Source organism: Amblyomma mixtum, chromosome 8 (assembly GCF_055824585.1).
Source record: "Amblyomma mixtum isolate Tamu chromosome 8, ASM5582458v1, whole genome shotgun sequence".
Lineage (NCBI taxonomy): Eukaryota > Metazoa > Arthropoda > Arachnida > Ixodida > Ixodidae > Amblyomma > Amblyomma mixtum.
This window is the reverse complement of record NC_143019.1, coordinates 90437604-90509692: the sequence shown is the minus strand read 5'-3', so window position 1 is coordinate 90509692 and position 72089 is coordinate 90437604. Positions and strand designations below refer to the sequence as shown.

Below are 72089 nucleotides of genomic sequence, written 5' to 3'. Positions count from 1 at the left end.
GCTGAGGGCGCCCTCATCCCTGCGGACCAGTACATCCTAGGAAGGTAATGAGCTGTCTTTCTCAACTTGCAGGGTGAACTGTATAGGCGTATTCTTGGCGTTTAGGTTGTCCGCGAAGCGTGAAACGTTTGACTTCTTCAAGTTGTAGAAGCAGTCGTCCACGTAGCGGAAGACCTTCGGTGCAGGATTGTAGCTCATCGAGTTCTGCATTGGAAGAGCCCATTTAGGGAGGACACATTCAAGGCAATGGGGAGGAGGAATAGGAATGTAAACATGGTCAAGCTGGATTATTAAGGCTTCCGCACGTAGCACGGAATGGTGTTTCTCAAGAGTACGAACAGGAGCCCGTTCAGGCCCAAGGAGTTATCTTAGTAAGTGCCAGGTTCCTTTTTGATTCAGCATGCCATCGACAGTGTTACAAATTTTGTTCCATTGATTCGAAGGCGAGCGAACCGCAGTGTTCTTTCACCAGTTGTGTCAATTCGGTGACGCGTTCGACAAGGTGAGTACTGTTGAGCTGGTTGCGAAAGGTGCGCGAGAGTCAATCCCGCCTCTTCAAGTATATGAACGAGGTGAAGCACAGGTATAGAACGCACGCAACCGAAGACAACTCTTTTCTCGTTTCAAGCGCCGGGTGCGGCTAAGAAGTTCCTCAAAAACGTAGATTGCGCATTCGACATTTAAAGGCGCAAAATGTCTGTGAAGTTCCACGAACCACGGCAAACGGTGGCGATCGGATCTGTGGTGGCTATGAAGTTCACAATGATGACCTCGCGGCAATGGCACAAGCCAGAAGTTTGCTTGAAGCCTGCCCACACCCACACGTTCTGAACGAGCCCATTTTTTTAATCAGAAAGTTCTTTGCTTTCATAATCGCAAGGTTGCACCCTAACAATCAATATATCCACGGATCTCTCCTCGTGACGCTTGAAGCTTCCGTTTTTTTACTGTCAAAAACACACGCCATTGGTTTTTATGCAGACTTAACTACTCGCCGTGAACGCAGGGCAAAGTTTGAAAGCTACGCTTCTAGTCGTTAGACCATTCCCCTCAATATGTTTAAAACTACTTAACGTATCACATTTCCCTCAAAATCAAAAAATGATTTCCAAAAAAAGTTGTATTTGTTGCCACGACTCCTCCTATGAAGATCAACATAAAAGTTACAAAACTGCAGGCATGCTATCGAAATTGAACCATCACTGCCATAGATACGCGGTGGGAAAGAGATGCATGACCCGGGGAATGTGCTCTAAGTACAATCACTCTGTCTTGGTGAATACGGAAAAGATGACGACGTGAAATACAGGCACAAGTAAAAGCGAGGGAAACGATGTTGCGAATGTAAATGAAGGGACAGATTAGTGATATCAGAACCAGAGAGTTACGTCATTCTTTTTAGATATCAATGTTCGACTTCTCTCAAAGAGGTTCTTGTTTCGTTTCACATTTTCCTGCGGCACCCTGGATTCCCTTCTTTGGCAGAAGAGGGCGATAGAGCTCATGTGTGGTCGCGTGGCTCTCATACAAGAAAAGAAAAAAAAATGAATGCAGGTGTAGAGGGCATTGCCAAGAATGTGATAAGGGGTTGTAGGTCACTTGAACCGCCGTAATAAAGCGCACGACAGCGATGTAATGCGTTTTTTTTTTCTTCTCAAGGAAAACACAAATGTTGTGTCTGTGAACATTTTTATCTATGCAGACTACCGTTAAGCCCCTCGGCTACGGCGCAAAGTATGCATGAGTGATCACGTATTCGCTTATAGCTCTAAGGCTAGCGGCGGGGTAACGGTCCTCTGAACACGATTCCCTGTTAAATTTCCCGTCGAGAAAAAAAACAGGCTGTTGACCAAAATAGTGTTTTCAGCACCTAATAGGGCTGCAAATTCGCGCTGTTTTCATAGACTGGAGTTATTTACCGTTTGAATGGTTTCGGAAGAAATGTTAAGCGAGGTATAGAAACGTCAACCTTTCATGTTTGCTGTAGGTCGCCCTGAGCCTAAATTTGGAGGGAAAATGGTAGTGACTTAGCTCAGCTAGGCTAGGATATACGTAGCGCAACGGTTCCGTCTAATGCAATTTCGGTAGCGACACGCCGTAGTTGTCGTTCAGCAGCTTGGCGGCGTCTATTCGCGAGATGTTCTCTCGTTCTTCGTGCGTCTCAGCCGCCCGCTTAGCCTTACTCGCCTCGTTTTCACGCCGTCGGCCACCCTTGTACCATGCGACGACTTCTGGATCGGAAGACTCACTTTCACGCAGCCTGTACAGATTCCGTGACGAGCCCGGCCACTCTCCTCCTTCCAGCGCATCGCTTCCGGCTTCTATCCCAGCTGGCGGCACGATTTCGCGCATGCGCAGTGCAGCGCAGCGGCTATGGCGCCATAGTTGGCATGGTACTGGTTGTCATGGTAACAGCGCATGCGCAGTAGTGGCGTATGGGCAGGTACCGCGAAATGCACTTCTGCTAGCCTAGTGTAGGTTTCGCTACAAAAACGAAGTGTAAACAAAGAAGGGGCAGCCTAAGGTAGCTTCGAATGTTTAGATAAGAGGACTTGTCTTGCTCTAGTCGACGAGAAGTTCTCTTGTCGAAGCGTTGACAAGCTCCCTGTGGCTTCCCCCTCACTTGTTCACATCGTGCTTCAAGAAACCAATCCACTTGCTCTTTCTGTCTCTACAAGAACGATTCGTTACATCAAAAAATGCGACTTTTATTGAATCGCGTAAGGCACCTAGGAGTGCTAGCGCTATCGACGTTATCTGTAAGATTTCTTATAAAGATGTCTTAGTTTTTACTGATAGTACTGGATCGTTCTGTGAGAACCAACTTCCGAGTGGTTGCCATCGTAACAATTTTTAGTTACATGCTACAGCGCCCTCGCCACACAGACACACCTGTTAATGTTAGCTACCACCCAGATGATTACTTGGCCGCCACCCTACGATAGGATCGCTTGCTCTTGCGTTGTAGATGAATTGTCGGCGCTGAATTTAGAATTGCTGACTATTTCTCAAATTAAAAACTATATATATATATAGTTTTCACTAACTAATAGTTTTCAAATTCACTAACAGCTCTCTTTTTTAAAAAGGATTCGTCACCCGCTAGTGGCGTTGCACCTGACTGACGTTTCTCAGGGAACCCTCTTAAGGAAACTATATGCAGCGCAAAAACAGGAACAGCGGAGAAAACACGAACAACAGGACTGGCGCTGATCCCTTTTTGCAGGAAGTTTTTTGCGTTGCATACTTTTAAGATGAGCCACCGACTAGCCCATACCAAAATTTTGCTCAGGGGAATGGCCTCACTCTTTTATGTTCTCATTGCACACAATTTATTTGGCCTATCAATTCATGATATTTCCAATCGTTCCCGTCGGTGATATATCCCATTTGATTAAAGGCCATCTTCCCCATCGGTAAGACCTTGAACGCGTAATTAACTGGTGAACTGCGTGGTAAAGGACCTATAATAAAAAAGGGGGTTGAGCTAGTTGGTACATACTGCTGAGAAAAAAAAACAGCGCTGGAACAAGGGACAAAGAAAGAAGAGCCTGTTGTCTTCTTCTTTGTTTGTCACTCGTCTCAGACTCATAATACTAGAGTTTCCAAAATCATGACATTTAATCTGAAGCATTCTAATTTCCCCTTATTTCATTCGCTTAGTGCTATTGTCTTAACTTGTGCATCTTCTTTTAAGTATTTAGGTTTTCATTAAACTCATTTGCTTCGTTAGTGCACACACCATAAAAAATTATCCGCCATAGTGTCGCACATGATTAGCTTCCCAGACGAAGTCTTCGAGCATTTCCACTGACAAACTAGCACACCTAACTTCTCTTCTGCTCAAAAACACTATGCTTCTGCCCAGGTAACACCGAACATTATAATTATCTTATAAAATTCCATATAAGTTGCAGTGCTTTTATATGTTGCATTGTAACCTGAGATTAAGGTTAAAAATTAGCATACAACTTTAAAAGTTACAAAGAAAACATTCGCTTAACGTTCTAAGTAAACATTTAGTCTTCTAAACGTCATTAAAAGGCAGAGTCATAAAGGTAAAACACTGCTCATTTCAAGCACTGTTCCACAGAACGTTGCAAGCTTTTCGTAAAGATATTTTTCAACTAGAAGTGCTTTGCAGCCACATCCCTAAGATAATACTCCCCGTAGACAGTATGCACAGCCACAATAACCAGAAAACTTTGGTTATTATCCATTCACCATTATCCCTCATGCGACTCCCCCCAGTAATGGGTATATAAGCTTGACTGCATGGTATCCGTTCAGCAGTGAATGAATACGAGCTGCATGTTGTGATGTATAGTGGAGCTCAAGCTTCGCCGTCGTACTTGGTTTGGTTTGTTCAAGCAAAGCGTTGTAATTTCTGTGATATCACAACTACAGAGCCTGCGACAGCTTCACCATTTACAGATTGTAGCAATTATATTACATTTATTTTGTCAAAATCAAAATATTTCACGAATGTTAGGGGAAGGTATTCTAACCTTTATATGTAACGGTACAAAAACAAAACAAAAAGGGGCAGTAAGAACATTGAAATAACATTTCGACGAAACAAAAAAGTAGCATTATTGCAATGTTTCGGTGCAACCTGTGTCCTATTTTTTGACAATTATCAAATGTAGTCCACTTTCTCGAACATTAACAAAATTGTGCAGCAGGAGTTATTTCCCGCGATTGCGGCCGCCCTTCACGCTCAAGCTGTCTTACGCCTTAAGAAATTATAATCTTTAGTGGTACCGCATTTCTGTGCTTATTGCGCAAACTAACCGACACTCATGCTTCCACACTGACACTCGGCCTGCCAAATCGCAACGCATATCGCCTGCATTTTAATCCAAGTTTTCAATGTCTACTCGCCCGAGTGAGCGCGTTTTACTCTGCTGCATTAATATGAGCAATAATCTATCGGTAAGGTGTCCGAAGCGTATAGTTAACGTTAGTAATCCACTAAGAGCTGGAACAGAGTTGAGCAGCTTTATTGCACTCGTTTTGTCCTACTACACAAAATGTGCACTATTACTCCTTTGTACCGTTAATTATCATATAGTGTTCTAATTATTGGTCTCTTATTCTTTCATATGGAGTGTTAGAGAAAATTTGGTATTAATGTTTATTTATGTATCTATCCTCGTCCATAACTTATCCTTGCGCCAGAACTTATGGCAACAGTTTATGTAACAACCCACACTGTAGTTTAAGATCACCGGTAACTTCTGAGATAGAACCGAACACTGTAAGCGATAGGTTTCACGTCATCGCATTCCGTCGAGAAGGGTCAGCTCCCGATTTTGTGACTTTTTTAAATATTTCATTCTTTTCCTGCCATTCATAATGTGACTGTCAAGGTGGGACCTGTAACTAGATATTATATTGCTCACAATCTACAATATTCTTTTTATTATTTTTGAGTATTGACAGTTTTTATCACTGTTCCAATCGAAAGTGTTTTGAAACTATATGCAATGTGAACAGCGAAGAAGTTTCTTAAAACCACAAGGCAGTTGAAGCATTAAGGAAATAAACCGCGTTTTTATTAAACTTTTTGAGCTGAATTCCGACCTCTAGAGTGAGTGTAAAACGCCAACATGAGTGCATTCACCAAAAGAAAAAGGTTGTGAAATCTAAAAGTTGCACTGTGCTGTTTTCGTGCTCGCTATTATGCTGAGAAGCGTTCGAGACTTCCTATAAAAAAGGCGCAGCATTGCTGCGATCCGTTTGATATGAACTGGCTAAAAAAAGTTAAGTGATCGCTCGTTCTTACAAAAGCAATTTTACATTTTTAGAAAGGTGTATAGGCCGGTAGGTGGGTAAGGAGGTGGGTTGGTGGTTAGGTAGGTAAGTAGGTAGGTACGGTAGGTAGGTATGTATAGGTAGATAGGTATAGGTAAAGTAGAGGTAGGTAGGTCTTTGTGAGCCTCCCGTTTGACTCAGACTTATGACCAGTGCCACCTATCCATTAATTCCTAGCGTGCTCAGTATCTTCCATTAATTTCCAATCATAACGCGATAGAGTTAGTGCCCTGTATCGCAAACCATAAGCATCATTGACCATAAGCGAATTATTCACCAAAAATGCCGAGAGAAGCAACCCAGGAGGTAGCTGGGCCACCTAGGTCATGTAATCTTGTGACGTGAACAAAACCTGCCCATCGGATTGGCAGCAATGTCACCATAGCAGGGGGCGGTTAAATTATAGATTGGTCGGCTGAAGCTGCTCGGCAAGAGGCCTGAATCGCACAAGTCCCACCGATGGCATCACCTGCAATCCCAGCGCGGTGGCGCATCGCTTAACCGCTGTATGACTGACCCAGGAGGGGTATGAGGACTCCCAGGCATCTATGAATGTTACGTAGAGCATGACTAATTCTCTCTATATAAGCATTAACCTATTAAAGCGATAGCGCAATACCTTTAAGTCGGAGCTTAAGTGTCCTACTTTTTCCTGGCCATTTTTGAACTTCTCTCTTTACCTTCCCCATCAATTCTGTAGTCGTGTCATACATGTCTCAACTTTTTGAAAATCGAGCGTGTCAAGGCTAATCCGCAACCCTGCCACTACGCGCACTCCAGCGGCGGCATCGTGCTCTGCGGGCTGGAGGGTCTTAAACTGGATGAGAATATATTGTATCGTTGCCCAGTTTTAAGGCGAAAGCCTTTAATGTCTCATCGTTGTAAGCAGCAGTTGTCGACAGAAATGTCACGCTTTCAGTTGGTCCAAACGGTCGTGACGTCACAGTGCGCGAATTTCAAACAGGGCCAATTCTACTTCGCCTAGTAACCATGCAACCAATTGAAGGGATCGTATAGTGATGCTCCAAGCGGGACTGAGCTTAGTTAATTGCTTAATTACCCAATTAGCCTAATTAAATTTTCTAGTCAGGCCATATAAATAAATAAAACCGTGTAGGAAATTGGTCGAGCTCGGGAATCGAACCCCGGTCTTCGGCGTGCGAGACGAGCATACTATCCACTCCGCCATGCCAGCGCGATGGTTTGGAATGAACAAAGGCGCGTCTAGTGAATACGGTGTCTTCGCTCACTCCCATCCTCCCCCCTTTCCTCCCGGCGAGGTTTAGGTGTCCACCGAGGTATGAGAGACAGATACACTTCTTTTCCTCAAAAACCAATTTACCGACGAGCGAGGCGTAGAACCGAATGGGCGATGGCGTTCTATGGACTCCCTGGCAGCGTTGCAAGACGCTGTCGCGTTCCACTCTTAGAGGCGAAGCTCAACATCTTAACCACGCATCAGTGACCACACTTTAGGTCAAAAAAGTGCCCCCCTGAATTTTGCCGGCTGTCCATCGAGATATGCGAGACAGTTACCGCGTAATTTCCTTTCCTCAAATACAATTTTCATTTTCTTCATTACGGGCCCTCTTTGTCTTCTTTCACTCCCACTTCCTCCCTTCCTCTACGGTGCGATTCAGGTGTTCAAAGGGCAAGGCATCGCGCCGAACGGGTGGTGGCGTTTCATGGACTCCCTGGCAGCGCTACAACACGCCGTCGCGTTCCACTCGTAAAGGCGAAACTTAAGCGTCATTAATTAGCAGTGAATTAGTATTCAGGCATTAATCAGTAATTAAGCATTAATTAGTGATTTGGCATCACTTAGTAATTAGTGCTTGATTATATGTGACACCACCAGTGCCACAGAAGCAGCGAAAGTGGTGCGGAAAACGCTTTCGCCTCTACGCACTTTAGACAGTCAATGTGCCCCCTGAATTTTTCGTCCTCGGGCACCCAACCCTGGTCTCGAAAAGCTTGTTGGCATACGGCGCCATCTGTCGCCTTCACGGCCATTCTGATTGGCCTCGACCACCGTGGTCTCGATGTGACAGGCCTAGGCGCAGTTAGCGGGTGACTGGCGCCATCTGGCATCATTTCGGCAGAATTTTAAGGGTCGCGCCCGCCTTGAAAACCAGTACCACGAATCTTTGTAGTATTTATTTGTTCACTGTTTAAAGCGCCAGTGCACCGCTTTATCTCATTGCTTGTGATGAAAGACGCGCCTAGATTAATCTGTACGGACGACCGGTCAAGGTGGTGAGCGATCAGCATGCACTCTGCTGGCTTGCCCCTATTAAAGACCCTTACGGCCGTCTCGCTCGATGGAGCCTGCGCCTCCAAGAGTTTGGCGTTACCATCGTTTACTAGTCCGGACGTAGACACTATGACGCCGACTGCCACTCACGAGCCCCTGTAGATGCACCGCCACCGGACGACAATGAGGACGCCTTCCTGGGACCAATAAGCTCTTTTGCGCAGGAGCAACGCTCAGACCCTGACCTAAAACGCCTCATCGAGTACTTCAAAGGCAAGATTCCTTCGCGCCCGCCTCATTGAAGCGAGGATTGTCTTCGTTCTGTGTACAGAATGATGTCCTCGTGAAAGAGTAACTTGGAGCGAACAAAACCGCCTACCTCCTTGTTGTGACTGAAAGTGTGCGCGAAGAAGTTTCTGAGGCTTCACACGACGAGTTGACAGCTGGACATCTCGGGTTTTCTCGCACCCTCCGTCGCATTCAAAACAACTTTTACTGACCCTACTGTGTGCCCAACGTCTGCCCAACGCTATGCTGCCCAACGCCTACCTTCAACGTGCAGAAAAAGCACGAAGACTTCCCCGATTACGGATCAAAGGCCAGCAGCGGACCGATGCCAGACGCTACAACCTACGAAGCCGCAGCGCGGAATACAAGCCAGGAGACCGAGTCTGGCTTTGGACGCCGATTCGCCGCCGCGGATTGAGTAAAAAGTTTTTGCTCCGCTATTTCGGCCCGCGCAAGGTACTTTGTTGGCTAGGTGAACTGGACTATGAAGTCGTCCCTGACCAATTGACTGCATCTCAGCGACGCCTGGTACTACCAGAAGTTGACCGTATCTTCCGTCTAAAGCTATATTATGCGTGCTAAAGGACGCTGTGTTTTCACAGTCAGTGCATATTTTTCCTCTATCCGTTATTAGTGTGCAGCTGCCTTATGTTCTAGAGCATCGGGTCGATGCTTCTTTGATAGGGGAGTAATGCCGCGAATCTTTCTAGCGTTTGTTTGTTAATTCTTCAAAGTGCCTGCACGCTGCTTTATCTTTTTGCGATGCAAGACGCGTCTAGATTTATCTCGATTGATGGCCTCCAGGCGGAGAAGATTCTACGTTGTTCCAGAATGCCCTAGTAACTTTCTAGGCGTTGTCTCAAAAATTCGCTATTAGCTTTAAAAAGACATCGACCGGGAGGTTCTGGCATTCTCTTCGACGACCGCCGTGTACACCAGTTGCTACGCCGCCGCTGAGTCATTCAGTTCTTCGTTGGCGGAAGTCAGCCCAAATAAAGTTTCCTTCGGAAGCCATCCTCGCTGTTTCCCTGCTGGCCAGACTCCACTTGCCGGACACCAGCATCATCTTCAACTTCTTTCATTGATCCCATAAAGCACTTATGCAGGTCCTAAAGGAAGGGTGTTCTTGAGCGGATGGACGGACACCGGGAGAACAATTTTTGCGGAGAAAACCGAAAATGTAGCCGCTAAATATGTTCCTGCTTTAAACGCACGGATTAGAGAAACACGATGGAGCGTTTTGTTAGGTTTTGTTTATTGGGGTTTAATGTCCCATAGCAACTCAGGCTATGATGGACGCCGTAGTGTTTGCTGGGTTAGTTGGTCCATTCTGACACAAGTGAAACAGCGCGAAAGAAGAAGCCCGAAGGCGAAACGAAGAACGGACAGGAAAGAGCGCGGAACTGACAACTGAATTTTACTGAGCAAAACTCGCACAATATATAAGAAGAAAGTGGCAAAGATAACCAGGTGCAGTCAACATCACATGGTGTAACGAGCCATAAAGGGCGTAAATCATGCCAACATGTTCGTCAGGTGTAAGGAAGGGGTGATTTACCATGTTTTGCTTACATGCGACAAAGTTTACATTGTAAAAACCGGAAAATGCTTCAGCGAACGTTTAGGGGAACACGAGCGCTCACTTGAAAAAGGCACTGGCTCTAATCTAGCGCTTCATTGCAAAGAATATAAATGCTTGCTTCGTTTACGCGAAACTGTTGCCCTTGATAGGATTAGAGACAGCGTAGCCCGGGAGTTGAAGGAAGCCTTCTTTATAGAAAGAAAGGGCTTGGAATGTGCCAGTGACGCGTCGAAATCAATGCACGGGAGTGAACTTATCTTTTTGGAACAACATTGCTAAATTTTTATTGTTGACTACGCGTGTTTCGATCATTGAGTGTCACTGTTTTATCATTTATTGTTAAGGTCTGTGCACTTTTTTTAGCCACACGTTGTCACATTCAGTCAGTTTATATGCTTTCCACAATTTCATTCCATCAGATTTTATCGGTTTTCCCCTTGTTACCTGCTATTTATGTTTTATCGGTTTTTATTTCTGTTTACACCATGTGACATTAACTGTTTACGGTCATCAACAGTACTTTTTTCCATTTTGTTACCACCCCTTTTGAAATTCAGTTGACTTTTAGCTTTATCACCCTGTTATGTTTTTATCGCTTTTATGGCTCTTTGCACCATGTGAAGGTGACTGCATCTGATTATCTTTGCCGCTGTCTTCCTATATATCGTGCGAGTTTCGCTCAATAAAATTCAGTTGTCACCTCAGCGCTCTTTCCTGTCTCTTCTTCGTTTCGCCTTCGGGCTTCTTCTGTGACGCTGTTTCACTTATTTCAGTATAACAGTAAAGAGCTCCGGAAATTTGGACCATTTAGGGTTCATTAAAGTACACTGAGATAGCAAAGCACATGGACCTCTAGAATTTCGCCTTCATCGAAATTCAGCCGCCGTGGCCGGGATCGAACTCGCGGATTACGGGTCAGCAGCCGAGCCCCGTAACACTGAGCCACTGCGGCGCATGATGGAGAGTTTGACCGTGGCACAGTGCAAAACCGCTTTGGCTTGGGAGGTTGCTGCATTTCCAGAAACACTTCACAATAACGCGGATATGAGCGGGGATGTTTAGATGCCGCCTTGATTCATTGCGTCCGAAAGATTCGAGAGCAGAGCAGTCTATTTTCAGATAACTGTGCGCCGCTAACAGCCGTGTGCCTATGCCTGGGCGTGGGTCAGCGACTAAGGCGTTTTAGAGCTAAAATCTGTTTCAGAGAGGCTTTCGAGGTAGGAGCATCACTATAAGTCGTCCGCAGAACACAGCTGGCAAAAGCGACGTCATAGCCGAGGAGAACCATTCGTGGAGGTCTGCGCGCCGCAGCTGGTAAGCACACCCCACACGGGATGATCCGGCGGTTAGCCTGACGTCACAGTCAATTGCGAAACTAACACATAAAGAGCGCGGTCGCGGAGCGCGCACACTTCTTTAGCAGACTCCCTGGCATCAGGAATAGCTGTGGAAGCATCCGATTATTGCCGTACCCGAAATAAGGCAAGTGTGCACCGGCGCATATACGTATACCTCGGGCGAGCGCGAGGCTGAACGTGCAGTTTCGACTTCGAGCCAAGCATTTTGCTGCAGTAAGCCGTATTGAGCCGTTAGCGTAGCCGTTTGTCAATTTTTTATTCCATTGGCTAGGTGGAGTCATGCTAAAAATCCGGAAGACGTTTGTTTGTGCCAGATGTTTTTTTAGAGACGAATATTGATAATAGTAGTAGATAATAGTGGTTAAGAGTTTGGTGGTTAATATTAGTGATAATAATCGTTGACATAATTCAACTGTCTTACCTTTATAAATGAAAGTAATTGCGACATGTGCACAGACCTTTGCAACGGCTAAGCTTATAGAATGGCGGCCGCTTTCGAACCATTACTTCATTACGGTGCCCTCGCTCCTCAGGTATGGTTTTTATGCAGTACTTCTGTGCCTGCTACCGGCCTTTCCTCGAAACCACAAATCATTATTAGCTTACTTCCCCTTTTTTATTAAAATAATACGCTGGGAGTTGCCGACATAACGTGTTTTGACATCGTTTTTGTTAAATTGTGCCTAATCTGAGCATATGCAATGGACATATCAATTAGCGAAAGAATATTTTTCACAGCTGTGCATCTAAGCTTATGCACGCGACGACGGGCCGCGGAACAACTTGTTCCTTCAGCAGGTCGTCGTTCATCAGAGTGTATATCAACGTGCTGGTGCTGCCCTTTCCCACATTCGTGTTTACACTATTGTTCTATTCTCCGGCAATACCTGGAACCCGATGTGCCAGCTGAACTCCCAGTAAATAACCCGGAGGGGAAGAAGTATCAGTCATCATCATCATCATCAGCCTGGATAAGCCCACTGCAGCGCAAAAGCCTCTCCTATGTCTCTCCAATTAACCATGTCGTTTGCCAGTTGTGGTCACCGTACCCCCGCAAACTTCTTAATCTCATCCGGCCACCTAACGTTCAGTCGCCCCCTGCTGCGTTTGCCCTCTCTTGGAATTCACTACGTTATTCTTAAGGACCAGCGGTTATCTTGCCTTCGCATTACATGACCTGCCCAAGCCCATTTCTTCGTCTTGATTTCGTCTAGGATGTCATTAACCCGCGTTTCTTCTCTCACCCACTCCACCCGCTTCCGATCGGTTAACGTTACACCTGTCATTTTCCTTTCCATAGCTCGCTGCGTTGTTCTTAACTTAAGCTTAACCCTCTGTGTTAGCCTCCACGTTTCTGTCCCGTTGGTGAGTACCGGTAGGATACAGCCGTTGTATACTTTTCTCTTGAGGGATATTGGTAAACTGCCATTCATGATCTTAGAGAACCTGCCATATGCGCACCACCCCATTCTTATCCTTCTACTTATTTCCCTCTCATGATCCGGATCAGCCGTCCCTACCTTCCCTAAGTAGACATATTCTCTTACTACTTCCATCACCGAGCTACCAATTTCGAGCTGCTGTTCCCTTGCTAGGCTGTTGTCAGTGCATTATATTATATTGTCCGTGGCGGTTTGTGTAGTCGCTTTGAAACATCCGTGGATCGTATATCTACTGCAGGAGTGGTATCAAATCCGCTCGGAAAAGTCTAGGATGCCCTCCCTTAGAAAAAGGAATATTGAATGTCTGATATCATTATGATATAATCAACGTGAGTATTCACAAATTAAGCACAAAATCCACATATTTTGTGTTTTCACATCAGTCAGACATCAAGAATTTTTAATGAGTTTTCGCATTAACTTTTTTTTGCACCAGACTGACATCATAACTTCTTGATCAATTTTTGCCGCAACTTTTAGGGTCCGGACTGCGTAAATTCTTCACGGGTCGTGCATGAACTTTCCTGATAAAAAAAAAATAGTTTTCGTGATGCGTGAGGACATCACAACACAATATTTATCAAGCAGCGCCTCAGACACTTTTTTAAATTTCTTATGCAGCAATCAAGCACATCAACTAACAAAACTCTGCAGTAAAATCCCTTAATTTGTACCTGCCGAAGACTGCGTATATGAAGCCAAAATTATCTTAGAAAAATCAACTTATTAACAGCTCATCACTAACCCTTGTTAGGGGGCGTCTTATTGGTAGTATATAACCATGAACCTGTGCTATGAAGTGCAGATCGGGTGAGTGTACCGACGTGGCATGTACTTGCAGAGATTATAATGCCCAATTTTCGATCTTGTTAATTGCTCCTTTCAGAGGGTCGATGGAAGCAGTTTGCTGCAATGACTGGCAGATTATTGTCCTGTACTGTTCCACGTTTCAACGAAAGTAGCACATATAATTGTCTAGTGAATCTTTCCAGCACATGTTTGAGAGCTTCACTGCAGTGGTTTCTGTGTGATGTTAAATAATCGTTCAAAAATGAAGTTGACAACATTTTTTTTCTAGCCAATAACCTTGGTTTCAATCATCATAAACCGGTCAGAAATGCAGCATGAATTAAGCATGTATGCAAAAAAATTAAAGAGAATATCTACAAGAAAACACACATCACGTCTTAATCAGAAAATCGGTGGCCAGTTTTCATCACCAGTGCATCAGAAACCGAACTCAGAAGCCATCAGAAATACATTATGAGTGTGGTGTCTGAAATCATTGACTTTTTATCGAAGCTCATCGAACTGTATTGTAGCTACAATACAGTGTGTCATAATAAGCAATGCTAAGCGAGCATGGAAGAATTGGTGGACCGCGATTTTACTTCTCGCCTTCAATGCCAACATGTACACGTGATTTAAGTTCGCACTAACATTGCAAACGAACGTGACACTCGCCAGGGGTCCAGTGATGCTCATTTCCGTGATGCGTATCTCCGCTAAAAAGGTACACCATGCGCCCACCGCTCTGAAGCCGAAATGTCTACTCCCCTGGTAACTAGCTTAAGTGAGAGCTATAGGCCCTTGACACTGCTACCATGTACAACCAATAACCTCCTGTTGCCGCTTTCCTTGCTTTGCGTGATATGGGGCACTGCTTGCCAACTATAGTTTTTCGATGACAGATGATCAGTTCTGACACCGTAAGTTTCTAATTACTGTAAACACCCCGTGCTAGTTTCTCCTTCAACAGCTAGCGTTATAGCAAATCACCTTTGCCTTTACTTTCTATTTCGTTCTACAATGAAAAATAGTTTTTTTCTGTTCTTCGGGCCTCATTATTTACTTTAAATTGTTTTAGCGCGTTTTGGCATAAGCGCTGCGGACAGGGCCGTTTTTATTTTTATATTTTTTCTGCTGCCCACCATCTAATGAATGTTAATTCATTCTAGTCAGCCCTCGCATCGTTCTCCATAAACTCTTCAAATGTGGCCGCACCAAGGCAAAATTTTCAGGCCAATATGGAACTCGAGGTTGCTGGCTTACGACATGTGACGGCGATGTAACAAGTCCTCTAGAGTTCCATCTGCGCTTAACAACTCTCTTGAAACTTTTTTCCGTTGCGCAGCACACCATGAGAACTTTCGGCATGTGCAGTGTTCCCGGAAAATCTATTGACAATTTCCACCTCAACATATGTGCAATGCTGTTTTTGTACGATCTATGTTGTTTGCTCTTTATACCTTTTTGTACCGCTGCGCATGTGTGTGAATCATCGTGGCGAATAGGCTGCACACCATCTGCCGACAACGTTGCCTCATCGTCACTTCTCATTTTCTGGTTTTGCAATCCCTCTTTGCGAGGCAAGAGGCAAAAAAAGAATAACTTGAGGAAGTGCCTGCACCAGCATAGCTATCACAAGCTTAAACCAATAAAAAAAATCCACAGTGGCTAAAAAAAAATAAAAGAGGTACGGTAGGCCTTCAATAAAAATTTAGAGCGAGGGCTGGAAAATGCGCATAAAATTTTGACTGATGCGATGAATGAATGTAGGTGCCAGGATCGCAAGAAAAAAAGAAGAAAAAACATGGTAAAACGAACCGGCGTCCACCTACAAAGAAACTGATACCAGAGGTGGTCGCAAAAATGTAATATCATCGCAAACCACGCAGAAAACGAGACAAGAAAGCAGGGAAGAAGTGAGAAGACAGTGAGCAAAGAAAGATCGACGGGTGGAAAGTGCGGAAATAAGCAGGCAGTCAGGCACTGGGCAACGCGGAAAAGCGGGCGTCGCGTTTCTGCCACCTCTGGATCTGCGGGTCTTCCAGCATACGACAAGCCTCGGAGAGTTATCATGAAGACAAAATAAAGAGGGAGAGAAAAAAAGAGAAAATTATTTGCTAGCCGAAGGTGCGCCAGGGTTGCGGCAGTCAGGGAGTGTGCTACTCACAACTGCAATTACAGCCGAGCGGATTCATCACGGACATGACAGTCACGGGAATTTCGTTCGTTGTATTCGAAGTTCGCAGTAAGCGGACTTGTCATTTTACAGTCAGAAATAAGAAGTCCAATGAAACTGGCAGCTATTCCTTACAAAAGTTCCTTGTGCGCTTCTGCTTCTTCAAAGGAGACCTTATCACGGCGCTTTACAAACATTGGAGAGCGGTCATGGTTTATGGTCCTCGCTGAGGCCCTGAGTGCCAACAGTTAAGCACTTCCAAGGGAAGGACATAACGGTGGCTAAAACGCTCACTGCATTAGTGGCAAGTCGGCCTCCTCGTCTTCGTCGTCACATTCTCTGTAGTCGGGCACCGCTCGTATTTCGCGTACAATGCCTTCGTCAGTGTATGACTTTGGGATGCTGATGTCATGATCCGCACCAGCAAAGTCAGCTCAGGCGAAATCATGTCCATTCATGTCCAGTTGCACGCAAATGTCCAGCAGTGTTCGCAGTATTTCCTTGGCTCGTAAACCATGCGTTATGGATGCAATGCGGTGCACTTTGTAGTCAATTCCATCCGCATGACTTTAATAATTTTCACAGCAGCTAGCAAAAATATCTGAACAGGAACACAGTCATCTCCTGTGTGAATTGCTGTCAGCATCAGCTGGATAACGTACCACTGTTCGGTCATCTTGAGCGCATGAATATGTTCGGTGGCTGGATCATTAACTTGGCGTTTCGTTGCAATAACAACGTTGCACTACATCCTGGTGGTGCGTTGCAAAGTTATCAAGCTCGAATTGGAGCTTCTATTTTTTTCGCCATGTCATAGTCCACCACAAGGGGCCACTCGGCGAGCAAATCGTGCGTAATACTCATCGCGCCTTTCGAAGAAACCTAACTTCAGGCTCGTCAAAAGCACAATCACGCGTTAACCAGGCTTTTGTGTTCGGCGTGAAACGTACGAAAATGGAGCTCCCCATGCATCGATGCTTGCGAGATTTGCCGAATCGTATACAGAGTTGAAATTTTGAGTTTGATGTTAGCACTGGAAACTTTTATTTCAGCAATTCTGATGGTGGTGTCTCGATGTGGGGAATAGAAACGAACAAGCACCAACGGTAATAGTATAAACAAAGCGGGAAAGGATTAACGAAGAAGCAGGATGCATTGCACCAGTTCTGTGTGGGCCAAACAGTCAGCCCCATAAACGCTAGTCACATGACTGAGAGAAAGTTTGCCAACTTGTATAACACGCCCTGATGCACCAAAGAACACAAATATCACTCCGCTGAGGAAGTCATGCCGGCACCATCTGTGAAAATGTGGAGTACACACTGATGGGCAAAATCAGCGAACGTTGCAGGAGCAAAGCTCTCATGCGAAAATTTTGAAACCCCAAAGGGATGACGAGCGTCAGCGGCGTGAAAAGAACAAAAAACAAAAGCGACATCTTTTTTTTTTCAACGAAAAGAGAGAATTGCGAATGGACACTGTCAAATTCTATTTCAATAATGAACTAGCTACTAGAAATAGCAACGCAGCCGTCATTGTAGTGCAACATGCGCTAGAAGGGGATAACAGGGTAATGCGCTGGACGGACAAGAGTACGTTTCTGGCACGCTGCCCAGGAGACTGAGGCCACCAGACAAACGCGGCATATGGAATAGAAAGAAGCAAAATTTTACGACAAACGAAACGATGCGCAGAGGGTAAAAACGAATAATGAAAGCAAACGAAAAGTTCAAGCTTAGTAGTAAGCTAGCAGCTCCGTTTTGTAACGTAACCGGAGGAGGTGGTTATGGAAATTTAGTTTAGAATCAAAATAGACGCCAAGCATCCAAACAGAAGACTGCTAGTTAATTGATGTACCTGGAAAGTGAGCAGTAGTCTTAGGGCGGTCCACACGAGTGCCATTCGGAAACAGCGGACGACGATATTCATTGGAACCAATTGGGACCTTGGCTTTGGATGCCCATAGGGCAATGCACGTGGGGCCATCTCCAGCTTTGTCTTCATAAACACTCCTGGAAGGACTTATGATGAGAAGAAATTACAAAGAAAGGTCACGCAGCCTGTTAAGTAGAATGTTCCAGATAGGTGGACTCAGAGGTGGCCCCTATGTGCTTTCTAAGGTTGGATGAACGACTACCTACCTGCCTTGGTTGCAAAGACGACATCACAGTTTTGTAAAAGTAGTTCGTAGAAGGTTATACAGATTTGAAGGACAGTGGTGTAAGCATAAGAAATGAAGCACAAAAGGGTGCAAAACAAAGTAAAGCGCACCTTTAAAATCAAGTGAGATTAGCAACTCTTGTATACCCTGAGTCCGGAAATAAAAAAAAAGCCTTGTCGAAATGCGGAGAGTGGACAGCCCATCTAGAATGTGTGAAACCAATCTGCGACAAATACAGGAGGTTATGACTATTTAAAAAGTAGTAGACACGAGAATAAAGACTGTTTTCAAGCACCTCGCCAAAGATTGAATTAATGCAGATTAGGGATAAGGTGACGGATCCACTGGATCGGCTCGGCTTAGGAATTATTATGAGACGACCGCGATGCCATTATCGTGGGTAATGTCCCAGTTGCAACGGTGAGTTGAAGATAATATAAAAGAATGAAGGATGAGCGCCAAAAGTTTCGGTGAGGAGCCTGGCTGTGACATTATTCGGCCCAGCAGCTCCACGAAGGCTAACCAAGTTAATGATATTCCTCAATTTTCAAAGCGAAAGGAGCTTCGTATACCAATTAAATATACTGAGTGTTTAATAAAACTTGTAAGGAAGGGCGCCAAAGTGAAAGGATATATCATCCCAAGTACTATGAGTTCACAGGAGATGTGATGCAACACTCGGAAGGCGCACGGGCGGGAGAATTACTGGTTGACAAATTTTCTTAAACGCATTACAGAAGGCCCACCAAAGGATTCTTCTTTCTAGAGGAGGAAAAAAGGGAGCAGAATGCCGAACGCTTCGCTTCCATACTGTGTAGATGGAACGTTCGATGATTGGTGTAATACTGGTGCCTAAATATCGCGCGGAAAAGCGGACATGAGGTTCACTGAAATCGTTGGCACATGATACGAAGGCGGCGCCATTCCATCGCTAACACAGCTCTCCACCAAGCGGTACCGGTATGCGAGGGAACGTTTTTGACTGCGCGCTGATGACTTGTCAGCTCGCTATGAAACATGGCGTAAAAAGCATCAAGGCAGGCGTCAAGGGCAGAAGATCTGCGTACAAATGTTAGCGCAAAATACGAGACATTCACAAGCAATCCCCTACTGACAACTGAATCCTTTATTGAAAGAAACAGATAATATATAGACACGCCGTCACACCCCCTGTCAGTTCCAGCAAACGTCAGAATGATGTAAAGGGCCATAAAAGTGATAGCAGACACAAACACTAAATATAAGACGCAGCTAAAAGCGATAAAAGCGGCGGAAGAACAGTAAAAGGCATGACACGTGGTGTATAGGCCCAAAGGAACATGATGAATGGGATCCGACAGGATAATAACAAAACGAAAATGCATTGGAAACGCAAAAAAAAAGAGAGAAAAAAGCACATTGAAGGGAAGAAGACATGCGAAGGTCTGCTTCCTGAAAGTGATCAAACCAGAGGGTCGTGATGAGGGTCGCGACGGACGTGATTAGCATCCGAGAAATTGCCTATCTCAACAAGTAAGGCACTACGATCTACCGGGTCCTCAACGTTCATGACCATCTACACCAAACCTTATGCATGCATTGCAGGAGAAGCATCCGTAACATTAATCCAGGTGGAGGCATGTTCTCTGCCAAAGTAGGTGGGGAAGATGGGTCGCCGAGGACAGTGTACCGTGTGCAATGACGGAATGCGTAAGTTGGGTTCCGCGAGTACCCGCAGTTCCAAGACCCCAGGCAGGATATTTAGCATCGAAATAACCCATAATTAAAACCTCGGACACATTAGAGCGCACAACAGATTCAGACAGGTCATCAATAGTTAAGAAAAATGAGACGTAAGGTGCGGCAAACACAGCAAGAAGGAAAGATCTACAGTTAGCCATAGAGCACAGCGCTACAACATCGAAGAAGTGTAAAGGTGAGAAAGTCAAAAGCTGTTCTATGCTCAAAGACAGCGCACAGAGGGTCTTAGCGAACACAATATATGGGGCTGGAACTTTAGGTATAGACCCATAGTAGCTTTAGTGACCCGAAACATCAGCCAGAACGGCACTGTGCTGCTCCATAAAATTAACGCAGATGTCGCCCGCTTTGCGCGGTTAAGGTTAGTCTAATGAAACTCATAGGAGGCATGATAGAAAAAAGGATCGAGCCTGGTTATTAGAAACGCGACAAAATGGACCAGCTGCCATACATATGAACAAGAGTCTACGCAAGGCCGACGACTACTGCAGAGTATGAAAGGTGCAGAAAACTGCTAGCACACTTGGAGAGTTCAGCCAGAAGGAATGTATTAGCCTTCATAAAAAAACAAAGAAAAATAAAACAAGAAAATACATCCGATGCTGAAGGTTAGCTGAAGGTTAGCCGGCGCCACGAGGGAAGCCAATGGTAAAGAAAAAAAAAGAACAGGCGCTGTTGCTTGAGTACAAGAGCTCTAGCTCGCACAAACATGTTTGCATCACACGTGCCATGGCACACGTGTGCATTTTCAAACCAGCTGTGCGTGCACGTGCGCAAGAACCCAGACGCACGCCCACCAGCAGCGATAGTGTAACTCAGCCCTGCTCCCTGGTTTTCAACTTGTTGTGTTTCCTCCATTTCCCTGAAAAAGAAGCCGAATACTGGCCACTTTCTCACGTTTCGAGGGGCAACTTTCGTGGCCACCAGGTGAGGCACTGAATTCTTGGATACTCAACTCCCAAAAGCCACATATATGCTCTTGTTTCGTAAGGGATGCATTGGGGATGCATATTTCTGCTCGAAAGAATAAAACGAAAGGCTAAAAGTAATGCTTGACTTTTTTTTCATGACTTTCAGATAGATCATGAACGAATGCACTTATCGATTACCTTTGCTGTTACGTACGAAGTCGACATAAGTACAGGGCAATCGTGAACAAACGCGACCAGAGCGGAGCCAAGACGCTCCCCTGTTTGCATTTCTTTTCACCAAGCTTTTACTTCTGCGGTAACAAAAAGACGCTACAGTTTTCCGTGATGCATTCTAGGAGGACTGTAATGTCTTTTCCTTATCACCAGGTAAAAGAGCGATCGAAAGAAATTCGAACAGTGGAGCCCGTACGCGCCGCGTTGTTCTCGTTTCTTTCCATCGCAATAGTACATTTCTGAAAATAATAAACCTGGCGGTGCTCTGCTGCATCTAAAAGGTTATTAGCAAACACTGCAACGCGATGAACATGTTCTCCTAACGTATTATACAGGATAACACTTACTGAAAGAGCAGTTGTGGCACACGTTGTAATTTCCTAACTTATGCCATGGAATCGCTGTCGCCAGCAAGCTTACCACGAATTCTTAAGTGCTGGATCGCGTAGCTTGGACCGATATTAGGGACCGAGAGCGCTGGTTCCTGGGTCAATACATTACCCGGGTGGCTTCAGGGCACCGAATTTTGTCAGTAGCAACCTTAAAAATATCATGCAGTATTGCCTCGGAAACAGCGACAAACGCTCCGCGGCACCGGCACCAGTCCAAACCACACGTTCGAAAAATAAGGTTTCGAAGTTTGCTGGCGGGAACACCTCGGGCGAAATGGTTCTATTTTTTTTTTTTTTTTACTGAGAGTAACTTATGCAACTTACTATGTAGAATTAGAAACTGTTGCCATGCGGAAGAGGCGAACACCAGAGGACCTACGCTGACCTGAAACCGGAATTCGATGCACAGGATGTCGAATTAGAAACTGTTGCCGTGCGGAAGAGGCGAGAGCCAGAGGACCTACGCTGACCTGAAACCGGAATTTGATGCACAGGATGTCGAATTAGAAACTGTTGCCATGCGGAAGAGGCGAGAGCCAGAGGACCTACGCTGACCTGAGAGCGGAATTTGTTGAACAGGATGTCGAGAGGCGCGTTAGGGTTCTTCTCTAAAGTCGTCGTTTACGGGTTCGTGTCGAGGATGAGAACGCCAGCACGCATGTGCGTAATATTCCATATCCACCAGTTTATTTTAGATGGAGGATTTTATATTCATCAAATGTTCAAAACAGCAATCATTTATAGGTTGTTGCTGCAGCGGCAATGGATACATCTTCTGCCGTAACCAAGAGTGTTTTAAAGTAGGCACACGGCGTCTGTTCAATACTGTGTTCCCCTGTTTTCAGGGGATTAGGCAAATCCCCGTTCCTGCCGATATAAAATTCGTGGGTTCATTATTGCTCTATTACACTGGATATTTCATGTCGGCTATTAATAAAATGTCTATTACTTGCATAAGCGTTTTCTAATGGCATACTGACATATAAGCTCTCAAAACGTGGCTTTGGCGGTGGGAGACAACTTCGGGTAGGCCCAGATACTCTAATCACTTCCTTGTAGTTGGTAACATAGTTCGCTGTTTCTCTATTGTTTTGTTGCGTACGTGCCACTCGGTACTTAAACCTTCTTTGTAATTCTTTCATAGTCTCCAGATGCATGTTTCCGAGCCATCCAACCTCCTGATGGCCACCATTGCCGCAGCAGCGGTCGTATGCGTGTGCCCTTGCCCCAGCCTTCCAGCTCATTACGACAGTCCACAAGGCTCCACTGCTGTCACTGTGAGTACATGAATACATGAAGTAGTGCGCTGTAATCATGAGTGTTTCGAGACACAAACAACAGTAAATGAGAATAACGTCAGTTCAGCAAGAACTTCAAGCAAAGTGTTACTGATTCGCTACTAAAGCAGAATAATTTATCCACTGTCATATAGTGTGACATAAAAAAACTGACACCTGTGTCTCCATCATGCTTTTTCCGCGTACATAAAATGCACTTATTTCAAAGAAACACTGTATCTCTTGTGAAAACAGAAACAAAGGCTGGAATTCCCTACATCTTAAAAGAACCATTCAGATGAGACAGATTACAATGCGAGGGAAAGAAATATATTTATTGATATTCAGCACTAAGTGTCGAGGATATCCTTTAATAAAATCATCAAGGACAGCTGGCGCATCAGCTAGTTCGATGTTAGCCAGGCCCAGCATGTTTGACGGCAGGGGATTGGGTAATGAGGAGACTGCACGACAAAAGGCAGGAGACTATAGTGCGGCACATTGACATGTAGTTTGTAGCGATTCGGGCATGCAGAGAAGGCAACGAGACGAAAGAGGACGGACCGAGCAGGGAAGAGCGTATTGTGGAGTGGATGCGGAGAAAAATGCGTTGGTGAGATTAAAAGGAGGGTAAGATTTGTTCGCCAAGCGAGAGGGTTTAATGGAATTTGAACATTGTTCAAGAAAAGCGCGCTTTTTGGCCACCTGAGATCCCCACCATTCGTAATGCCGCGTCAAATGATGGCCCTGTCCGGGACTTTGGTTAACAAGACAGAGAATGACATCATACAAGTCTAATAACAGATGATCCTTATACTTTCAGTGGGCTCATTAAAATCGTTTATTTCCATATGACTTCAAAGTGTTTCTGTATGCAGCACAGCCCACTTTACTTCAATATGCATCCTGAGTTCAGCTAACTTTCTTTAAAAACCACCATACCGGAGCACTACACAAAGGTGGCAGGAAAGGGTTCGCTGGGAGCGACGCGGTCACGGCCATTGTGTTGAAGTTCGTTTGCCCTGAAAAACTCTTGAAGATAGAGATCTCACACTGATTCACGACAGCCCTGAATCCAGCTTTCAAGATGACGGTCTTTACAATTTCAGAAGCATTGCATTTTGGGCGAGTTGGTTATACAACTTGTAGAAATGTTTTGTGCACATGTCTTATGTCTCTGCTTCGTCCTGTCCGTGGTGTGCGCAAAACATTTCAACAAGTTTACAATTTTCTCGGTAGTGGCACCAGAAGCAATGTCATCAGTCGTCGAGGATGTCTGTGTGGTGCGTGGCATCGGACGATGAGGCGACCGCTTCATTGCCGTCTTCGGTGACCATGTTTGCTGTTGGCACGTCAGGGGTAGGGGGGGGGGGGGGGGGGTCCGGCGATCAACAAAGGTGACGAGGAGGGAAGGAACAGTGTTTTTAAGACGTCTTTATTTGTCAACTTTCGTTCCAATAGAACAAGATGCGAGGGAAAGAGAAAGAGTGTTTTTGCCATTTTCCTTAAGATACAGGAAGCCTCGACCGTGGATTTTTCCATCCCAGTTTCCTTTCGCCAATAAAAGACATCACTAGCATTTCTCAAAAGAAATGTTCTTAAGCGTTCCATGATATCAGTACTTGCGTATAGGGCAGATACTTAAAGGTGCACTGAAGAGGAATCTGAACTCGTCTTTTTCCCGCGGGAACTCGATCTACACGTTCCGAGCATTCTTAGAAACTTCGACTTATTGCCCTGTGTGGCCGATTTCCCTAATTAAATTGAATTAACATCCGGTTCCCGCCTTTATTTTTTGAATTCTCCCCGTACGGTGGGCGGAGTCGACCAACGCGTGTAGTGCCTTTCAGCCAGCTCCGTGAAGGCTTTGCTTTCGCATTATTTTGTTTTTTAGGTTTCCGTGAATAAATAGTTTCATTCGCAGACAATATAGCCGCAAAATAAGCCCACAGAAATAAAAATACGAGCGGACTATTTGCTTTTACGTATTACTACGTATTACTCCGCCGATGGCAGAGCGGCAAGCAGCCACAGGACTGGGTGAAAGGCACTCCACGCGTTGGTCGACTCCGCCCACCGTACGGGGAGAATTTAAAAAAAAAATGCGGGAGCCGGACGTTAATTCGATTTAATTAAAGAATTCGGCCACATAGTGCAATAAACCGAAGTTTCTAAGAATGCTCGGAACGCGTAGATTGAGTTCCCGCGGCAAAAAGACGACTTCAAATTCCTCTTCACTGCACCTTTAAAGTTTAACATAACGCTTGAAATTGTTTTTATTAGCGGACAGCGCTGCGAAGCATGGAAAGAATAATATAGGTGTAACGTTCAGAAGGAGGAAGAAGGCTGAGTCGCTCAGCGAACCAACGCGCGATAATAATAACCATGTTCAAAGGTAGAAAAAGAAACGGAAATTGGGAAGACATGTACGGGAAAGAGAAAATAGTGAATTTAGCTTCTAGACTAACTGAGTAAATTAAAAAAAATGGCCTGGCTTAGCTTATGGTTAAGCGTAGGATGCGAAGCATACCGCCGGCGGAGGCTGCGCGTCCGCAAGCGAGCGCACGAGTTGAGCCCCAGCTTTCACAGCTGTTGTGACGTCAGCGCCACTAGCGGAAGGAGCGGGAGTTAGGCCGCCGGTGGAGGCTGCGCGTCCGCAAGCGAGCGCACGAGTTGAGCCCCAGCTTTCACAGCTGTTGTGACGTCAGCGCCGCTAGCGGAAGGAGCGGGAGTTAGGCCGCCGGTGGAGGCTGCGCGTCCGCAAGCGAGCGCACGAGTTGAGCCCCAGCTTTCACAGCTGTTGTGACGTCAGCGCCACTAGCGGAAGGAGCGGGAGTTAGGCCGCCGGTGGAGGCTGCGCGTCCGCAAGCGAGCGCACGAGTTGAGCCCCGGCTTTCACAGCTGTTCTGACGTCATATCACGTGGTGCGCCGATGTAGGTCAAGTGGTAGCTACGCGGCCGTGCGCGGCGCAGGAAGGAAGAGCTCGGTTGTGCGGCTAGTATGCTTCGCATAAAAAGAAAACGCAGGTGTATGTGGAGGCGAGTCACGCGCACGGATGAGTTTAGGAAGGTTCAGAGGGTAAGGCGCCTACAGCGAGCGCAGGAGCGAGCTGATTGCAGGGGATATGGTAGAGGCCCATGTCCGGCAGATGACGGTGGTTACTAAAAGCATACATTACAGGTGCAGTGCTAGCGACTGCGTATTTCTGAACTCTAAAAAAAAGGTAGTTGAGGTTACTACATTTTGGGGTAGCAACAACCGTCTCGTATATGACTACCTAGGTAGTGACTGTACGTAGTAACTGCAAGGTTTACTACCTGTTGTTTAGTTGAAAATGTCTATTCTTACTTTGCTTTGAGCCCCTGGAATAAAGAGTAATTTTGTTTGCATGATGCCTGTTATTAACATTTATTTATTTTATTTAGGCAAACTGCTCTAGCCTGCTCAGAGGCTGTGGTAAGGGCTGGAACACCGCACACATGTCTCTGACAATGACCGCTCTCTTATTAAAAAAATTAGATCGTATGTCCGAAAAAACAGCCCAAAAGAGAAAACGTTGAGCATGGATGCATCTTGCAGTAAACCCAAAAGGAAAATGAGCACAAGTCAGGCACAGTACCTTCGAGTTGGTGAAAAAGTGCAATTAAGAAATCAAACTAAACAATGGAACACGATAGGTGCTGCGTATATATTGTATTGGAAACAAAAAACAGCACTGGCAATTTTATAAGATTTGTTGCCATTTAAAAACCATTTTAATCATGTAAAAACATGGGGCATTGAGTAGCCATGTCCCCAGGAATGTTAGCATACATATATGTGCATATTACGATAATCCATTTCCAAATCAAGGCAGTAATAGATACTACCATTGTTATAATGAGGTAGTACAAGTGTAGTAACTGCCAAAAAACGTAGTAACAGTAGAAGTCACTACCTTGTTACTACTTAATTTTCTTTTGAGGCAGTAAAAAGGTCGTAGCAACATAGCACATAGGTAGTAAGGGCTAAAAAATGGTTGTAACAGCAGCCGTTACTACGTTTTCACTACCTTTTTTTCTAAGAGTATGCAATAATCGATAAAAATTGTCCACCTCTGACATACAATTTCGAAGGAGCACTCACTCAATTAACGATAGCATACGCACACATAAAAGGAACTTCTTCAGTGTTCGGGTCTGATTTTCACCTGCAACGACGGAAATACAATAGCCTCGGTGGCTCCTATAATCCCACAACTCCCCAATAATCTAGCTACCACAACTCTCCTACAATAAGAATAAAGGCAGAGGTAATTCAAGAAGCCAAGAAAATTTGACGACACTTTTCGAGTTTACGTACAGCTGGCTTAATCGATTGAGCATGCAGGAGCAGAGAAATGAGGGGCTCATGTTTACTAAGGGGAAAATTATAGGGAATGTCTGTATATGTTTAACTTGTAGCACTTGAGAACAGTAAAATTCATTTTCAATTACTTATGGGCTAAAGGAATTCGGCTAGAAAGTAAAAAACAATTATGGCTGAGGCTTAGCTAAGGTTAAGCCTAGTCAGATGCGAAGCATATTGGTGGCTAGGCTTGGTAATACATGACTTTCCTTGGTTGCATACTTGGTCATTTTAATACAACCACTAGAAGCCTTCGTCGTGGGGGAAGACAACGGCATGGCTACAGCGGAACGCCGACTAACCCCGAGACGCGCGTTGGGTGAGCGCCTGGATTTCCACGGAAGCCTCGTCTGCCTGCCCGGTGGAGCGAGCGTTTCACCTACACCGAGTGTGAACGCGCGTTCGAAATGCGCGGGAATGCCGCTCGAGGACATTGCGGGGTCTGTGCGATGGCATCGTCCCGACGACGTCACGGTGTCACGTGGCGTGACGGCTAGGGGTCCCACGGCGACGGCGCGAGGTGGAGGCCGCCTCTCTCATCCGATGCCACGTGGTGTGACGTCACGGTGTCACGTGGTGTGACGTCTAGGGGTCCCACGCCGACGGCGTGAGTGGTAGCTCTAGCAATATGCTTCGCATAAAAAACAACAATCCTCCGGTGCGATGCGAGCCCAAGACCTCTGAATTCCGCTTGCAGTGCTCTACCGGATGAGCCACGGTGGTGGCTGCTCCAATCGTCTACTCATGTGGCGTTGCGTGTAGCCTAACCTTGACAGTAATCACCATGCTATCCTGGTCCTCAGCGGTGGACGTGTACGTCCTGTGTTACCGACAGCGTTACGTGGAGCGGGGTCGAACGGTGGTGTAGCAAGCTGTGCGACAAATCTCTTATGCTGCCAATGGCATGAAGACTGCCAGAACCGAAGCACCAGTTAAGTTATGAGCATAAAAGGAAGGCAAATGAGAGACTTGTTATGACATACATGTAATGTAAGCCAACAGTAATGGAGCCAGTGAAATTTTAGGGGATGTTCCCACCTCTTTTAACTTGCTCTCTGGATGAGCAATAAATTAATTGGGTAATTACTTAATAGCTTAAACGCAATCGATTAGAAAATATAAGAAAAAAACACCAAATGCCGCCTTTGGGATCTGAACCAAGGAGTTCCAAATTTGATGTACGGAATTCTCCCAAATAAGCTACGGCGGCGGCTGTAAAATGTTTTCTACATTCGAGGGTATTTATGTTGCACGTAACCATATCGTAATAAGCAGCACTCTCGTCGACAGAAACGTGGCTAGCATGTCTTGAATTTTTGTTTTAATTTCTAAACAAATATTGCTCTGCCATAAAGTGACTGCACTATTTATTTCCTGTTCATCGCTAAACAAGTAAAAAAAGAGTAGAAACATGCCCAACGCCTACCTCAATTTCGGTGACTATTGGCTTCCTTCATATCTATGCCTTATTGCGCCCCCTCCCCCCCCACTTCTCAATGGGAGCCGTGTCTGATAAAAAAATTCAGGGGGCACTTTGGTTCTCTAAATTGCTGCAAGGCGAAAGCGTTTCCTGGCCACTGTTTGTTTTTATTTGCTGTTTTGTTCTTATATTTTGTTTTTTTTTGTTTTTTTTTTAAATTTTTGCTGCTTTTCTTAAGGTTTTTTTTTAATTTTTATTTTCACATCTTATTTTTATTTTGCTTTTATTTTTGTTTATTTTCTTAATTTTATTTTTATTTTCATTTTCTTGACTTTAATCCTTTTATTTTATTTATGAAGCCCATGCATTCACTAGATGCGCCTTTATTCATGCTGGAACCTTGAGCCTTTTAAGCGGTGACGCCGAAAGGCGGACAAATCTGCCGACGCGTCTGTCGACACGGCTGCCGACGCGTCTGTTGACACTCCTGCCGACGCGTCTGTCGACACGGCTGCCGACGTGTCTGCTGACGACAGTATGAGGCATTAAAGGCTTTCGCCTTAATAGCTTCATGAGGGCCTTCGTTGCGCAATCTTGGCCGTAAGCAGTATAGGAGTGTTCTCGCACAGCATCCACCCTCACCGTTCAATCACGTTCCACGTGACATCTGCAGTACTAGAGGTCGTACTACAGACGAGGATGGAGGTGGTCAGAACTTTCGAGGTAAGGTTACGCATAACATAAATAGCAACGAAAGCAGAAGACTGGACAGCTGCCCCTTTAGCCAATAGGTAGATCACCATACGCGTATTTGGAGGTCGTGGGTTCGCATATCACCTGCCTCATGTAGCTGTTTTTTCTTCTTTTACTCTCTACTCAATTATACTTCCGCCATAAAGTAATTAAGATGTTAATTACCATTTATCAATGCCACAGGATAAAAAATTCAGGGGGCACTTAACGATCTAAAGTGCGCGAGGCGAAAGCCTTGCCACTTCAACAAACTACAACAGGACTGGTTAATGACTAGCTAGTCATGACAAATCAATCATGACTAACTGTTCATGGCGGGTTAGTGAATGGCTAGTCATGACTAATTAGTCAAGTCATGTTTGGTTAAGGACTAACTAGTCTTCACGAACCAGTCGTGGCTAATAATTCATGACCAACTAGTCATGACTGGTTAAGGATAGTTAGTCGTGACTAACTAGTCCAGTCATTATTGGTTAATGACTAACTAGTCATGACAGGTTATTGACTAGTCATGCAAAAGTCTGGTTAATGACTAATTGGGCATTACTTCTTAATGACTAATTAGTCATGAATGGTTAATGAGTAACTAGTTATGATTGGCTGATATCTATTCATGATTAGTTATTGACTAACTAGTCACGACTAATTAGTTAATGATATGGCAGTGAATAATTAGTCATGATTAATTAGTTGGTGACACGTTAATTACTAGTTAATCATGACTAATTAGTTGATGACAGGTTAAAGACTAGTTAGTCATGACTTGTTACTAGAAACGAGAAGTTATGACTTTCACTTAGGACGTAACGATGGACAGACAGTAATGGCCGCTAGTATGAGCTATTAATGTATTTCGCCTTAAAAGGATAGAAACGTTCCTATGCTTCCCTTGGCATGGGTGACCATTGACATCCTTCGAAAGCCAGCATGCTCAGTTCGTCTTCGTTGGATGTGCTCTACCTGTGCCTTAGCGCACTTCATACCTGTGCGAACTGTTTGATGAAGGGGTAAACAGGAATATCTGCTCTCTTGAAAACTCTTTACGCTACTAAAAAAGCTTTTTTCCGTGCCAATCTGTACAATATTTTGCTCTTGGCATGCTCTGTGTGGATCGTGATTCGAACGAAGCTAACCTCCACAAAAGCAGAACCAGGACAGTTACTCAGCTGAAGCTTGAAAACAGAAGGACAACAAAACATAAATGGCAATCAATGCCGTGAACCAGACCCAGACTTCATTTGAAGAGGCTCACTGAGAGTAATGAAAATTATGTAGAGAATGCGTTCAGATCTATTTTTTTTTCCTTCGTAGTTCAATCCAACTGGCACCATTCTTCTTAGGTCGAAGAACTTCAGTGCTCAGTCGTAAAGGTTGACAGCCTCTCAAAAGTCGCTTTTCATATGGCGGTTAAGCATGTGCACTTCCTTTTCCAGGTACTCACTGACTTCAATATAATCAACGTGATGCTCAAGTCGGAGCAGAACCTGACCCGATTCTGCGAGAGGTATGAAAGAATCTCGCTTTCGGATGACAGGACGACCGCTTTGTACAGCTACACCTACACAAGTGCTGGTGCTGACGACTCTCTGTGAGTACTCGTTTGAAGTGGCGTGAGTGTTGTGATAGCGCAAAATATATCAGACACTTAAAAGGACTAACTTTAAACCAAAGCTAGAAAGCTTTGGCATAAAGTTGAGTCACCATGCTCGAGAGTGCACTTCACATGTATGGTGTTCTATAGACTGAAATTTAGATTCTTAAGAAACGAAAAATCCTGCACTTTTAAATGTGGCGCCAGCTCACACAAGCATTCATTTCTTAAACAAAAAGCCGATTGCATCTCCCTTCGAGTTACTGCAATTCGCAGAGAGCAGTCGCCTGGTGATTTTGTTGCGCACTAGGTTTGAGATAGGACTTTGCGCTAGCGTTACATCTGTGCTACGACACCTTACCAGTTTTACAGCCGTCGAGCAGCACTACTTTCGAGTGCGCTGCACACCTTCGGCCTCCAGCGCGGTAAACATACTTGAGATTTAAAATTCTTCTCTCACGGAGCTTCTTCGCAGGACAAACTTAATGTTTGTCCAGGCACGGCATCTAGAGCAGTTAAAAACTACGATATTTTTGTTCAGTCTTTCCTATCCTAGGAGGTGTTTTCCACCTTCTGTTTCTTTCCTTTTTGTATCCTATGTCACCTACACAGATGAAAAATATGGGGATGCTTAAGTCAACGTAACATTTTTATGATATGTCATTGATTCACCTTTGTCGCAGCTTCTAGCCAACTTGTGTGTTTGCACTCGTCAGTTTCTTTGAAACTGTCTATTTATTTTTATTTATTTATTATCAATACCTCAAATGCCCCAGGAATGGGGTATTACATGAGGGATGGGCTGAATGTGTCACTAATGGGAGATTGGATGGCAGCCTTGAAGTGCAGTGGATCGGAGTGGTGCACGGAGTCGATTGGCAGGCTGTTCCAGTCTCGAGCAGTTTGCACGAAGAATGAGCGAAGATGAGCTGTAGTCTGTGCGGGGGGAGGGTAGACTGCTTTGGGATGGTTGGTACGGCTTGATAAGCGATGAGCTGGCAGGATAGCTGAAACATCAAGTTGGCTGTGATAAAATTTATGAAAGAGGCAGAGCCGAAAGATGCAACGTCTGGACTCGTGATTAGTAAGATTAGCCTCAGATTTAAGTGCAGTGACGTTGGTGTGATACGAGTAGTCCGAAAAAATAAATCTAGCTGCGCGATTCTGAACTGATTCGAGGGTGTTCGAAAGGTTAGATTGATGAGGGTCCCAGACTGAGCATGCGTACTCCAACTTCGGCCGGACAAATGTGAGGTATGTTAATGTTTTAATTGAAGCAGGAGCGAGTGGCAAGTTCCTACGGAGGAAGCCAAGAGTGCGATTGGCTCCGTTTGTTATGTTTGTTATGTGCACTCACCAATTAAGTGTATTAGAAAATGTGATGCCGAGATATTTATACGATTGAACAGATGCTATTTCAGATGCACTTATTTCATACTTGAAGGGTTGATAGTCCATCAACAGCCATATTTTAGCAGCTAGCTGCAGTAGCGGGTTTTCAGCTTTGCTGTGACGGCACCGGCATTTCCATACGTCATATTTATGTTAATTCATTTCATTTTTTTACGTTCATTTTTGAATCCAAAAGACAACGGCTGACGACTGGCCCTTCCACCGCAGCATCAGCGCGCCTTTTTTGATAGGGCTCTTCGTCGTCCTTGGAATCAATGATTTAATTTCCTCCTGCCACAGTGGGCAGGTTGTTCACAGTCAGATGGCCAGGCTGGCACCTGCGCTGTTTAACAAGTTTTCACTCCGCAACAAGGTTGCTTGTCCCCTCTCGACCAAGCAGTGAAAAGCAAGGCCCCGGACGGCGGTTTCCGCTCCTGATGTTTACTTTCATGCTTTCGCATTAAAACCACTCAGCAGAGGCAACGATGTGAGACGACAGCAGCGCAGATCAGAGAAAAATGCTTTATTGTCAATTTCTTGAATTATTATTGCAAACGAGAAATTCGTCTCGCTCCGTAGATTAAATGTGAGGACACATAATATGTTGCCCGCCGCGGTTAACGCACAGTGGAGACAAAGGAAAGAGAATTGTTGTCGATCATGAAGACAAAAACGTAATGAGGAGGCAGGGCTGCCGCAGAATAGTTTTTATTGAACATCGGAAGCAGACTACCTCTCCCAGCAGTAAGCGGACTCTGGATGATGAACGCGAAGAAGCGGTTTACGGAAGAGAAAATAAGTGAGGCGTTCTTAATTTATTTATTGTTTCCTTTTTTGTATCTCAAATGCAGCACTGCCAGCAATGCCTCCAGTGCACGGTGTCCTCGCTCATCTTATAATGTTGCTCAGATGCGCCTCATGCTCCAACTGCTGTGAAATCGCAAAAGATTCATTATTAGTGCCTTATTGCCCACACTTCTCTCTTTCAGCATGGAAGACACAGCCAGGTTTACTGTGGCAAGCAACACAACTATCAACATAAATTATATGAGCGGTGAGTGGCCAATTAGTAAAAAGAGGGATTCAACTGACCCTTTTCTGCGACGAAACTGCTGCCAGTATTGTTTACCAACATTTTTCAGAATTTATCTGTAGTCAGGAATAAAACTGTTGATGATAACCGAGCTTCGACTCTAGGGCAGGTTGTCAAGGCAAAAGCTAGCTGAGTCACCGTTAGCCTTCGTGGCACTAGGCCAGCCGCGGACGTTAGGGCACTGGCTTGCAATATTCGTTTGCATTCGTGCACTCTTGAAGTAGTTTAATAGCTGTATTACATTAAGGTGAGTGACATGGGTCTAATTTGCACACCGAAAATTGCGCGGCAAACGCAGGAATGGTAGGCTAGTGGACCATATCTGGGAGCACTACATGCGAAAAAAAAATGCTAGTTCCCAATGTGTAAACGCGCTTCGAAGCGGGACCCTCGTTTTGCATTGAATTATTCGTTTTGAAGAGTTATCTGAATGGCCACTGAATGTGAATGACTGTTCGGGTTCCGTCTTTTCTCATCTATAAGAAAATGAAGGGTCTAATAATTTCTCATATTTTTGGTATAGTTGGATGGTTAGTAAGCTGCTAGGCCTGACGAGAGACATGGGTTTCTTGATAAGAATGATGATTTTAAAAAACCGGGTCGAGCAAGTATGACGTCACTTACGTAACTTCTGCGTTTTCCAACACTGAACTAAAACCACGGATGCGACACACAGCGTGTCGTCTCGAAAAATTCTCGCGGTTAGCGTGCGTAAATGCGCATGCACTTTTCTGAACCTCTCTATTTGTACACGGTAAGTACTGTTCTTGACGCCACGCTCACTCGGGCCGTCTATGCGGATAAGAAGCTGCGGGCGGAATTCGGACGCAGTCGCGCGTCTGGTCTGCCCGCGCCGACGCGAGCATTGCCCGTTTCAGGCGAATATCCGGCCGCCCGGCGAACATATCAATCTCTGTTGGGTCATCGACGACGAACAGCTTCTTTTTGGCCCGTTGACGGCATTCATCATGTTTTCTTAAGAAAGTCAATCCATGTCGGTTGGTTTAGATTGGTTTATGAGGTTTATCGTCCCAACGCAACTCAGGCTATGAGGGACGCCGTACTAAATGGCTGCGGAAATTTCGACCACCTGGGGTCCTTTAACGTCCTCTGGCATCGCACAGTACACGGGCCTCTAGAATTTCGCCTCCAAACAAATTCGACCGCCGCGGCCGGGATCGAACCCGTGTCTTTCGGTTCAGCAGCTGTGCGCCATAACCACTGAGCTTACAATACATGTCGGTCGGGTCGCCTACCTGCAATTGGCAAATTAACGTTATTTATAAATTACAATAATACTCTAAGCGATGCTGCAGCAGGGTGAAAATGAATGAACACGACAAGGAGAAACACGGATAACATCATTTGCTTAGCAACACAGTCTGCGGTGCCATGAGTAGTTAATTTTTTAATGGTCAACCTGTTTAGCTTTGTATCAAAATCTTTGTTTCATCAATATACAACCTTTGATTTGGCATCAGCCACCTCTCTGGATACGACCAGGAATGAAAATTTTTAACATGGTGCTGATTAAACTCTTTGCAAATCCGGTAATTCCACGGAACCGTTTTCAGCCATTCATAAACCAGTGCCATTAGGCTTCACGGTAATTCAGCAAACTCCTTCATATGGTCTATCGTTCAGATGACAAATGAAATTCGGCATATTGCCTTTCATTTTGGTACTTCTAGTTGGCATTTCAATATGTGCTGCAGCACTGTTCGACCAATGCAGCTTCTGCGACATGTACCCTTGTTTATTATCGCTACCTCACAGCAAGAGCAGCAGATATATGAGATAAACAAAATAATTCATTTCTGCTTTAGTCTAACGAGACGACTGGAACCGAAAAATTCTCTAGTGGGGATACTCCTTCGTTTTCCTATTTCATGGCTTTATTGTCTTCAGTGACCTTATAGATCTAGATAACATTGTTATTTTTCAGTAGTTTTTCGCCAGATTTCTACACACTATATTCCATGATTTCAGCCAGTGCACCGTATACACTGGATAATGTCCCATGAAAGTGCTCCGTGCCTAGAAATGCCTCTCACCTTTCATCCGTTGAAATATATTTCATGGCTTTTAATGCCCAATATCGTGAAGCAATGAAGATTTCTTTCTAAAAATTCTAGCACGCACGCGCCGCCGTTTCATGAATACAGTTTCCTTGATGTTAACCAGAAATAGCAACAATAAAATTTCCGTATTTTTTTCAATAAAATTTAAAGTTGCATCGATATTGTCCGAATTCTATCTGCCTGATTTTGGTACTGCCACAGCAGGGTACCAGCCAGGAAACAAAAAATTGATATAAGTCAAATGCACCCACTTAAGAATCTTGTTTCGAAACAATGTGATAATCTAAGCTTTCTGAAGGCTGTTCAAAAAAGTTTTTCTTGATTTAGAGGGAATCTAGCTGCTTCTATATTGATTGATTTCTGCAACATATATCGTGTGCCCAAGCTAAATGTAACCTTGTTATTAAAAAACAACAGAGATTGTTTACTACATGCGAATTGGAGCGAAAGCACGGATTTGTGCTACGTAGAAGACGACGGTAAGCAGGCAGTGCCGCGGGACGGAGCAGATGGAAGTTGATGAAGACGACGCCCTCCAATGCGCAGCGCCAGAGTGTGGTGCAGTTTAAAACAAGGCGTGTTGGCTGCGGCGATAATAATAAATACCATGTTGAAGAAAACAAGAAGCGATACCCGAGTGGTCTCGCTGAGCGGCCCTTACAGGAGCTCAGTTCGCGCAGCCCCGGGTTCGACTCCCAGTCATTGATATTGATTCAATTTCTTTTATGCGGAGCATATTAACGTAGGTTTCGGGCCTTCGCGCGACGCCCGGCGGTGGCCACCATTGACCTTGAAGTGAGATCACATGATGTGACGTCACATGATGACGTCACACCGGCTGCAGATGAGGCCTCTATCGCGCCGTCGGACGTCGCCAGGCGGAGGCCTCCACGCTTCGGTTCGCGCCGTCGCGCGCGACGCGGCGGCGGCGCCACCATCGCTGCATCACGTGATATGTGACGTCACGCCAGGGATGAAGCGGCGCGCGCCCGCCATCGCGTCAGTCTCTGGGCCCGCAACCGCGCCAGCGTCTTTGCGCCGGGCGTGTATGCGGTCAAGATGCCTCCAAACGCTAAGGACGTTAATAATAAGAATGCAAAACGCAGGCTGCTTCGCATCCACTGGGCTTAACCTTGATAAGCCTCCAACTTTTTTCTGTTTATCTTGGTTTGACCTCTGACTCAGCTCAAGGTCAAATTTACACGGATTGAAACCCGAGGTCCCGTAGTGCAGCTTTCGCTTGAGAGGAACTGAATGTCCTAGGCGAGTCAAAGCAGCTTTTTCTTCTTCACAGTCGTGAGACTTCGTTTAAAGCAGCATTCCTTCCGCTCTCCAAGTGTGTTAATAGTTAACACTAATTATACTGTTTTTTATTGTTCTTATCAGCACAAATGTCTGAAATGGAAAGTTGTCGATCGCCTTGAAGCACAGTCGAATGAGATATTTTCTGCACGGTACTCATTACGTAAATTTTTGTTTGTCAGAGCTAGAAGCAGGCGCACAAATTTAAAAATCTACCACTAGACTTTGACGTTACTTAGGCTCCTTTCGCACCTTTTTGCAAGCACTTCGGCCGCTTTTCTAAGTGATCTACAGTTTTCTACGCGACAGAATACTACCGAAGTTGTTATTTAAAAATAACCTGGTTAGTTTTAAACAATATTGCATCATCTAAGAGCACACAGAATGCAGAAAACTGGGATGCACGACTCTCAAGAGAATTTAATTGCCTACACCAGCCTAGGAAAGTCCGCCCTTTCTAAAAACTTGGTTATATTTAGCCGCGGCACCTCGTACAAATGAGTGTAGTTTTGACCACGCTATCTACTTGATCATTTTTTCCTGTCTTGCATTCTTTAGCATAGAATCAGCTCTTTACATTAGCCGTCAAGAAATGATGTTTGGCTTCTATGCATTTGCTGAGCAGTGCATGGCTGGCATGGTCCTTGTCATGCGGACGATGTTTGCACATTCCCTGTTATAGCGAACGAAATTCTTACAAGGAATGTCTCAGTTCTGATTACGCGTCCTAATTCCTTCCCTTTCGCTTGTTTCAGAGCCGAACAAGGTGGAGCAAGTTGAACTACTGTATGTTGACGGAGCCAACTGCGTACTGGCTCAGCTAAACTCTTCAAATAACGGTAATTTATGCTTGCAATAATTTTGACATATGGTAAACATATTGTCACGTAGTGATGACTGCAGTCCGGCGAACAAGAACACAGCGAGAATGTCTTCGAAACGAAACTCTTTATTTGGGCTGACTTGCGCCCGCAAAGAACTGAATCACTCGGTGGCGACGTAGCGACAAGCGTGCTCGGCGGTCGTCGAACAGAATGCCCGCCGCTGTCGGCCGTGCTGTTTTTAAAGCTGATAGCGAACCTTCGAGAGAAAGCTTGGGAAGTTACTAGAACATTCTGGCACATTTTGGCTCTGCCTGGATGCGATCAATCGAGATAATTCTAGGCGCGTCTTGAGTCACAAACGAAGCGATCAAGCGGCGTGCCGGCAGCCTTGAAGCATGAAGAAATAAACACAACAAGCAAACGCTACAAAGATTCGGGGCAATATTTACGGAAAAGGCCACAGCAATCGCGAAGAAAAAATAATGAGCCATTTTGGTGTCCTTCCTGTGCTTTTTCCAATTACCTTCGTAGTTGCTTGGTGCCTATAGCGGAAGTGTCTAGGAAGTGCTGCTAGCGAAATAGCACTCGAAACCACTCTTTCAAGCTTATGAATCAGGGTGTCGGTTTAAATGCTTTCTAGAAGCGCACAGACCCACAATAGCCAATGAACGGATATCATTCGGCAACGCACGCATCACTTTGCGTTCTCGACCCTCCAGGGCTGGGGAGATGCAGCAGCGCCCCAGGAAGCAATGAGGCATTGACACGAAACATTTACCCCTGAGTGAACACGAGCTGCAGAAAAACAAGCCACATTTTGTGAAATTAATCTCTTTTGTAATCAAACCCCTCCAGGTATTTTAGCCTTGACGGTTAGTTTTATCGTGAAGCCTTGGGAAACAGAACGAATGAGGGATTTTTCAGCTGAGCACATTGCCGTAAGAGTGTTATGAACCAAATGCTTTCTTTGCAAGAAGAATCGTGAAAACAATGAGTGAGCGGGCAGGAAGAATAGAATCGAGAATAAAACTAATTGTACCATGCTTGAGAGGGGAACGCACGTGTGCCGAGCCAATGATCCCACAACGGAACTTGCCTAGATTAAGACGAGTCCTCTTTTCGAAAAGTTGGCTCCGCACACTGAGGCTACCCCTTCAATCCTCGTTCACTTTGCTTTGTATGTGAACATAAGAAATTTTTCTTGATGCATATTGGTAATCCCGAATAGTTTAGGTCGGTTAATATGATTCTGAAAAAGAACGCACCTGAAGCGGTGGACAATGCAGCTCATGGAATTCCCAATCTGACTGTTGGACTTCAATGTGATGGAATTTCAAATCTTCGCAACACAGCATGATTCAATTTAGAAATCTACTGCTCCTTTAACTTTTAAATGGGTAGGGCATTTCTAATATAGAAAAATACAAGAGAAGCCAACAAAACAGAAATGTTTCGACGGCACAAAACTGCAAACGCGTTCATTACTTAGACCACTGAGAACTGCCTCCTAAAATCGACCATCCATCATTTCAAGAAACTTGAAAAAACAAGCAAGCAACGTTTCTCCGCGCACGTATTACCAGATAAAAAATTCGGCACCTTTATGTTACAATCTAGGTATAATTGTGTGATCTTTTTCAGTTTCTCCCCAGCTAGTGTTTTGGCAGTTTTACATACCAAATTGAAATTTGTTAATAAGCTTAACAAATTCTAAATATATCCCTAAAACATTGCAGTAATTAGTACCTAAGTGAATTAAAGCCTGATTTTTTAGTTGAAAGCTACGTCTACTTCTTGCTTTAACTGCCTGTTGCAGCTAATAATGTTCCTCCTGTATACAAAAACTGGAGAGGGTGGGAATTTTTATGCTTCTTTTGCCGCCTTCCTTTGAAAGTTTTTAAATTTTATGTGTACGTATCCATTAAGTACTTTTCATGTAAAATTCTTAGAGGTACATTACCTACTCGCTATTTAATTTAACTCATTTGCTTGTGTCTATTCGTGTACATTTTCTGTGCTGAATATATCCACCAATACACTCGTGAAACCAGGCTTGATGAGCTTGCCTTTTTTGGAAGTCTTTTACAGTTGTTTACGCTCCTTTTTTTGCTGTCTAAAGCTTGTAGGAAATATCGTGCTAACAAAATTTGATGTCACTCGATCAACATGCAGATATTAGTGCGCATGATTATAATTTACTTACTGTAATTACACACTGATCGCGAGACTTAGTGGCAGTTTGGTATCCCTTGGCATGTATATGTTACGTCTAACACTTCGCTGTATTCATTCTTTTAATTTGCAGCATACGTCTTGTTTGACAACCCCCTCTCGGACATCGATAGTTTTGAAGTCTGCTTAGCTGTTTTCCGTAACATAACGGACGCCCAGTTCAGCCTTGTGCGTGACCCAGTGAAGTGCGACGTCACAGAAGAAGACGATTTCTGAGATTTACCGATCACCTAAAATGAGAGATATTGTATTCAGACCGATGAAGAGAGAGCAAGTCGGACATGAATGCTCATGGGTCTTGTAACAACAAGCTGTGTTGGCAAATGGTATAATGAATGCATTAAAATCGATATGGCTGATACAACTACTACAGGTTGATAGAAGGTGGAGGTTGTTCTCCAGTCTCAAAGAGCACAATGAACAATGAACGGTGAAATAAAATTTACGCTCTCATTAAAAGGACATGACGAGAGAGTAAGCGACAGCTGGTTTTATCCGTGGCGTCATGGTTGCTCACCTGCAGGGTTTATTAACGTTGACCGATATTACCCCTCCCCCCCGCCCCGTCTTTACGTAACATATTTCGGTGCACATTACTTACTGTAATGATCCAACCTCTGAATATTTATATCACCCCGCCCAAATCGCCCGCGATACTTTTGTAGCACTGGCCTGGTCTTTTTTGTAACCCTCAGGATACTATTTACCTTCCTAGTTCGTCCATGGGTTGTCGAAGGGCGTGCCGCTAAAGAGCATTGTATTTTAGAGCAGTTCAGCTGGAACAAAAGGGCCGAACGATGCCACAGGCCTGAAGTTACCTCTCGGACGCCGTTTACCGCGATGCCACCTTTTGCTTTTATCCTCTTGTGTTCTCATCTTTTTTTTTTGTCCTTCATATTACTGGTATTTTTGTCTCCTTCGTGTACATACCGAGTTCACTGTATAAATTGCAGTTGTGTGTTCACCGCATGTACGGTCCTTGCTCTCACGCGTCGTTGCAGTTCTTTCAACATGAACATTAACCAGCTTAGGCAGCTTTCCGTCATCTAGCAGTGCCCGAGGACTCGCTGCTCTCGGAGACACAAGAGGCAATTTTAGTAACAACACTTAGATGAAAATTTCTTTGTCCACCAGATGCAGACGTCCGTAATGGTGGTGTCCAACGTGACTGTGTCACTACTCTGTTCCCGTTAGTCACGCGCAGCCTCACTTCACTGCCGAATTGTCGGTGTCAGCAGGCTCTTGTTTAAGCACAGCTGGAAATTTTCACTCACCATTAGGTTTGGGATTTTTATCCTATTGCTTGAGGCCAGAACACAGGTATTTATTGTGCTTCATTTATTTACTTACTTTTCATTCATCGAAACATTTTAAAGCAGTTATGTGCTTCAAGCAGATTTCAGAGGATGTTGGCTATAAGCGGAAATATACAGCCACTACTCATTGTTGATTTCACAGGAAATAAAATTGTTTTTGCTACACTTGGTCCTACATGCAACTGTATCGGTGTTCGGATTTCCGTTTTTCTTTTCATTCCTGTGATTGCTCTATGCATTGTGGCATTTTACACGTTATTACAGGTTTAACCCGAGGGGGTTAGGAGCCTCATCGCAGAGCAATGCGCCGTCAGTCGTGATATTTCTTTATTGACAGGAGGGAAATGACGGCACCAGATCAGAGCTGACGTCACTTTATGTGAAGGCATGAAAAATTTCTAGTGATATCACGTTAACAAGTGACGTAATTAAGTGTTGCTGTTTAATTTTTTTTCGCGCGACTTTTATGAAATAAACCTTCCATACAGTCCTTGTGTGGCGCTGTAAATGAAGGTTACATGAGAGTTGCGAGTACAGCGATGTTGTTGTTGTTTACCTCAGTAAACATCCCACATACCAACGCGGGATGATTGGCCAAGGTACGGCGGTGAATGCCAAGAAAGTATTTGTGCGGCAAAAAATGAGCGAGGCGGCGATGCAACTAGGATATCTTTTTTCTTTGAAGAATACGGTTTTATGTCCGAGTAAGAATAAATCTTCATCGGACTGCTTAATGCATGCGACGGCATGAACATATTATGTTTAAGGATGTCGAGTAATGAACAAAACAAAGAAATAGTAAGAGATCTTACAATCGTTCCTTAAAAGACAACCCACTATAATCGATGGGCACAAAGCATTCATCGCTGGCGCGTAATAGGTAGCGTAAAATAATGCTGACCTAGGCACCTGCTATCAATATCGTTATTACCCTAATAGAGGTTTCAGTGCGCGACACCAACTAAACTGGACCAGACGCCGCCTCCCTTACTAAGCTGAGTCGCACTTGTAGACTCGCTGCGTTCGAGAAGCATGGTGCGCGATAGCCCGATCCGCGATGATGTCAAAGTGACGAATGTGAGCCGATGAGTACAGCGGTCATTGCTGTGGAATAAACAGCAGAACGTGCATGTCCTTGCTTTCTTTTGGGACAAGTTCTCCGCGCGAAAATATGCGATCCGAGTAAATTCACCGCACATTGCCCAATGCACTTATTATCTTTCTTTCAAAAACTTTGAGTGAAAAACGTTCCTAAGTCTAGACCATTCCTGTAGTAAGGAATTCTGTAGCTCATACAAAGGCTGCTTTTCGTGATTTGAAACTATATGTGAAAGTTTGGTGTGAAAAGCTCTGACCTGGATGACATTCTTGGGAGCACAAAAATATTTATTATTAGCGCCTAAGAAATTACAATGTGCACTTTAAAAATAAAACGCCAAGAAATTAACTGACAATATATTGAACCTTTCGCTAAAATTTCCGGATGTCAGTAAACAGATGTGAACAGTCTATTCAAAAGAAGTAATTAAGTCGTATTAGACACGTCATCATCAATAATTTCACTGAACGATCGTATTTTTGAATTAGGGTCGAAAACAGGATACAGCAGTAAGCAACAGGACTTTTCTGCGTACGTATGGCACCACCCCCCACATAAATGAGGAATAAATTGAGCTGCAGCGTAGCAGACGGCAGCAAGAAAGCATGACTGAGCACTGCCGACTATAGTGTAGGTAAAATTAAAAAACAACGTCTGATTTTTGTCGCATAAGAACAGAGGTGGTTGACGTCTTCACTTTTGTCAATGCGCGAATAAAATATTACCTCGAAAACAACACAACAAAAAACCAGCATTCATCGCTGGAGTGGAAGGAATGGTGAATCATCGGCGTGCCGACGGGAGAAAAGAGCTGCTTTTTATGCGTAGCATATTGCAATCACTCAGTTCAGCCCTTGGGCGCGGCCGGGCAGCCACCAAACCACGTGATAAAAAAAATAAAAAAGAAAGAAAAGGAAAAACAGGGGGAAAAAAAGACGGCTGAGCATGGTGGCGGTTGCCACCGCCCCGTTTCAAAGGGGGCGCTCCTATCCATCCGTCCGTCCGTCCGTCCGTCCGTCCGTCCGTCCGTCCGTCCGTCCGTCCGTCCGTCCGTCCGTCCGTCCGTCCGTCCGTCCGTCCGTCCGTCCGTCCGTCCGTCCGTCCGTCCGTCCGTCCGTCCGTCCGTCCGTCCGTCCGTCCGTCCGTCCGTCCGTCCGTCCGTCCGTCCGTCCGTCCGTCCGTCCGTCCGTCCGTCCGTCCGTCCGTCCGTCCGTCCGTCCGTCCGTCCGTCCGTCCGTCCGTCCGTCCGTCCGTCCGTCCGTCCGTCCGTCCGTCCGTCCGTCCGTCCGTCCGTCCGTCCGTCCGTCCGTCCGTCCGTCCGTCCGTCCGTCCGTCCGTCCGTCCGTCCGTCCGTCCGTCCGTCCGTCCGTCCGTCCGTCCGTCCGTCCGTCCGTCCGTCCGTCCGTCCGTCCGTCCGTCCGTCCGTCCGTCCGTCCGTCCGTCCGTCCGTCCGTCCGTCCGTCCGTCCGTCCGTCCGTCCGTCCGTCCGTCCGTCCGTCCGTCCGTCCGTCCGTCCGTCCGTCCGTCCGTCCGTCCGTCCGTCCGTCCGTCCGTCCGTCCGTCCGTCCGTCCGTCCGTCCATCCATACGTCACGGAGGAAAAGCTGCTGAGAAAATCGAGTGCCGCCAAGCAATACCTCGCGCAAAAAGACCGCGCGATATGCAACGCATTCTTGGCTTAACCAAGCTAAGCCTGGGCATCCTTTTTTTTTTGGCTGACTTCGGGATATTCGAGGCTAAGAGTGAAATATGAGGCAACCGCCGGGAACTTTGAGCTTTCATTTAAGAAATGTGATAGTTTCTCGCGCCGAGACGACAGGACGCCGACGAGACGTCGGCGATTAGCTGACGCGTCGGCAGATTGCGTCGCAGACGCGCCACTCTGTCACACTAGAAAAACGACGAGGCCAGATGAGCAACGACCGGATGTCGCAGTGCAAAAGGCTGTCAGGGGAGCGGCGCCGATAAAAGAGGTCGTCGACGTACCGCACAGCCCCTCCTCGGCACACTGCCTGCCCGCTCAAAACTTCACGCCACTCAAAAGTCGGCATCAGTAGTGGACTTGTATTTATCTTGTATGTGCTGGAGAACACTGAGCGGCCACATGGAATTTGCCAGATTCTCACATTTCTGCTGCTTTGGCACTTCAAATTCAAATTCAAATTCAAATTTTATTTGCCACCATGGTACCGATGATGGCGGGGACCCGTAGTAAAAGCTGCCGTTTGACAGCTTGACAAAGCCACGGGCCCCCACTTTGACAGCAATGCAGTGTTTTTTTTTCACACACACACACACAAAAAAAAGAAAATACAGGAAATACAGATAACAAAGGAAAAAAAATACATATAGCAGAGCTGTTATCAGGTTACAGTAGTCAGCATAAAATCAACAGCATTGTCCTGGCTGGAAAGAAAACTTACAATGATGGTGAAAGAAAGAATTAGGTAAACAAATCACAGAAAAAAAAAGGTTAGGTGTAGTGTAAAAAATATTCGAACAGTTTGTGGCGTGTTATGTTTTGGAGATCAATATCGTTTTGTGCGAGTTTGTTAAGAAGTCGTGGTAGTTTATTTTCTAATGTTTGATTACCATAGAAAGTTCTGTATGTTTTTACGTTCCATTGTGCTATATTTCGTGTGTTGTACATTGCATCTCGTTTTTCTAAACCAGCTAATTTGGATAGAAAAGATATATTCTTCAACACCTCGGATATATTCTTCAACACATTGGATTGTTGATTCTGCCTATCCGCAGAGTTATCTTGCCTATGCGAAGGCAAGATAACCGCTGGTCCTTAAGGGTAACGGAGTGGATTCCAAGAGAAGGGAAGCATAGCAGGGGGCGGCAGAAAGTTAGGTGGGCGGATGAGATTAAGAAGTTTGCTGTAATACGGGGGCTGCAACTGGCGAAGGACAGGGTTACTTGGAGAGACATGGGACAGGCATTTGCCCTGCAGTGGGCGTAGTTAGGCCTATGATGATGATGATCCGCAGAGTTTTTTGCGTGAATTCGCCGATTTTTCACATTAAAGTTAGCAATTCTCTACAACACAAAAAGTTACCGACAGAAATTTCGGCAAGAGTAACCTGGTTGACTGAAGGAATCAATCAATATTTGACTCAATCAATATAGCTAAAAAGCAGGTCTAAATGACTGTGTGCCGAGGAGACAGCATCATGTTTTGGGGGTTGATTCCAAATATCGCAGCAAAAATGTATTCTCTTCACCATATCGGCTTAGCCTTTTCCTTTTGTCAAAACATTAAAGCATAGCTATACGACGCTTTCTTGAGACTAATCGTGAGTTTGTCTACGCCTCTGCAATCCCAGACATGAATTAATCATTCGTACTAGAAGCACTCTCGTAACAAAATGATGAAGTCTCGTTTTTGTATAGAAACAAGTATGGTTATGTATTTTAAATATTAACTTTATAAACCTTTGGTTACATCTATATAGTTATTGGAAAATTAGTGCCTTAGGGCCCCTTTTTTCTGAAAGCTGTAACCTATTTTTGCAAATACAGTGTATTGTTGTTGTGATCGCTTACCAAACATTTCTTAACTTCTTGTTTAATATGTCGGTGGCTCCGAAACAACAGCTACAAGGGCTTTCATATTTTATTACTGATAAGTGACATCATTAACTATTACCAACTACAACATTTTACATCCACGCAGTTGCTGCCATAGCGGTTGAATAAGAAGATATATGAACCAGCTCTCACTAATTATAAAGCAATATAGAGTGAACCGGAGAGATTTTTTACGGCCCCCAATCATCAAATGCCTTATGAAACACTAAGCAAGAAAAACGGAAAAAAGACAATCCTAAGACTGATATGAGGATGGAACCCCTTCTGGTCACAGCGACGACTGCCACGCTGCCTGAGCAGCCTCTGATTATCAGGTCAGTGAAGTTCACAGGCTTGGAGGAGGAGGAGGTAGAAGGGAAAATGCAGGGAGTTTAACCGAAAGAATAATCGGTTTGCTACCCTACACGGGGGAAAAGGAGTGAGGGGATAAAAAAAATGAAAAAGAAAGGGGAGTAACAGAAAATTGAAGTCACTCTAAGTACGACAGAGGTCAAGTGCCTCTCGAATACTCTGCAATCAATCCTTTCCTTTGCCAGCTGTTGTCTCTTTATGCCCACAAACTACCTAATCCCATTAGGCCGCCTGCCTCTTCATCCTGCGACGCTTGCATTACTTTGAAACCCGGTTGGTAACCCTCCAAAGGACTTCCGTCATGCTATGCACTCATGGATACCTATGCGCATATCTTCTCTTTGAATTTGACAATGAAGTATTCACCTCGTGTTTCTTCCCTAACCCACTCTGCTCCCTTTCTCTCTTTTTAGGTCACAGCAATCGTTTTCAAGTCCAGCTTTCTTTGATAAAAATTTTTAACATTGGAATATTGTAAGGCGTGGCTATGAAAACGTTGGAGGTAATAGTCCATTCTTCTGAAACATAGCGAGACCTTTCTTTTAAAGTGCTTCCAACGACCGCATCGAACAGTTAAGACTGCTGTAGAAAACGAATAGGAGACGCTTTTCGTAACAGAAAATCTGATAATAGAAAAAAAAATAAAGACTGCCATCGGGATATCTGCGGATATCGATTGTTATAGAGAAATCTTACATTATATTAAAAAACTGTGTTCATAAACGGTTTCCCGTTGAAACATTCTTTTGTCCTGAATTGCTGGATATGCCTTTCCATGCCTCGCTGCGTCGTGCCCGATTTAAGCTGAACCGTTTCCGTTGCCCTAGGTGAGTACTAGTACATTAGTGAGTACCAGTGAGCTACAGCTGTTAGTGTTTACTTTCTTCCAGGGTTACAGTTAAACTGCTATTTACATCCAGAGAGTACCTGCCAAATCTACTCCACCCTGTTATTATTCGCCTATTTATATCATATTCGCGTTCTCCATCTGTTGTCGCTAACCACCCTAAGCAGACATAGGCCTCGACCGCTACCGATGCTTCGCCCTCTATGGTAAACTGGTGCGGCGTTCCGATAGAATAAAGGAATACTTTACATTTTTTCATCTTAAGTTTTAGACCTCTGTTTTCCACTCTCTGTCTAGCCTCTGGATTACGCTTTCCAGTTCATTCCCTGAGTCACTTGGCTGTAAGCAAATCATGGGTCATAACGTCTTCTCCGTGAAACTTTATCCCTAACTCTTCCAAATCCGGTGTGCTGAATACCTCAGCTGAGCACGCGACCAACAGCAGTATAAATATCGCGTATCCTTGCTTTCACGCAAATCCTCATTTATGTTTCAGCAATGTATCTGGGGACTACTCAGGTTGCCCTGAGGCCGCTTTAGCTATTTGTCAGTACGTTTACATATTGTTTTTATACTCCCTGAGTAGGCCGTGCCTGCAGGGCGGTTGAGGTTGAGAATGAGTGAAATTTTTTATAGTATTAACGGATGATGAATGTAGTAGCTCGTTATATTTATCGCATTTGTTTATAACCATCATAATTATTGTGTATTGGGTTTCTTTTCGACGAGCCTTTGTTAACATTAGCCTGAAGCCTTGGCTTAGTGAAATCTAAAATTGCTCGAAATATACTTTAACTCAATTTAGTTAACTATAATTTAGTAACAGGCTTTAGTAAGTACACAAGCATCGTTTCGTAAGCTTGTCGACAGGTTCTTTGAGGCTTGGAATAGTATTCACTCTCCTGCTAGAACACACTCTCACCGCCATCCTTCAACAGATTGAGTTACCTAAACCCCACGAACCGATCTTCCCTTTTGCAATGCTTGCAACTAATCTTGATCACTTTGGCTACTGTCTACTTCTACTGTCTACCTACTTATACAGAATCCCACTGCCTGGTCTGCTTCTTGCTTTTGCTCACTGACCGCTGAGGTGACAGTTCAGTACGGCGTACTCTGTTTCTAGATTATTCATTTTCGACTAAGCGTATTCTCCGGGGACACAAGGGCTTTAAAATGCAATAAAATTTTCTTAATTCCTATTTCTTTTTACTAGCTTGCCACTATAGTCTTGGATAGAGTTAATTGGAGAGATATAGGAGAGGTCTTTCCCCTGCAGTGGGTGTAGTCAGGCTGATGATGATGATGTAAGTGGCCCGTTGAAAAGACAGCAATGCACGCTGGCAGTTCATCTAAGATGCCTGGAAAAGGAAAACTTCAAAAACAGGAGTCTCACCTCACTCCCGTTAATAACCGCTGCCAAGAGTGAAAAGTACGTTAAACAAGACAGCCTTTATTCAACTTCTCGCAATAGCAGCAGTGGGAAAAGAAATGCTGCTGCGCTGTGGCCAATGAAGTTTCCAAGTGAACCGCACGAATCGAGTCTCCTTGGCTCAGCAATGACCCAGTCTTAGCCTAACGTCGTGTGATACACATGCGGGTGGGGTGTGTACCGTCCAAAAAAATGGACTAACGAACCCACGAGTACCTCACAGTCTCAGGCACGGTAAGTCAGTGGTTGCATATACCCAAGGTACTACTCTCTATCTAAATGAACCACAGCAAGCCCATTTGCAGCTTTCTAGGATCCTGGAGCCAGAAGAACCAGTTGGGAGACAGAAACAATCTCAAGTCACGCAGTGGGAAGATAATAAAGACCAGTGCTCTTGTGAGCTCAATCTGAAATTAATTCTTCCCAATGAGATTACTTTTTTCACGGATGCGTATTGCGTGCAATGCTTTCCAGATATTCGCTTCAGAAGGAATCGCCTTATGTAGCGTTCTCAGAGGTAAAAAATACTGATATCAGTGTATCGGCTTTTTTGCCAAGCGGCCGACCAGGAGTGGGTTTTCAATAAAACCTGTTTGGCTGGTCTCAATGATACAAGCTAAGCATGGTGACAAACATAGCCCATGACAAAAAAAAATGTTTTCGTTTATGCAGTGCACTGCCTTTCAAGGATTCGCGATTGACGATGAATGATTATGTACAATGTGAAATATTGATACAAGCAAAAATGATTATGTGAGCGGACAAAATATAGCTGTCTTAAATACATCTAAACATAAATTACGGAACCAGCCTACACAAATCCTGTGCAACGTATCTGTCATCGTAAGATATACAAACTAAAAGTCTACAAAAATACATGAAAAACGTGTATGGGGGGGGGGGAGGGAACCGGTGTGTTTTTAGTGGAAACGAGACCTGGCCGGCTGACAATGCATGGACGTAACGGAGCGATGCCCGGCCCACGGGACGTAGAAGACGAAGGCGGTGCATATTTCCTTGGGCTGGAACAAGAAGAGCAAAACACGGGACGCAGAGATAAAAAATACAGTATGGCAGTTATGTATCGTCAAATGCCCTGATAGTTTGATATTTAACCTATTGAAAATAGAAGATATAATTATATATTTGGCCAAACTTATTGCATCAGCTTTTAAGCGCCTGCTATTCCTATTTTTCTCTTTGTTGTCTTGAGTTGTTTGGTTTTAAGCATAAATACTGAACGTCTTTGCTCAAGACCAACCAAGACCAACACCATATCTTTTCTTGAGGTTTGAGATGACTGGCAGAAAAGAGCAGGATACTTCACACCGTATTAGAAGACGCTAGCAATGCCAATAACTCTTACGCCTTGAAATTTGAAGGCTCACACTGAAATTTCAAGAGTTTACAAATCACTAAGACTCTGAGTCAGCGCAATTACATTTAAAGAAGTTAAAGGAGGCAGCTACATTAGGGGTATACAGGGTCTGTTCTGAAAGTAGTAGGACTGGTTTTTTCCTGGCCGAACGGGTGGTCGAGAGGTGGTCTTCGCATGCAGGATCGTTGAAGGGGGATATTGGGAATGCTGGGGAAAATCGGCAGTCGGCTCTCGACCATTGAAGAGAGGTGGTCGCTTGTACTGTGAACCCCTGTCGAAACGTCTCGTCACGCAGAATCATCGAGCGTTTACTGGATCAGCGATACGCGATCAAATTTTGAGTAAATCTTGGTAAAACGGGCAAAGAGACTCACAACATGATTAAGGAGGCCTACGGTGACGCTTTCCTGGGTAGATCACGTGTTTTTGAGTGGCACAAGCTGTTCCGAGAAGGTCAGGGAAGAGTGGAGTAAGACGACCGCTCCAGACGCTCTTCAACCAGCAAGACCAACGAAAATGTGTAGCGAGTGAAACATTTACTTAACAGTGATCGTAGAATGAGTATCAGAATGATTGCTGATGACTTGAGCATTCCTCAAACCCAAGTTTTTGAGATCGTGGCAGAAAACTTATCCATGAGGAAAGCGTGCGCGAAGTTAGTGCCGGGAGTGTTGTCAGAGGAGGAAAAGGCCAACCGGTAGGATCTTCTTCATCATGAGAATGAGGACCCCGATTTTTTGCCCAGCACAAAGCGGCAACGCTGCCTCAGGCCCACTACAGCCTCGACTTGGCCTCGCCAGACTTTTTTCTATTCCTGAGAATAAAATCGACGCTCAAGGGGAAACATCACAGACCGGTAGAGGCGGTTCAACAGGCCGTGACGAGGGAGCTAAACAGCATTCCGGCCCAGGCGTTCCTGAGGGCGTACGAAAACTGTAAAACTCATTGGCAGCAGCGTGTAGGTGCGGAAGGGTGCTACCTTGAAAAATTGTTATCGTTTGTACTTTTCTCTCGAATAAATTTTGTTTAAAAAATTCAGTCCTACTACTTTCAGAAGAGACCATGTATTTGCATTGTAGTTTGTGCACTTCCTCGTCGTTCCGGTCTGGTTCCGCGAATACCTCGTGCGACGCAGTTTACCTTATCACTGAAGTGGCTTAGTGGGGATTGTAATGCTTGCTGAGGCCGTTGAATGGAAATCGAAGAGCAGTGCTTGATTTCAGGAGCCAAGTAAGGATCAGCGCCTACTTTATTTGCATCGTATGCATATGTATGCCACATTGCTTAATCTGTAACGGTGTATAACTCTTGATCATCATTTAAAACAGAACAAACCTACCTGCTTTTTCTTGGGCCGACATACGTCAGGGCTGTATATCTCTGCTCCTCTGCATGTGGACTCAGCTGTGGAGAATCTCAGCCGGAAGTTGAAACCAGCCGCACTCTAGTACAGCACGTGTTGCGGTGAAGAAAGTGAAAATAAAAGTTACAGGGAGATTAGGTTTCACCAAACATATTTAAATGTTTCCGCAAAACAAAGTTCAAAGGCCATAGGAGAAAATTTTGTTTTAAGATAGTTGTTTTTTTCAAGTGTACTGTGTGCCTTGACCGCGAACTGATACACAGGATATGCTACATTGCGAGCAGGCAGAGGAAAACTGACCTGAAAGGGAGCAGTAACCACCATTATTTAAAATGATACTTATAATATTACCTCTAATCATTTGCGCGCATCTCTAGCGCCTACATAATGAAGCAGCTAGCGGTACCTTAAGCGAATATCTCAAAACCCTCACCCCGCTTCATGTGTGAGCGTGTCCGCTCTCTGTCATACGCGGAACAAGCTGTCTTGGAAGATATAATCACAAAGAGTGCATCTCCGAGAAATTTTTATGCCCACTTCAATTCTCCTGTATACATAAGCAGTGAAAAAGCACAATCAGGTACATACTTTTTTATCGTGCTTGAATTTTATTATTATTATTCCTAACGTCCTTTTTCTCCCACTGAGAACATTCGACGGCTTATCGTGGAGTGCTCGGGCGTAGTGCCTAACGTCATGAATGCCTAATATTAGTGGTCAAATAAAAAAAGACAATTCTGAGAAGGAAAAGAGGACAAACTACGCTTCATTCCTACACCTAAAACATCTCCGTATTATTGGTGAACAAGGAGCTAACCATCCGCCCCCCCCCCCTCCCCGTTTAACTTTTGAATACTTTGCCACACTGCGGTCGAGCTCCACCTGGTGATACAATCTTGAGTTCGAGACCGTCGCAGTGGCGTCAACGTGCAATGCGGCGGGTTTCTAATTTCTAGCGGGAATTCAGTTACTTATGCGCACCATTGTAGATTTACAAACACACGTTTGTGACAACAGCTGTCCTACAAAAAAACACTGCTGACCATAGTTATTATATCTATACTGTTTTGAATCAGGAGCTAAGCAATAACTCACCCTAAAAAAACTTAGTACAATACCAGTCCTGGCAGTGTGGCATGTATTTTGTTGCTCTATTTTTCGAATCGACAAAATTTTAGAAAGCAAAAATGCACCGCCACACTCTGCGCATTATAGGGTGTGCTTCAGTTATTCAATAGAGATTTTTTTAAAGCCATGAGAGATGAGACAATGCTGCTGGTGTAAAAGTGTTCTAAATCATACGTTCTAAATTGTGTACCTGAGAGAGCTGTATATATCAACAAATCGTTAACTAAATTCAAATAATCAACTTTTGACTTTTTATTTGAAAGGGAAATGTTCTACCACGAAATCGAAGGCCGGCAGGATCGAAGGTTAGTCAAGTTTTAAAGTTTTCTTAGTCCACTACTTGGTTCGAAATACTGAACGCAAAATTGCGCATGCCTAAGCGGTGGTCGTCTCTGCTGGTTTCATCACAAATGCGAGCGGCGCTTTTTTATAAATATGCAACGTGGGAAAACCAGCCCCACTAGATCTTAATTGCCTACTTTTGAGTTCAGTATTTCGAACCACATAGCCGATTAAGAAAGTTGAAAAACTGGACTCACATTCTATCTTGCCGGCCTTCCGTTTCGCAACAAAATATTGCCCTCTTATATCGAAAATAAAAAGTTATTCAGTTATATTTGCTAATTATATATTTTACTTGCAGAGACATCAGATATAGAACGTCGGCTGTGCTTTAGAATACACTTGCGAAAACCTCTTTCTCGTATTTCTCGCCGCTTTTCGATGAAAAATCAGTATCGAGCAGTGGGAACCAATACATGTAAATACATATTTCTAAGATAAAAGGCGTGAGCGTCAGAAAACGGAAAATTAAACACGAGTGCCAAAATCTACTCAGCATTTTAGCGCCCATCAATTTCAATTTCAATTTCAATTTATTTTCCCATGTACACATGGTGAGGGCCGAGGGAAAAAGCCAGAAATTTTGGCTTGACGTGCCCCTCGGCCCCTACATGGCAGGGCAGCAGGTAACATAAATGTTTTAAACAAATAGCATCTCAAAATGCAAACAATAGTTATCAAAAATGGTTTTGCGTATTATTAGAAAAATGACAAGAAATGAAGTGTACAACAAAAAATGGTAACAAAAAAGGAAACAGAAAAATACACGTCATCGAACAACAGGAATTCGATTACTCAAATTAGGTCAACACTACACGGATCTATAAAATCTATCAGTAAAGCACACCGACTCTATAAAATTCGCCTTACCTGTACGTCCACTTGAACGAGCTCGAGAACCGTGTCAAAGTACTCGTGTCCCGCTGTGCGCTGGGCGATGGCGAAGTGTGCCATCTGTTTGTAGATGGGATCGGCGTCCACTCTCCTCCGGTAGAAACCGCCCGGAAGGCTGGCGCCAATGACAACGCCAGGCAGGAAGACAACGCAGAGAGCTAAGAGCTGCATACTTGACGTCTTTGCTTGCCCACCTACCCCTGAAAATTGTTCTACGAATTCGAAGTAAGGCCAACAAATATTTTATCTTTAACTCTCTCTTCCTCCCAGCCACTTATCTTGATTAATATATCGGCCTTATTGAAGTACTTCCCCTCCGTTTGCGGGATACTTCTTGCAGTGCGCTTTTTGGAACTACTTTCCGATCTTCGTCTACTCTGCTGGCCTGTCTTATTCTTCACTGATGTTCTGAGCGCCAGGGCCTGGCCCTCTTATAAAGCCGAGCTTTGCTCTGCGTGAGGGTTACCGGAACCAGAAGGAAAAAAAAGCCTGACTCCTCTGAAATCAGCGCAGCTCGGGTGCGTTTCTCACAGGTTTCGCAAGCGACAACAAATGAAATGGGTTATGCGATGCGAGGGGCGTTTGCTCGGTCTCTGGGTCGGCAGCTTGTGAAATTTTGCTCGACGTCGCGTAAGTGCGACCGTTCCGTGTCCTGGAGTTCCTCCCCGCTTTCTCCTCACACCACGGCGTTTGAGATGGCTTGATTCATCTTGACAAGTCACAGCCGCCCTGATAGATACACTCTGAGTGTACGTGACTCGCTATCTGCCGGCAGGCCACGGTCTTCCTTTTGCTTCTTCCGCCGGGACGATGACGGCTCGGTTCGTGGAATTTGAGAAACTGCCACACTCATAGCTTCCTTGTGTGACCCGGGATGCTATCGCAGGTCGAGTTGGTTCCGTCTTGTATTTGTCGGTTTTTATTTACATCGCGCCTTCCCTCTTGACAGCGAAATCGCTGGCAGAGAAATGAAATGCCGACATTCTACAACGTAGGAGTATTCCATTCCCGCCATTTACTCCAGCGTCCATTTGTGACCCCAGACCTTCTTGGTGGCGCGATAGCTTAGCGATAGCCAAATCTTGCGGGCTTTTTGGCAGTGGTTGGAGAAATGTTGCGCAGTTGCTGTTTTTTGTGACGACTTCAGTTTCTGTCGCTACGCTATAGCTTGAACTGAATTTTTGGGTTTTTTTTAAATGCACATTGCTAATGATTTGATAGTGGCAACTAGTCTGTCATGCATTTTAAAGTGAGAGCTGTCAAAAAAATTTCAGGAAAGATATTTCATCCTCTTGTTTAGCCAAATTACCCGATTATTCACCAAATGAAGAGATAGCCCTCCCTCAAGCACATATAACCGCCCAAACCGCACCCATATTCCCCGACGACTTGGTGTTTTTGAACACTTAGCTTAACACGTGGCTGCCGCGGCACACATGTGTCCCAGGTCCTGGCCTCCTGATGTTCCCTTGAGATGCCGCTAGGGCTTGAAGCAAGAACTGTGTGGACGTACCATACGGCTGTCCAGAACCTTTCATGGGAGAGGCGTTTTGAGCACAGGTGAAGTTTTTCGAGCAGACATTACCGCTTATGATAGTTTTTCAACATTAATTGAGAGCACTACCAATCATTGCTTTTGTGTTCGCCTAAAAAACGACAAATTTGCCTCTATAAATCTTCAATCAAACATAAAGCAGCAGTGGCGAGCCTTGTCCTTCAGCCTTACAAACTTTCAATGCAGGCAACACCGTTCCATAAATTGGCACCAGATATTAACTCGCTGGCGAGAATTTATTTCATGGTTAGAAATTGTGTCTCATGAGCGCGTATGGTTACTGCTGTCAGAGGATATTCAAGAGAACAGCCAAACTCTGTCTGCCCTGAAAGTAAATGAAATGATCTTCGTGAATGCCATAAGGCCATCAGCGCAAAAAAAAAAGAGAGGAAAACTCTACATAGAACCAAGCTTTCCGTGCAGGACCACGGATTGCCCCAAAATAATTATTGAATTAGTTGGAGAAATTGACTCTGTGGAAGCTAGCGTGGCTGAAGTAAAAAACGACGTAAAACAGCAGTCTTCATAAGAAAGAAATCTTGCTGCCACGTGTTTTCAACTGCTGGACTTCCATAACAATTTTAAAAAGGATAAGCAGGAATAATTCAATCGTTCGTAGAATGCAGGCTATCAGCAATAAATTACGGGCTGACAGTGACCAACAAGTGGTTTCACGGTGCTGTGAGAAACTAGACACTGAAACAGGCCCCTTTGTTGTCGAAAGTTCTAACATAATCGGGTGTTTCTCGTGCACGAAATAGAGACCGTTGATAGTGGTGTGTTTGTCAACTAAAAACAAGCAGCGGGTGGTGTCAATGCCCTCAAGGATATAAGGAACAGCGGTCGTGTTAACAAAGCGCTACTCGAACATGAGAGAAGCCAACAGCCACAGAAACAAAGGGGCACAGGGGATTTTTAATTAATTTATTTATTTTGCGGTGGTGATCAATTTATAATATTACTGAATATGTTATCACTTAAAGCTAATTTATAAGAAAAGCAGAAGAACAAACAACCACATGCCGCCGGTGGGATCCGAACCCACGACCTCCGAATTACGCGTCCGGTGCTCTACCACTGAGCTACGGCGACGGCTGTCAAACCTTCTGCTTTCGGGGGTATTTATGTTTACAAATAACCTAACCTTGGGAGTGTTCACCAGCGCCACCCACGTTCTTAAGCGGCGGACGTAGCACGTCCTGAGTTACCGCTGATGTGACGTAGAACGTCATCGAACGGCGAGGGTGGAAGCTGTGTAAGAACCGTCTTATGCTTCCTAAGGCATCAAGGCTGCCAGAACCGAGGCCCTCGTTAAGCAATTAAGCAGACAAGGAAAGGGGAATGAGGGGCTCGTTATAAATATGAGAGAAGCCAACAGCCACAGAAACAAAGGGGCACAGGGGATTTTTAATTTATTTATTTATTTTGTGGTGTTGATCAATTTATTATATTACTGAATATGTTATCGCTTAAAGCTTAAACTCGAACAAAGTTAGGCTTCAAAAAAAAAAAAGATTCAGCTTGCACGGAAGTATCGTGTGGACTTCAACTTAAACATTAAAAAATTGAAAACAGATTAATAAAAGTTTGCCTAATGAACCAAATCGCTACAATAGACAAACGCATCTCGAATACATTACCGAATCAACCTTTCTCTAAGGGAATAGTGGCCTGTAGTTGTTGCGTGTTGGAAGCCGTGGCAAGGAGCAGACAAGTGCCGACTAGACGGTGTTTGTTTTCCCATGCTTGTGGGTTCGTGGCTCCGACGAAACTGCCGCCGCTAGCCAGGCGACGCTCTGCTTTTAAGCGCTCGCGGCACATGCGCACTTCGTACCCCTGTCCCTTATCAGTGGCGTGCACAGACCTGACAGTAGTAACGCCTAGTATGTACAGTGGTAAATTGTTGCAATCTAAAAATAAAATGACAGTGTTTTCTGCAATCTTAGAAACGACCAAGATGCTTAGAAATTTCAGAACGGAATCTGGGTTCGAGACTACAGTAAGTGACGCTGACACTTTTTCAGTTCATATGCTGTGTGGTGCCGCAAACAGTGCAAACAGTGGTGCCGTACTTCTCCCTTATTTACAAAAGTATGTCTAACATTCCACACTTAATGAGACTGAAATATGTGTAAACAGTATGGTACAAAAATCTTCTCAGAGATGGCTCCTCTCCTAGCATTGGATCTGTTTACAGTCCAGCCCGTTCCTGAATTTCAAAAATGCTTTTTTTATTTGAGGATTATAAGCACACATGTCGCACATGTTACTCATCGCTGCTGCCACGTCGTTGCTTAACACTCACCTAACAAAAAGTGTGCGCAGTTACTTTTTTAATGGCGACTTTCCTTCTCTTATCCGTGTGCCTAGAAGAAATTAAAACTCTGAACAACATGCATGCGTTCATGTTGCGGTACTATCTTGGTGCGGCACGCATTGGGCAGAACTTTTTTTAGCACTACTGTTTTTATTGCTGTCAAAAGGCGCCAGTATTTAGCCCCAACCTTTGAAGGGTGTGAACATTTTGTAAGCTTACCTGCTGCTTTTAGCGTCTTATCTTGTCCGCGCGGATATGCAAGTACGCATACCATAAATATCAGCACAGCTTCGTTATCATAATTTAGGGTTTAAAAGGAGTTTATTTTTTCTTGGAGACACCTCTTTCAGAACACTCTCGCTCCACTCGTAACCGAGGTGTGAATAGAGCTTTATTTCTTTGTCTCCTCTTCGTTATGCCTACAGCAGGCTCAACTTTTTGACCAATACAGTTCCCACTTCGAGTTATTGATCAATTCGCTCTCGCCCTACCATAAGCTCGCCGTCTCGGTTAGCTCAATCTAGCCTAGCTTGAGCTAACCGAGACGGCGAGCTTATGGTAGGGCGAGAGCGAATTGATCAATAACTCGAAGTGGGAACTGTATTGGTCAAAAAGTTGAGCCTGCTGTAGGGATGCGCGTTCTGTCCGCGATTACTTCAAAGAAAGCATATTTAAGCTACGTGAAGTGTACAAGGAGCTATGTTTTGGAGATGAAGTTATCGAGTTGATGGGAGAGTTGTGTTCCCTGAGAAAGTTTTGATTTTCTCACACGAGTGAAACACATGTCCGTTCTTGTTGTTTGAGTGTGCAGCGCAGAACATCTGTTTATGATCTGTTGTAATCTGTCAAAACAGGCAATAAAGACAAAAAGTCTCGGTTAGCTCAATTGGTAGAACGACTGCTCCGGTGAAGCGGTGGTCCCGGGTTCGAACCCCGGACCAGCACGAATTTTTCTTTCACTGCGAAGTTTCTGAGAAAGCTGTATAGCTTTCCTTTGTAGCCGTATGGCTGCGCTCGGGTGGATGCCAATGAGTAATTACTCCCTTATTACAAATCTGCTCCGCCTTGGGGGATTCCCCTAAACTACCTGGCTGCCATGCTCTCGGACGAAGCTCACAGCTCACTGGCATTGTGTGGTAGCACGCATCATCATTTTTTCCATCACATAGAAGCACTACATCTACTGTCCCGTAATATTCCTGGTAGCACTAAATTTTCGGAAATATGTTCAATTAAATTTATCATACGGTCACCGCTTTTCCTTACTTCCTTTAATATCTACGCACGTGTTTATGATGCACTCTTTTTGTAAACCTTGGCAATAACGCCGCATTGGTGATGTAGCTAAACGCATAAATAAAGAAATAAATAAAATAAATAAATAATACGGAATGCAATGCGACCACATACAGTTATTTGTAAAATCTTTAAATCCTCAATTTTGTTGCATAATCGCGGACTCGCATATAGCAGGTGCTATAGTGGCTATGAATCCAACCTGCTTTGTCTTGTCTGCGAACAGCACAGTGTTAAAAAGTGAACAGATTGAAGAAAAGAGTGCGAACAAAGAAGTCTTTGGACGAAGATAACCTCGCGTGCCGTTGGCAATGCCCAGCTTTCCTATTCAAACTTGCGAAATTTGAACGCGTTGGTATTAGTTAAAATCAACGTTTTTGAGCGCAGCGTCGCTTTGGTAATACAGTGGAGGAAATGTAGTATTGCTGGCTGCATGGTGAGCTTCAGATGTATTACCCGCTCATTTCTATGTCCAACGTTGAAAGTAATCCCTTTTTGACGCGTGTATTCATGCATTATTGAGGCGTATATTACAGTGAAGAGTGGACCCGGGACCTACAGGCATTTTTTGGAAACCAGGCCTGTGCACACTTGAGTCTCGGTGTGTGTGCTTTTTCTGCTTGTTTCTCTTTTCTCTCTCTCCAGCTTCGTAACTTTTAACAGAGCTGACGAAAATCTGTACAGCGGCTGTGTAGACCAGATGGACAAGCGAGAAGCAGTGAAGACGACAACGTTTTCAAAAGAGGAAGTTTTCGTAGAAGGCAGCACCCCACGCCTAATGGCACTGCTTGAGAATGGTAACAGTTACGGAGTTTTTTTTTTGTTTGCGTTGATTACAAACACACCACATTTTTCTGCCCTCGAACGTGCAAACATAGGAGTGTGGAGGAGTGAAGGGACCTAGCAGCGCTTTTCCAAAGTTTCGTATTGAAAAAGAGATTCTGTCTAAGGACCTGAAATAAGGAGTTGTGGGCGAAGACGAACTTTACCGTTTTAAAGAAGGGTAACCCTTCGACATATGTGTTCACATGTGCGGATGGGAGGGCTGTACGAAACGGCACAGCATATATAGCACATGCTCAAGCTTACAGGAACGGGCACAACAAATGAAGTCTTGTTTTTGTGGGCTTCTATACGCGTAAAACGAAAGGCCCGACAGAAAGCACGTGCGCAAGGAGCGGGCGACGCAATTCGTCGGGCTACGTCCGCCCTTCAGACGTCAGTCAGAACGACGGACCAACAGACCTCGTCCTGGCCTACGTCACTGGTGACGTTTCGAAGGAAGCCTGAAGAGGGTGGCTTGTAGTGGTTGGCAAAACATTCGCTGCCGGCGGCGTAGTGCAGTGGATTTGGGCTCATGTACTGACAATTTTCTGCGTTTTTTCTCAATGCCATCGAGTTGTTGGGCGGTTGAATGCGCTACTGGATCGAATATGACCAGCCGGTATATTTTTTGCGCTTTCCGAATGGCGAAAACTGGTGAAAAATGGGTTCGGAGCCGTGCAAAGAGCAAAAGTGTCCGACGTCAAGCTTTGTCAGAGTCTGCAACGTGCACTTGGTTTCAAGCAGGTCTACTCGGATACTCGAGCGCCCGTTTACTTTTATGTTTACAAACAAGCACTCAGTTTGTTTTATTATCCTCCCGAACAATTCGTAGAGAAATCATGACCAATTAATGCGTTCAGAGGCCCGGATGGAATGTGACCGCTGGAAATACTCGGAGAACTTCTATATAGGTACTTGTAGTTCATTCCAGTACGGCGGGTAGTGTTGAAGAACCGAGAGTTTTTGTCACGAAACGGCTTGTACAGTTACGCCTAGTCAATGACTAGGTACACGAAGTGCACATTTACCGAAGTGCATCACCGAAGTGCATATCTCCGAAGACTCCTAACAAGTGCATCTTCGAAGTGCATACCTCTATTTACCGAAGACTGGCTTTCTCTAATCGTCAGTCTCTAATGGATCCGGGTACTGGAGTCCCACGTACCTCACCCTTATTTAAATATAGTCAGTTAGTGATTTCAGGCAGAAAATAAACGCAGTCGGAAAACTCGCAATACATCGGCTAGCAGGCAGCCCAGACGGGCCAGGTCTCTTTTGCCAACCAAGCCTGTTATCTTTAGGCGTGCCCATTTGACCACGTGCTCCCCTGAAGTCAAGCGAAGACGACATCTTCGTCAAGGCTTGAATGAAAGCGTAGAGGATTAGGTTGGCCTCCTGAAGGAGAGCGCGAAAGGGCTTTCATTGAAATATTTTGCTCCTTTAACAGCGGGCATGGCTCTAGTATTTCGCAAAGGCTCTCTTCGATGCCTCATCTAAACAGTGGGCTTTTTTGTTTAAAATGTTCAGAACCTGGTCAGCGGCGCTTTAAATATCCGTGGACTATATGTGGTGATGGTAACATCATTGCTGAATGGCTTCTCTAGCATCCTGCGTATAAACGGCGGCGATTACAGACCTGAACAAAACAAAGATATTGAGCGTCAAGCATAGGCACTTTGGAGGCCACCCCCACGCCCCAGAAATGCCACCATTTGAATCCCTTATGGTGCCGCAAAAATAGTTTTTTTGCTCGTTAAGTGGTTGTCCTGTAGCGCCAGATGAGCCTTGTCCTCGACGACTTCTTTGAAGTTGCATCCGGCCGCCTTTGTCATGACCGGGAGCTTTTGCTCACAGGTACAAGCAGAGTGGGCGGCCTGTACCTCGGTTCCGTGTCTTAGAAAGGACAGCATGAGAAACAAGTCAAGAGCCGAGAAAATGAGAGGCATGGGACGGCTCTGTTCCATCGCTATCATGGCGACTTCCACTTGCTAAAGGTGCTTCCTCCTTTAACGCTACAGCGTTAGGGACTCGCGTCGTGGAGAATCCGGCGTCGCTGCCGGAGTCGTTGTTGACCTTCGGAAAAAATCGACGGCAAATCACGAGAGAAGCAACCTAGGAGGCACACGGGCAACCCAGGTCACGTGACCTTGCAGCTTCATCACAACCTGCCCATCGGATTATGAGCAAACTGCCTGCCTTGGCAGGTGGCAGTTAAATTAATAATTTGTCCCTAAGAGCAACTTAGGTCGCACAAGGCGCACCGGTAGCAGTACCTACCATCGCAGGGTAGTGGCGCATCGCATAAACGCTGCAACAATCCGCCAGGAGGGGTATAACGACTCCGGGGATATATGAATGCAAAAGTAGACAAAGAGCTTCTGCATATATCGGTATTAACTTATCACGCTTTCTACTCACACCCTTAAGGAGGAGGCTAAGTGCCCCTTCCAATTTTAGGACCTTCCGACAGGTCCACAGCACATTGCCCCTGCTTTTTAACAGCCAGAATGAATGTGAAATATGTGAAATTTATTTCGACCCTGTTTACTTGCCATTGATATGCCTGAAACCCATGGTATGAAGGAAAGATGTCAAAAATTATTTAACAACTATAAGCCTTTTCGTAGAACAGAAGTATTCACTGCTTGGCTGGTTGGCCGTCAGTGGGAAAACAAGATACGATGGTGGAAGCAAAAATGTGGGACAGCTGTGTATTCTGTTTGTACAGGGAGATTTTGAACGAATCCTGAGCATTTTTGCCCTGTCTAGCGCATTCGAATTGAGTAGTAAGAGTGTCACAATGCATTATCATTATCATCAGCCAGACGATGATGATGAGCTTCCTCTTTTTAGAAATAATTTTCCTCTTTTGATAACGTTGTAAATGGGATCAATGCTTTGTTCACTGCGGCGGTACAGTTGGACCAGCAGTTTTCTCGAAGCACACTAAATTAACAGAGACTTTCGACCAAGCTCATTGCATTGCTCTGTGGCAACTGCTGACCTTCTGCCATACACTTTCCTAACGGCGATAAGTCGACGTCGATTTCAAAAGAGGAAGTTTTGGCAGAAAGCAGCGCCGCGCGCACCTCATGGCACCGCTTCGGAATGATAGCAGTTGTAGAGTTTTTTTTTTGCGTTTGATAACGGACAGCACATTTATCTGCCCTTGCACTTGTAAAGATAGGAGAGCGGAGGTGATAGGACTAGATAGGGGGCAGAGCAGCGGCTTCCCAAAGTTTCGTAATGACAAAAGACTGTCTAAGGCCTTGAAAGGAACAGGCTGAGGCGAGGACGAACTAGGCGGTTTAATAGCAGACTAACACTTGACGATGTTTTTACAGCATTGTTTGCTTGCGCTCGGTGGTTTGTACATGTGTAGTAAGCAAGTACAATACTAAAATTATAGAAACTACAAAAACAGTCATGGAATACCGAGAGGGCTGCATGTATTTAAAAATTTATTTATACTTTCACCTGCATTTAGCGCTCTTGGGTGCAAATTTAAGGGGGGCAGACGGAAAGAAACGACTTGAGCGTAGAGATGAGCTCCCCAAATCAGCTTCGCATCGACGACTATATTAAAAGAATGCGAGTGTTTACCTGCGAAATTTCGAGAACCCCAGGTGGTCGAAATTTCCGCAGCACTTCACTACGGCGTCCCTCATAGCCTGAGTAGCTTTGGGACGTTAAACCCCAATAAACCAATAAACCAATCAAATTTTCCATCCTTCAGTCGAACTATAATAGAGTAACCAGAATAAAGCGTAATAAAATTTGAAGTATAATGAATTCATTGAAACAGAAATTTCTGACATTTCGTCTGAAATATGAAGCAGGTCCAGAGCTAATCATGATATTGTTCACAGCGCAACAAGAACGGGAAAAACGAAAGACGATAGAGTAACATGATACAGTCTATGTATCAGCAGCCCTTCGATTGCCTTATCCGAGAGGGAGTTAAGGTATCTGAACTCCCACGTGCCTTCCAGAAAACGTCTGTGTGCCTGATAAGTGTTTCTATATATACCCCTTCTTTTCTGCAATAAAAACTAGTTGATACTCAGCGCTTGTTTGTGTTACTCTATCGTCTTTCGTTTTTCCCGTTCTTGTTGCGCTGTGAACAATATCATGAATACTTACCAACTCGCCCAGATTTCTGCTTTCCAGAGCTAATTTCGTTCTGCAAGTCCTTTCACACAAGTGCTGCTCTCTGGAGAAATTCTGTCGTTGAATACGTTTGTCATCCATGTGTATTCGGGGACGCCAATGCCCGAGCATACGCCAACCGGGAGGCGCGCACCGAAGGGGAACTGGACGCAGTCACTAGACGGTATGGAGCCATCTTAGAACACCAACGAGCCCTCCGGAGGACCTACCCTACTCCCCACAAAGACCTTAGTAGAGAGCAGTCGGTTGCCTGGAGACAACTGCAGACTAATACATACCCCAATCTGAGTTTACTCAGCAAAATCTATCCTTCCACATATGACAACAAATGCCCGCTATGCGGTGAACACCCAACGCTTTACCACGTTACATGGGCCTGTCAGAAAATGCAGGCAGCGCCGATAAACAACACACCAACACTGGAGCAGTAAGAGGCTGCGCTGTCCAGCTCGAAGCCTGAAGAGCATCTCAAGCTGATCGACAGGGCTCACAAGACTGAAAAGGCCGCTGGGGCCCTGGACTGAGGGCTCCACCTACGCTGCGAAAAAGAACCCTTATACAATAAAGTTTTTCATTAATTCATTCATTTGCACACACGTGAAAATTAGTTGACACGGGTGGATACATAGATTGGGAGTTTACATGCCTGTTCCTTAAAGAATGATGTCACAAAATAGCAATAAGGCGGTGACAATGTTCTTCTCGTCATCATCAAATGCCGCGTTCGAGATCAATCCAGCGGACATGGGTGTCGTTTACACGCTCGAGATGTCCTATCATGGGAGCATATTCCAGCTTATGCTTACAGCAGATGATGATATTCTGGATAAGATGTGTTTGTTCGCCGTGGAGAAAATGATTAGGGCCATTTGGATGAGGCTAACTGCGGAGTGAATCAGGAATTACTTCCGTAAACCATCCCTTATAGGGCAATTATCGACTGAGAACACTGCTGAACATCCGCATAATTAGAAGCATGTGGATTTGTAGCAACATCCTGTTGATGCACAGATGGCCGTACATGATTTAGCTTGAGATAGCTTCGTTCGTGCGGATCATGAGACGGGCATTGCACAGTCGTACACTGCGATGCCATTGAAGCCAGAGTGCTGCCCTAGTTTGACCACTCTCGAAGGCTCCAATAGCGCCGTGTTCCGACTCGCTTAAGAAACTGTTGTAACAAATCGACTCTAGTTTCGTTGGACTTTGTATTTCAGGCTCTAAAACGAGATGCCCACTGACTGCGAACCTTGGATACAACTAAGCAATTCGCTCGACTGTCAGGTTTGTTATAAGTGGGCTCGATTATGAAGTAGATTGGTTTGGTTTTATGGTGTTTAACTTCCCAAAGCAGCTCAGGCTATGAGGGACGCCGCTGTGGAGGTTTCCAGATAACTTTGATCACATGGGACACTTAAACGTATTACGTTTGCTATATAGGCTATGCGTTGTTGCGGGAAGCCAACCTACTCATCCTCTGAGCTGGCATTCAAGCCTTGACGGCGATGTCATCTTCGCTAAATGCACTCCCAATGGATCTTTCCTCGTTCGCACTGTGACTTAGGGGAGCACGTGGGTAAGGGGGAACGCCGAAATATAACAGGCTTGGTTGCCATAAGCTGCCTTGCTGGTCCGGTGTGCCTGCAGAATGGAGCGGAGGGAGTTGCCCGAAGACGGGTATTTTGTCCCGAAATCGTTCATTAACTATATTTAGATGAGGCCAAAGTACGCGGCACTCCAGTACCCAGATCGCTTAGCGTCCGACAACTCGAAAAAGCGATTTTAAGAGTTCGGTAAATGCACTTCGGAGATATTTTCATGTATCTAGCCAGTACCCAGGGGCACCCCTGCAACCCGTCTCTTGAGATAAGCTATAGCTTGTTGAATACGATTTGCTGCATTGGAATAAACTGCAAGTACCTATCTAGAATTCATCGAGTATTTCCAGCGGTCACTTGCCATCCGTGCCTCTGAAGGCTCGATCAGTCATGATCTCACTACGAATCGCTTGATAAGATAATAAAGCAAACTATTCGCTTGCTTATTGACCTAAAAGTACATGGGCGCACGAGTATCCGAGTAGATCTGTTTACAACCAAAACCAAGTGCACGTTGCAGACCCCGAGAGCGCTTGACGTCGGTCCCTTTTTCTCAATGCACGGCTCCAATACCCTTTTTTTTTTGCCGGTGTTCGCCCTTCGGAAAGCGCAAAGAATATATGAGGCTGGTGATATTCAATCCACCAGGGCATACCACCGCGGAACAACTCAATGGCATTGAGAAAAACGGAAAATTGTCACTACATCAGCCCAAATTCACTGCACCACAAGCCACCCTCTTCGCGCCTCCTTCGGAACGTCACCCGTGACGTAGGCCGGGAGAGGTCTGTTGGACCATCGTTCTGACTGACGTAGCCCGACGCGTCGCGTCATCCGCTCCTTGCGCACGTGCTTTTCTGTCGCGATTTTTGTTTTACGCGTATACAAACCCACAAAAACAAGACTTCTAATTTCTACTGCCCGTTTCTGTAAGCTTCTGCGTGTCCTATATAAGCTGTGCCGCTTCGCACGGCCTTCCCATCCGCACATGTGAACTCATATGTCGAAGGGTTACCCTTCTGTAAAACGGTCAAGTTCGTCTTCGCCCACAACTGATTATTTCAGGGCCTAAGACAGAACCTCTCTTCTATTACGAAACTTTGGAAAACTGCTGCTAGCTCTCTTATCTCCTCCACACTCCTATGTTTACACGTTCGAGGGAAGAAAAGTGTGGTGAGTGTGATCAAGACAAAAAAAAATCTATAACTCTTATCATTCTCAAGCGGTGCCATGAGGCGCGCAGTGCGGCCTTCTACGAAAACATCCGCTTTTAAAAACGTCGTCGACTTCGCTGCTTCTCGCTCGTCCATTTAGTCTACACAGCCGCTGTACAGGTTTTTGTCGGCTGCGTTAAAAGCGACGAACCTGTAGAGAAAGAAAGGGATACAGGGACAAGGAACACACACACAGACAAGCAGACGTGCAGAGGCCTGCTTCCCGAAACATGCCGGTCAGTGCCGGGTCCACTCTTCGGCGTAATATACGCCTGAATAACGCATGAATATCCTGCTGAATAAGGTATGAGTTTCAATGTTGGATATAAAAATGAGCGGCTAATACACCTGAACCTGACCATGCAGCCAGCAATACCACATTTCCTCCTCTGTATTACCAAAACGACGCTGCGCTCAAAAACGTCCATTTTCATTAATACCGACGGGTTCAAATTTCGCAAGTTTGAACTTGAAAGCTTGACATTGCCAATGGCACGATAGGTTATCTGCGTCCAGTCTTCTTTGTGCGCACTCTTTTCGTTAAAACACCTCACTTTTGAACACTGCGCTCTTCCCAGACAAGACAAAGCAGGCTGAATTCATAGCTAATAGAGCACCTACTACATGCGAGTCCGCGATTACGCAACAAATTTCAGGATTTAAACATTTGACTAATAATTGTATGTTGCCGCATTGCATTCCTTATTTATTTATTTATTCATTTACTTATTTATGTGTTTACCTACATCACCAAAGCGGCGTTATTGCAACGGTTTACAAACATAGTGCATCATATACACGGGCATAGATAGTTAGGGAAGCAAGGAAAAAAAGGACTGTGTAGAAAATTAATGCGGATGTCAGTAGGAAAGAAAATCGATGGCCGTGTGATAAATTTAATTCAACTTATTTCCGCAAATTTCCTGCTACCACGAATATTACTGCAACGTGGATGTAGTGCTTCCATGAAGATGAAAAAATTGGAGGCTTGGAGCATGTCCATGGAGCAAAAAATTGGAGCATGTCCTTAGCGTTTGGAGGCATCTTTACCGCATACACGCCCGGCGCAAAGACGCTGGCGCGGTTGCGGGCACAGAGACTGACGCGACGGCGGGCCCGCGCCGCCTCATCCCTGGCGTGACGTCACATATCACGTGATGCAGCGATGGTGGCGCCGCCGCCGCGTCGCGCGCGACGGCGCGAACCGAAGCGTGGAGGCCTCCGCCGGGTGCCGTCCGACGGCGCGATATGAGGCCCCATCTGCAGCCGGTGTGACGTCATCACGTGACGTCACATCATGTGATCTCACTTTAAGGTCAATGGTGGCCACCGCCGGGAGGCGACCGACGGCGCGATATGAGGCCCCATCTGCAGCCGGTGTGACGTCAACACGTGACGCCAGGTCACGTGACCTACTTGAAGGTCACTTGAAGGTCAATGGTGGCCACCGCCGGGCGTCGCGCGAAGGCCCGATACCTACGTTAATATGCTTCGCATAAAAAAAATGATTCAGCGTGCTACCACGCATTGTCACTGAAAAGTTGGCTTTTTTTGGCACCATGGTAGCCTAGTGGCGTAGCCCGCCGTAGGCATAGCGAGGAGGAGCAAAGAAATGACGCTGTGTTCACACTTTAGTTACGAGTGCAGCGAGGGCGTTCTGAAGAAGATGACTCCAAGAAAATAAATCCTTGTATACAGATACCAGTGTGGTACTCTCCTGAATTCTCTCAAACCGTAGATGGTGCTAACGAAGTTGAGCTTATAGTTCTAGCACATAAATCCGCACGGGCAAGATAACACGTTAAACGCAGCAGCTCAGCTGACAAGTCACCCTTCAAAAGTATGGTCGAAATATCGTGCGTTGCGTAAATCAGAGAAAATCGAAAAAAAATTCACTCGGCATAACCGCACGTTTTTTCGGGCTCACATTTCGCACAGAGGTTGCATTTGGCGGTCAGGTTTGTTTTATAGATATATTTAGGTGGGGTACTTGCCTGATTCGGTCATAATTATTTGGAAACCCCATCGTCTGCGGCGACAGGGAACCGAAACCGAAAGGCTTCGTACCCGTAGCGCAATCTCGTACCCACCAGAGAAACCCAGCTGTGCTAAGTTGGTGAGCAAATTATCTTTGCTCGGTGCTCTGCTGCGAAGCAGCGCAAAACATCACCGAAAATGCGGTCGTACAGCCATCAAGAGAATGCCATGGCCGTGACTTGGCTATGCGAGTCCAAGTCCTCCTACGCCGCCCTCCCCTGTTGAGGGCTCGTTTCTCTGGTAAGTGCGAGAAAGCGCCACGGGTACCAGTACTGCGAAGCCTTTCGGTTTTGGTTTTCCGTCGCCGCAGACAATGGGGATTTCCAAATAATTCTGACCGAATCAGGCAACTACCCCACCTAAATGTGGTATAAAACAAACTGACCACCAAATGCAACCTCTGTGCGATATTTGAACCCGAACAAACGCGCGGTTACGCCGAGATAATTTTTTTTTCGATTTTCTCTGATTTACGCAACAGTCGGTACTACCGCCTTTTGATAGCAATAATGATAGCAGTCATAAAAAAAAGTGCTGTCCAATGATGCTCCGCCTAGATGGTACCACGCCATGAACGCTTGCATGCTGTTCAGACTTTTAATCTGTTGCAGGCGCAAGAATAAGACAAGGAAGGTTGCCACTAAAAAAAAATCATTGCGCACCCTTTTATTTACGTCACTAGTGAGCACCGACGTGGCAGCAACGATGAGTAGCGTGTGCGACATGTCCACTTATAATCCTCTCCGGTTATTGGCATACTGGAGAGAGCATTGGTTTTCGATTTCATTTGCTGTACAATAGTTCTGTGGATTCCACGTGAGGTCCATCAGGCTGTTTGAAGAACATTGCCAGCTATTCAGAAAAGTCAGTGCCACTAATTCTGGCGGCTTATCCCATCGTGCTTTTCAGCAGCTCTATTATCCTCTTTCTATCCTACGTCAAGGATGATGTCAACTCCGTACTTTGATGGATGGATGGATAGGAGCGCCCCCTTTGAAACGGGGTGGTGGCAATTGCCACCATGCTCAGTTTTTCTTTCTTTATTTTTTTTCAACCGTGTTGTCAATCCTCATTAAGATTCGCCATCTTCTTTACCTACGGTTTCCTACACTTCTAACCTTATGTCACATCTCTGCTTTTAAGCCACCAATCCCCCAATCGCTTTTTGCTGACTTCCCCTGCAGATTTATTTACGTGACCATGGTTATCTTTAAACCCTAGGGCTTCCGGAAGAGTGACTGTGCCTGCCCTGACATCCAGATGGATACCATCGCATTTGAGTATGAGGTGTTCAATTGTTTCCACAGATCGACCACACACTGTACATGTGTCATCATCATCGTTAAATTTCTTTTTGTAGCTGCGCGTTCTAACACACCCTGACCTAGCTTCAAAAAGTAGGCTACTGCCTCTTCAGTTATCATAAAAGAATTCTTTCCTGATCTGCCTTTTCCAGTATCGATATAGTTCTACACTATGTTTCTTTCCATTGAATTAATCCAATTTTTAATTTCCGCGTTTTTAACCTGTCGTTTAATGCTCTTTCTTTCTCCGTCCTCATGACCGGCATACTTACTGTTTAGTTTTCAAGGTTGAATATGGAGAGCCATGCGCCTCCTGGTGGCTGCCAAGAGAACTAGAAGCGCTTCTTGGTGGAGCAGCGCAAAGGACGGGACACAAGAAACAAGGAAGGACGTACACAGGCGCTGGTTGCAGCAGCGCCTGTGTACGTCCTTCCTTGTTTCTTGAGTCCTGTCCTTTGCGGTACTCCACCAAGATGCAACAGTACCAACTAGCCCAGCAACTTGCTCTTTAGAAGCGCTTGTCCAAAATTCTTGGCAAAGACCGCCTAGGATGGTACGGCAAAATTATAGACCTTTGAGGCACGCGCCCACTAAACCAGACACACAAAATCCATCACACACGACCAGAACAAATGAGTTACCTGTTTCCTACGACGTTACCTATGAGGGAGGCTACGAACGCGAGCTTGCATTAAACAGAGTACGCAACACCCAGAAAAACACTCGGCGCGTCCAAAAAATCAAAAACCCAACTTTGATCACGAGTCATTATTTGACCATGTGGTCTGGTTATTGTGCATTCATAAGCACAATATATCCTAAGGTGTCTCTTATACAGGGCGTTTCTAAGTCAACATTCTAAAACAAAAGGCTTTTTTTAAAATAGCGTTTTTTTGCACAGCATTGCCAGCGGTGTAGTACATCAGAAGCAATATAAGTGAGCTTACTAGCCGACTAGTTAACTAATATTTAATAGTTAACTTTTTAACTATTACTGTTAGGCTCCTTAATTTTTCGAAGGCTTGTAGGAAACCTTAAAAATATCCATAATTTAGATATTAGAAAAAGCGGGTGTTCTCGGTGATGTTGCCTAGCAAATTTTGGCTATTTCGACTAGTTAGGTTGCTGCGCCTGCAAGCTTCTCAAAAGCACATGTAATTTGGCGCGATGTAGCCAGCACTTGTTGGGCCACAGCGCTGAAGGAAACCGCGTTTTTAAAAATTAAAAAAAACTAATATGAACATTACAGTGGGCTACACTCCTCTCAGTAAATAAGGCGCCTAACAGCATAGCTAAAGGTTGACTAAGTTAGCGATCGTTTTCTCTTGCGCAGGCCCCGCCGCGGTGGCTGAGCGGTTACGGCGCTCGGCTGCTGACCCGAAAGACGCGGGTTTGATCCCGAACGCGGCGGTCGAATTTCTTTGGAGGAGAAATTCTAGAGGCCCGTGTACTGTGCGATGTCAGTGCACGTTAAAGAACCCAAGGTGGTCGAAATTTCCGGAGCCCTCCACTACGGCGTCCCTCATAGCCTGAATCGCTTTGGGACGTTAAACCACAATAAACCGATATTTTGCGCAGAGCACGCACAAGATATGGTCAACGTGTACGTACATTCAGCTGTCAAGCGTGTTGAACGACTTACCGGATGATGTTTTCTCTTTGAGCAGCCGGGAAGACGTGAAGTCTGTTATCTTAGATTTGTACGCTTGATTTTGTCGCTCATTTGTCGTTCTTATTCTTCCTGCTTATTCCTTAGTTTTGCTTTACTTGCTGTCCGGTGTGAACTGAAGGTGCCGTATGCTCTGACTTGACCCATGCTGCCGAGCACTGCCCCACAAGCTCTCTGTTGACTCGGCAGGCCGGGATTAGTACCATGACATGGCACCAATAAAGAATTTTATGCTATTATTATTAAATGTTAGTTAAAAAGCCTGCTTATTAGCACGCCTCAGTTGTATTCTGCTTGACTACGCCGTTCATAATGCAATGCCGAAAAAAGAGCTCTTTTATCTCAAACAACCTATTTTTAAAAATTGTGTCGAGTCTTAGGTGAAACACCCTGTATAAATACTTGCTGTACTGCTTAAGTATCGCTACGCTCGAAATTAGCGCCAGTTATTAACAGCACTCATTGCAACTGCTGCACTATTAAGACGAAAGCCTTTAAAGGGACCATGAAAAGAATTAAAAGCCGCTTGTAAATGTTAGAAGTGATGCTCAGAAGCATTGACACCAAGTATGAGTCTTCGGAACTGAGCCGGCAATTTATTATGAATTTTTAAAAATAGTGTTTTTTAAAATTCGCGGGCCGCTTGCTGTCTTCGTAGGGAGCAATTCTGAAACCAAAATCGGGAAAACAGACGTCACTAGTCCCATGACGTCGGCAGGCCACCACACGCTGTCATTCGCTAGAGCCGCGGCAGCTTCGACGTCACGGGCACACTTCCGGTAGCGGTGAAAATCGTCTGCTCGAGCTACCGCGCGACCCCCTCGGGCAAGCGCGAGCGAGGGCATTGCCTTCGCGCATATGG

At 45.0% G+C, this 72089-nt stretch overlaps 2 protein-coding genes across 2 annotated transcripts; one reads left to right on the top strand and one right to left on the bottom strand.

Annotated features, from left to right (window-relative positions):
- The first annotated feature begins 18270 nt into the window (after positions 1-18270).
- On the top strand, positions 18271-39824 carry LOC149333465 (uncharacterized). Its single transcript, XM_089557725.1, has 7 exons — positions 18271-18287; positions 19452-19532; positions 22289-22421; positions 30415-30569; positions 32954-33018; positions 37196-37279; positions 39570-39824. Exons 1-7 carry the CDS (start codon positions 18271-18273, stop codon positions 39710-39712), a joined length of 678 nt encoding a protein of 225 aa, XP_089413851.1. The 3' UTR covers positions 39713-39824.
- Positions 39825-48138: 8314 nt separating this feature from the next.
- LOC149333464 (cystatin-2-like) lies at positions 48139-53913 on the bottom strand. Its single transcript, XM_089558689.1, has 3 exons — positions 53219-53913; positions 50855-50959; positions 48139-49159 (listed from the first exon to the last, which is right to left on the bottom strand). The coding sequence occupies exons 1-3, from the start codon at positions 53411-53413 to the stop codon at positions 49058-49060; spliced, it is 402 nt and encodes a 133-aa protein (XP_089414815.1). The 5' UTR covers positions 53414-53913; the 3' UTR covers positions 48139-49057.
- Positions 53914-72089: the final 18176 nt, after the last annotated feature.

Bases quoted from the DNA above. Each gene is read 5' to 3' on its own strand.
- LOC149333465 (XM_089557725.1), top strand. The intron at 22,422-30,414 runs GTGAGTACATGA...TTCCTTTTCCAG, and splicing joins AAGGCTCCACTGCTGTCACT to GTACTCACTGACTTCAATAT. The intron at 30,570-32,953 runs GTGAGTACTCGT...TCTCTCTTTCAG, and splicing joins GCTGGTGCTGACGACTCTCT to CATGGAAGACACAGCCAGGT.
- LOC149333464 (XM_089558689.1), bottom strand. From the start codon at position 53,413: ATGCAGCTCTTAGCTCTCTGCGTTGTCTTCCTGCCTGGCGTTGTCATT. The intron at 50,960-53,218 runs GTAAGGCGAATT...GTGCTGTACTAG, and splicing joins TCGTTCAAGTGGACGTACAG to AGTGCGGCTGGTTTCAACTT. The intron at 49,160-50,854 runs GTAGGTTTGTTC...TTCTTGTTCCAG, and splicing joins GTCGGCCCAAGAAAAAGCAG to CCCAAGGAAATATGCACCGC.